The sequence below is a fragment of the Monodelphis domestica genome, chromosome 1 (genome assembly GCF_027887165.1).
Source record: "Monodelphis domestica isolate mMonDom1 chromosome 1, mMonDom1.pri, whole genome shotgun sequence".
NCBI lineage: Eukaryota > Metazoa > Chordata > Mammalia > Didelphimorphia > Didelphidae > Monodelphis > Monodelphis domestica.
In genome coordinates, this window is record NC_077227.1 from 209,996,468 (window position 1) to 210,068,556 (window position 72,089).

At 38.9% G+C, this 72,089-nt stretch overlaps 2 long non-coding RNA genes and 1 pseudogene across 2 annotated transcripts; 2 read left to right on the forward strand and 1 right to left on the reverse strand.

The window, feature by feature from the left end:
* The first annotated feature begins 1,149 nt into the window (after positions 1 to 1,149).
* On the forward strand, positions 1,150 to 8,239 carry LOC100618382 (nck-associated protein 1-like; annotated as a pseudogene).
* A 35,178-nt stretch (positions 8,240 to 43,417) lies between these two features.
* Positions 43,418 to 48,514, forward strand: LOC130456288 (uncharacterized). Its single transcript, XR_008914909.1, has 2 exons — positions 43,418 to 43,785; positions 48,228 to 48,514. It is a non-coding gene; the product is annotated as an uncharacterized LOC130456288 (long non-coding RNA).
* Positions 48,150 to 48,740, reverse strand: LOC103097392 (uncharacterized). The gene is made up of 2 exons (XR_457164.3): positions 48,588 to 48,740; positions 48,150 to 48,411 (listed from the first exon to the last, which is right to left on the reverse strand). It is a non-coding gene; the product is annotated as an uncharacterized LOC103097392 (long non-coding RNA).
* Between the last annotated feature and the right edge of the window lie 23,349 nt (positions 48,741 to 72,089).

Sequence of the window (72,089 nt, forward strand, 5' to 3'; positions counted from 1 at the left end):
GAGAAGCTGGACCAGATGAAATATACCTGGAGAAAGTCCTTCCTGGCCACACCACAATTTTGAAGGCATTTAGGGATCAGTTCTCAAGATATCCAAAAGTGGGGAAGATCTAAAAGCTTGGGAAAAAACACATACAGAGTAATCAAAAAGTCTATCAATAGATATTAGCTTATATGTCTATTTCCTTTCCTCTAAAACCATGAGAATAATCTACACACATATTCATGGTGTTCTTGATGAAGATATGAGAAAGGAATAGGAAGATTTTTCTCTGAATGGTGTTCTACAACAGATCCTCTTTACAATCCCATAGCTAACTAAAAAGTATAGAGATGATATTTTTAGTGCTTTTTTTTTTTAAACCTTACCTTCCATCTTAGAATCATACTGTGTATTGGTTCCAAGGCAGAAGAGTGGTAAGGGCTAGGTGATGGGGGTTAAGGGACTTGCCCAGGACCTCCCTTCCCTAGACTTGGCTCTCAATCCACTAAGCCACCCAGCTGCCCCCAATTTTTAGATATTTTTAAAATTTTGATTTAAAAGACTCTTTTCAAATAAAATAACTCCCATACATAAGCTACATATACTAAAATTATTTAAGACAAGGCAATGAAGGAATAATTCTTAAAATAATTAAAAAAAGTTCCAAATCACTAATAATAAGAGAAATGTAGATCAAAACAACTCTAAAGTTTTACTTCATACCCAGAAAATTGGCAAAGATGACAAAATATAGGAATAATCATTGTTAGGATTGTGGAAAGACAGACACTCTGATGTTGGCAAAGTTATAATGTGATCTAACTGTTTGGGAATGGAATTTAGAATTGTGCAAGGAAAGTACTTAAAATGTCCAGACAGTATGAGCTAGAGATTCCTCTCCTAGACCTGAACTATAAAGAGGTTGATAATGAAAGAAAGGTCCCATGTATGGTAGGCAGCTAGGTAGCACAGTGAATGGATTAGCAGATCTGGAGTCAGAAAGATTCCTCTTCCTGAGTTCAGATCTGGTCCAAGACACTTACTAGTGTGACCCTGGGCACTGTTTACCTTAGTTTCCTCATCTGCCAAATGAGCTGGAGAAGGAAATGGCAAACCATTCCAGGATCTTTGCCTAGAAAACCCCAACAAGGTGGTGAAGAATTGGACATGAAAATGACTCAACAACAATTAACAACACTCACAGATTATCTCAAACTTGGGCATAGGGGCTTCCTGGAGACCCAACCTTCCAGAGTAAGGTAACAAGAAATAGGAAATAGGAACTAAGAGTGGGAGGGGAAAAATAGAAGCCACTTGCCAACACTACTTCATAAATCAACTTAGGCCATATTCAGAAACTATGCTAATTTAAGAGAGACCAGCTAGGTCACAAAAATAAATGACCCTTTAAGCTGCAGATAAGCACCAGAAATTCTCAGGAAAATCAAGAAATATTGTTCTAACAAGGGAATCCTAAGATGACATCAATAGCCTTGAGATGACACTGATATACCAATGAACCCAAGGTGATCAGACTTAGATGGTCCCCCTCATTCCAGAATCCTGTAAGAATAGGACTCCAAAATCCTGCCTCTTGAGCAGGACATCTGCTCTGGGTTCATGTTGCCACAGTGCTCCCAATACTTATCAGCAGTTTTGTAAGTGACTCTATGCATTCTTTCTTTCCCCTATTTCTTTCCCACACTGCCTCCCTCTCCTTCCCTATTCCCCATGCTGTCTCCCTCTATTCTCTATGCTTTATTAAGTGTGATTGATGTATTATTTCCTGTTTGCTGCCAGCATGATCGTTCCCAGCAAATATCCAAAGAATTGGCCTTATTCACCCTGACCCAAATGGGACCCTCTTGTGGTCCCTTTTCTTAAGGCATAAACAGGATATACAGGCTGGAACTTAATTTGTCAGCAACCACACCTACCATGGACAAACATGGCCCTAGGAACCTACTGGTAGAAAGTGAGAAATAACAAAGGAACTCTGTGTCTTTCTGGTTAGGGACTTTCCCCTCACAGTTGGGATTAATAGAACAATTCTTTACATTTAAATTAACTGAATGTTTAATTTCATTATAACAGTATAATAACAACTTTTGAGTCTCTCTAGCCACTTATCAGGATTTTGTATTTGTCCAATCATTTTTTTTCTTATGTGACTATAGGACTATTTTATTCTCTGCTTCTGTTTTTCCTCTTTACATTATTTATGAAGGTCTTTCCACATTTCTTTGTATTCTTCATACTTAGCTATTTAATCACATTATGGTCTTATCTATTATAATATATTTTGCTTGTTTGTTCTTATTTTCACTGTGATATCTTTGATGTAGGAAATGCCTCCTGAGGAAATTCTCTCTACAATCTAGAGTAGTAACTATTGTGTTAGAAAAATAACTGTGGAGGCACCTAGGTAGTACAGTGGATAGAGCACCAGACCTGGAGTCAGGAGGATCTGGGTTCAAATTTGGTCTCAAATACTTTCTAGCTGTATGACCTTGGACAAATCATTTATCCCTGTTTGCCTAGACCTTGTCCTTTGACATCTTTGAGCATTACTGATACAGAAAGTAATCAATTCAATCTCTCTCTTTCTCTCCCCCTCACTCTCTCCTTCACTCTCTGCCTCTCTGTTTCTCTGTCTCTCTCCCAACCTCTCTGTCTCTCTCCCAATCTCTGTCTCTGTCTCTCTCTCCCCTACCTCTCCTTCTCCTTTACTCTCCCTCGCCCTTCTCCCTACACTCTCTCACTCTCTCTCCCCCTTTCATTTTTATTAATTTGTCATTAAATTTCCAGATATCTCCCCCCCTCCCTTCCCCACATTAGAGAAGGTATCATCTGACTAAATATACATATGTATATATGTATATGTGTGTGTGCATAAACCATCTTTAATGTTTCCATTTATCAGTTCTTTCTCTGGAGGTAGGCATTCACAGGTTATTCTTCAAACATTAAATCTGTATCCTCTGAGATCTGCTTGGTTCAATCTTCATAATTTCATGTAGGTATTCCCATATTTCTTTTTTTTAAATTAATCTGTTCATCATTTCTTATGATGCAGTAGTATTCTATCACAATCATATACCATAACTTATTTGACCATTCCCAAGTTGATGGACATCCCCTCAATTTCCAGTTCTTTGCCACCACAAAGAGAGATGCTATAAATATATTTTGTAAACTCTTATCTTCTGCCTTAGCATCAATATTAAGTATTGGTTCCAAGGCAGAAGAGTGGTAAGGGCTAGGCAATGGGTGTTAATTGACTTGCCCAGGGTCACACACTGTGAATTTTAGATTACTCCATCCTACATAGTCTAACAAAAACAGGAATGTTTACACCCATACTTAAGGATTAAGTATTTAGGAGGATGGACTATGACAGACATGTGCTAGCAAATGACAAATCAAAAACAGCTGACTGACTCCTGGACTGCCATAAGTCAAGCTTAAGCTACCATTTGGTACATGTAAGATGCAGGAAAGTGATGTAAAAACCACCTATATATTTCATGTCACTTCTTCTGTCCTCTCTCTTTCCGCAGAGAGGTGGCTTTGGTAGCAACTTGCTGAGTGTTTCGGCATCTTGGCAAGGTGGCAGCTATTGTCCAGTGTAAGGATAATTTTAGGGTTGTGACCTAATCTAAATTAGTTTTTGTCACCAAGGAATATCCCAAATAAAATACCCAAGTCAGTTAGTAAATTTATGGTGGTTTAATTAATATAGAGGAAAGGAATGTATGAAAGGAAAGGGTGTATGATTTCTCCCACCTGGCCTATGCCAGGGGAAGTTCAAAGTCCTCCACCATGAGGTCTCTGAAGATTAGTGGCTTTCTAAGAGGGTAGTGTTTGGAAGGTAAAGTAGAAAGAATCAGCTTAAACTCCGATAGAGCTCAGTAATATGCCTCACCTGAACTAGGCTACTCAGCTTTTCCCAATATAGTATCAAGGAAAAATCACTGCCAAACTGGACAATAGCTTCCACCACGCCAAGATGCCAGAACATTTAGCATACTCAGCAAGCTGCCACCAGCCACCTCTCTGCTGCAAAATAGAGAGAGACTAGAGAGAGGAAGTGATGCGAAATATATAGAGGATTTTACTTTACTTTCTTGCATCTCACCTGTACCAAAGGCAGCTTAAGCTTGACTTAGGATAGTCCAGGGGTCTGTCAGCTGTTTCTGATTTGTCATTTGCTAGCACATGTCTATCATTGGCCATCTTCCCGATACTTAATCCTTAAGTATGGGTGTAAACATTCCTGATTTTGTTAGACTAAGTAAGGTGGAGTAATCTAAAGTTCACACCAGGGTTGGTGGTGTGTTTTCCTTGATACTATACTGGGAGAAGCTTAGTAGCCTAGTTCAGGTGAGGCATCTTCACTGAGTTCTCTTGGAGTTTAGGCAGATTCTTTTCTCCTTGACCTTCCAAACACTATCCTCTTAGAAAAGCCTCTAATTTTCTTCAAAGACCTCATAGCAGAGGTCTTTGAACTCCCCCTGGCACAGGCCAGGCGGGAGAAATCCTAAACCCTCTTTCTCTCTCTTCTCCTTAATTCCTTCCTTCTATATTAATTAAAATCACCATAAATTTCCAAACTGACTTAGGTATTTCATTTGGGATTTTATCTGGCAACCAAATTAATTTAGATTAGGTCACAACTCTAAAATTATCCTTACCACACCTGGGAAGTGTCTGAGGCCAAATTTGAATCCAAGACTTCTCATCTCCTGGCCTATTACTCTACCTACTGTATTCCCTATTTGCCTCTTGCTATAAATGTTTTAGAATATATAGTTTGTTTTCCTTTTTTCCTAATTACTCTGGAAAAAAGACCCAACAGTGGTATTGCTGAGTCTAAGGGTATACAAAGTATAATTCTAGACTGCTATCCAGAATGGTTGGATTGGTTTACAGTTCTGCCAACAGTGTATGAGTGTCCCCATTTTCTCTCTCCACTCCAACATTTGTCATTTTGCCCTTTTTATCTTTTTAGCCAATCTGAGATGTGTAAGATGATGTCTCAGAATTGTTTTGCTTTGGCTTTCTCTAATTAGTAGTGATCTGTAGCATTTTTTTCATACTTCTATATGGCTTTAATTTCTTAATTCCAAAACTGTTACTATCTTTTGATCAGTTATTAATTGGAAACAGCTCATAGGCTTATATATTTGACAAAGTTCTCTGTATATTTGAGATGAGACCTCTAACCTACACTGTCTCTCTTGTATTACTTTAGTGTAACACAATTAATCATCCCCTACTATTAATCTTGTATGATGCTTCTGTTTTTTTTTTTGTGGTTGTATAGAATGTTGCTATAATAATCTTTGTACAGATCACTTTTTTGTTTTCTTGATTATATTCTGAAGTTTTCCTTTAAATTTACATTTCCTTGCTCTGTTTTTACTCCAAGGAACAGTAGGGTGTAAGAGAATATGGTTTAGTAGAATACCTAGGTCTAGATACTAGGCTTGGCATTAAGATCTTCCTAGGCTTAAATACCAGTCCTCTTTGGGAGACTAAGACCCTTAAAATTTCTGGGTCTCAGATTCTTCTCTGTAAAAGGTGGGTGGATGAGATGATATCAGAGATGCTTTCCAGGCTCTAGTTTCTACAAACACTTAAACTAGTTACTCTCTTTTTCCTTCACCACTATATGAATTTGAGTTATTATTATTTGTTTTCCTGGTCCCCTAGGACACCAGATGAATGTATGGAATTTTTATCTATTATGTTGCCAGGACTGATGGAAGCAGAATACCCGAGATTATACTGAGTTGGAAAAATGTCAGATGATGTCTGGCATTTGAGTTCTAACTTGCCCCTTGACTCAGACAGGTCCTATAAACATGTTTTTATGCATTGCAAGTGATGTCTTTGGAGGAATGAAGACTATGAGCTCCTAAGCAACAATGATGGTATCTCCCCTATTGCTTGTTAAAAAAAAAAAGAAATTTCATACTTCTAATGTAGCACTAAACGTACAGTGGGCAGAAGGCTTATATCTAAGGAAAAGGAATTTATTCATCTCGGATGTTCTAACTAGTTGCTCATTTGAATGAGCACCAATCATGGCTAGAGTCATGAGGCCTTAGGGATCTGTAGTTTCAATTATAAATACAAATGCACCTTGACTTATGTGATAAACGGAGTAAGTTCTAAATCCGAATTAGGATGCATAATGGTCTAACTATGAATCTATATAGCACCTTTCATTCCAAAGTAGCTTTCAGAGTCATTATCAAAGGCTACTTTTACTCACTGAGGGGTCAGAAGGAACTTACAAGTAATCCCCAAAGCTGGGTAGAAACTGCAAGGGCTGCCTTACTCCTTTCTGTATCTCCATCAGTGCCCAGCAAAGTAGGTATAGCTCCTTTGGAATAAAACATAAAATCCTTAGGCTATCATTTAACATCCCCTACAATAGGGCTTATAGGGAGGTGGAGTTAAAATGACAGAATGAGAAGCAACAACTATACACAGCTCCCCCAAAATCTCTTCCAGAATGACCTAGAAAACAGATAGTGGATTGAGAGTCAGACCTAGAGACAGGAGGTCCTGGATTCAAATCTGGCCTCAGACACTTCCCAGCTGTGTGACCCTGGGCAAGTCACTTGACCCCCATTGCCTAGCCCTTACCACTCTTCTGCCTTGGAGCCAATACATAGTATTGGCTCCAAGACAGAAGGTAAGGGTTTAAAAAAAAAAGCTGCTGCCTAAGCACTGTGCCACCACCATCAGCAAAGCCAAGAACAAGAACAAGAAGCCCATGAAACATAAGCAGACCTCTAAAAAGGGGGAGCCTGAGAGGGACAAGCCAGGGACTGAGAGTCATAAAAAGAACCACAGTGTGGTTACAACCATCGACAAGCTACACTTGACCTTGACAGAGTTGGCTCTAACCATGAATCACGTGCACAGTTTCTCTGTGTTTGAGCACACCATCTTTCCTTCTGAGTATCTCAGCAGCCATCTAGAAGCACGGCTCAACAGAGCTAGAGTGTGGCTGGCTGGCTACAATGCCACTACTCAGCATATCCCAAGGCCCTCTGAAGTACTGGCAGGGGTCAAGGCATACATTGCCTTCATCCAATCATTGAACCAGTTCTTGGGTACAGATGCTTCTCAAGTTATCTGAAATGCCCTTCTTCAAAAGACATAGCCATTGGACTCCTTTGGGGAGCAAATCATTATCACCCTCTATAACAACTGGTATCTGGAGAACCTCCTGAGACAAGCCAGCAATGGGAACATCATTCTCTCCCTAGACATGCAGGCCTTCATCAGTATCCCCAGGGAGGGAGAGCAAATCTTCAGCATAGAAGAATTCTCTAGTGTTTCTGAAATGTGAGCTTTGGCTGAGCTCCTGGGTCCCTATGGCATGAAGTTTCTCAGTGAGAACCTGATGTGGCACATGATTTCCCAGATTGTGGAGTTGAAGAAGCTGGTGGTAGAAAACATGGATGTGCTGGTTCAGATTAGATCCAACTTCAGCAAGCCAGAGCTCATGGCCTCTCTGCTGCCCCAGCTGACTGAGCTGAGAATGTGCTGAAATGAATGACCATAATTGGGGTCACCCTCAGCTTTAGGGCCATGGCTCAGGAGGGCCTCCAAGAGGTCTTCTCTTCCCATTGTCTATTCCTCATGGGCCCTACTGAGTGCCTAAAGGATTTCGTTACTCCAGATACAGACATAAAGGTGACTATGAGTGTCTTTGAGCTGGCTTCTGTGGCAGGTGTGTATTGTGACATAGACTCAACCTTGGTAGCCGCCATTGCCAACCTGAAAGCAGACACCTCATCTCCTGAGGAGGAGCACAAAGCGGCCTGCCTATTCCTGATCTTCCTGGCGGTTTCCATCCCTCTTCTCACTACAGACCCCTCTTCTTTCTACAGCATTGAGAAAGGTAACTACAACAACAATGTCCACTGCTTGACCAAAGCCATCATCCAGGTGTCTGCTGCTCTCTTTATCATTCACAACAAGAACACTGAAACACCTTAAGGAGTTTCTGGTGGTGGCCTCTGTCTGTCTCCTCCAGCTGGGACAGGAGGTGGATAAACTGAAGTCCAAAAACTGTGAATCAATTTATTTGCTCATGTGCTTGGTGGTGGAAGAGTCCGCTTTCCTTACCCTAGACATGCTGGAGTCCTGCTTCCCCTATGTTCTGCTCTGGAATGCCTACCAAGAGGTTTCCTGTGCCTTCTACCTGAACCAAGTGCCTGCCAATGCCCACTGATGGGACCATCGGACTCATCTCCCACTCATGACATGATGGAGACCAGAAGCCACACTGTGGAGGTCAAACAACCATTATTTCCATGCTGGGCTAGTCTACAGGGAGAGAGGGAGGGTCAGTTGTGGGGTGCTGAGTGAGAATTGCTGGTGATCTTAGAGGAAAAGGAGGAAAGGAGAGAGAAAGGAGAAGGGTCAGGAACTAGGGGAAGGTTACAGGAAAACTTAGGGTTTGGGGGTTCCCCTTTTGTGAAATTTACATGTGATATGCAGATGAGATGCAAATGCACAGGTAAATGAGCCTTGATTCCTTTTGGAGAGAGCTGGGGCCTTGCCTGTGTAAAGATTAAAATTTAGGAATATGGGGAGACTGAGGCAGGTAGAAATTAGTTTCTCTCTGAAAGGAGTATTATATTTTTTAGAGGTTTATTAAAGGTTGAAGATTAAAGAAAATACAGAATAAGAAAAAATATGTGCCTAGGCCAGAGGCCTAGGCAAGATAACCTCACATCACAGAAGAGACGCATCTGCTCCAAAACGGAAGTCCAAAAGAGAGACCCAAAAACCTTTGCCACCAGGTTAAATACCTTCTCTATCTCGGCCTAGGTGAAATTACAAAGCATTCTGGGGAAGTGGAGCAAGGAATTGTGGGGATTGTAGTCCTGTATTTGAGTCTATTTTTTACACCTGGCATCTGGCCTGTCCACCCTTCATCCCTACTGTTTATTGCTATTCCAGGATGATGCTAGCCTGACAGAGATGATCAATCATTATATTAACCCATAATGATTTTATTTTTAAAAAATGTTGAATGTTGAGTGGGAAAGACAAGGAAAAGTAACAGAATGCCATTTTCCAACCCAGGGCAGCTTAAGAAGATAGACAAAGAGGTCTGAATACACTGGAATCTGGACTGGCCAGAAATAGGGCAGCAGTAATAGAAGTAGCACTAGGTTGTGGCAATAATACTGAGATCTAATGCTATCAGCAAAGAGGAAGGAACAACCCAGCACCCAGGTACAGTTAGAAGACTAGACACCTGAGTAGAAAAAAAAAATCTCAGGGAACCCAATTACCAGCACTGGAAGCAGGAATGTATGCCATCTAGAACTAGGTCACCAACTACACAGTTCTTAGTTACATTTCCAGATTGGAGAGGAGTGGTCAAGGACACATGGGAGAAATGCCCTAGTTATATAAGGAAGAAAGCATAGACCAGAAGAGTAGTGAACAGACCTCTTCCAAGTTCACACCATTTTGGAAGCACTGAAAACTTATAGGACTCCAATCTGAGCTGTGAAAGGAGCAGAAGGAAATACAAGGCAGAAGTTCAGACTAATCATCTCACATAGAGGTGGACAGAGTCACACTATCATGAACTAAAATAAAAAGTAGGCTAGAAAAATGAACAAACAACAATTAAAAAAAACTCAACCCTAAAAAGCTACTATGGGGACAGGGAAGCTCAAGATAAAAATTCAGAATAAGACAATGACTTAGGAACATCTACATTAAAGTCAGACTGGACAGAAACCCACCAAAAACTCCTAGAGGAGCTAAAGAAAGTTTTTTATACAAAGGAAAAATTATTTGAAAAATAAAATAAGATTGGTCGAGGAAAATTGGGAAAAGAAATGAGAATTATGCAAGAAAATTACGAAAAGAATAAATAGCTTGGTTTAAAAAAAAAGGTACAAAAGCACTAAAGAAACCAGCTCCTAAAAATTGGAATTGTGGGGGCAGAACCAAGATGGTGGAGTAGAGCCAGTAAGTAAGTCAAACTCTTCCTATATTCTCTTCCAAACATCTATTAAAAGAACACCTCAAATCAAATTCTGGAGCAGAAAAAGTAACAGAAGGTCAAGATGATAAAAATGGTGAAAAATGCCATCTGCCCTCTGAGAAGAAACTGATGAAGTCTGAATATAGACTAAAATATTATATTTCATCTTCTTTCTTCTTTTTTTATTTGAGATCTCTTCCACAAAATTACTAATATGGTAAAATGTCTTATATGATTTCACATGTAAAATCAATATCAGATTGCTTACCATCTCAGGGAGAAGGAGGGGTAGGAATGAGTAAAGGAAGGAAAAATGGAAATCAGGAACAGATTTTGGAACTCAAAATTTTAAAAATTCACATTAAAACTATTTTTACATGTAATTAAGGGAAAAGAAAATATTATTAAAACAATAATCTACCAAGCAAAATTCATTACAGTTCTATAGAGGGGGGTTGGATATTTAACAAGATAAAACATTTTCAAGCATTTGAGGTAAAATTAATAAGAAATTGAATTTAGAGCCAAGATGGCAGAGAAAGTACATGTGGACCCATCTGATCTCTACAAAATTACCCTCCAAAAATATAAGACCTCAGAATTAATTCTAGAGCAACATAACTATAATAAAGAAATAAACTGACTGGAAACTATTACTGCTTGAACTAGAGAGGATAAATTGAGGGGAACCCATTTCTTCACAATGACTATTGTTCTCTGGGTGTGAATAGAGAGGGCTGCCTATAGGAACCTGATGCTGTTTACTGGTAATGGAGGTAGAACAGAGAAATGCTGGGAGATGCCACACAGAGATGCTGGTACACAGAGGACACTACTCTGGGAGATGCTCTAGATAGATACTGGGGTTTACTCTGGGGTTTGCCTATTGATCCCTATTGGTTGTTGATGGATCAATCTATTTCCTAACCTCCTTCCTCCCTCACTCCCTCCCTTGCCTCCCTCACCTCCCCAATCTTCCTTGAAGCCTTTGGCTCCTTCCCTCCCTCCTGAGTGAACTATAATGATACTCTAGTTGCTTTCTCAGTCAAGGGGTTTATTGGGATAACAGGATGGGAAACTGAAGTAAGAGGGATGAGGAATTTCCCTAATCTAAATAAGATAAAATTGAGGGTTTGAGGAGTCACAAGTATGACTCTTTGACAGTTGGAAAGATGGAGGTCAATGACTTTTCAAGATCTTTTTTCTTCTTCTTCACAAAAAAAGTCAGTAAGGTCTCTCAGTTTAAACCCAGATAGAAAACAAAGTTCAAAGTCTCTCCTTTTCTCCTGGCCAGCTCAACTCTCATTTAGACCACCAACTCAAAAGCTTCTCCCTGATCAGCTTCCACTGCTCAGAGCCAGAGACAAAGTCCAAAAGCCAAGTCAGCGCCCCCCCCCCCCCCCAGGGTCCTTTCAGCCAGCTTCAAACTTCCAAGGAAAAGAATGGCTTCCAGTCAGAGACAAAGTCCAAAAGTCCGGTTTCTCTCCTCAGAATGTGGCCAGCAAACCCCCAACTGCCCCTCCTGGGGATATTCCATTGGAATCTGAGCTCTTGCATTCTTGCATCTTGGTCCACAAGTCCTGCAAAACCTCTCTCTCTCATGTCTCTATCACATAATCCACAAAAAGGAAGGAGGAAGTAATTTTTCAGCCCCAAACCACTTAGAAGACCTGCAAAAGGGATAGCTGCTCAGAAAGATATTACAGGGGAACCTTTGCTGGCCATGGATTTAAGACTTTTGTTGTACTACCTATATGCAGATCAAGGGAATAGTCCTGGGGCATGCTTTTGGGGAGGAGTAATACTAAGCACACACTTTTGGCCACAATGGATCAGGGGATTCTGGTCACAGTTCCAAAGCAGAAAACTGTGCTTGTGGTTATCCCCAAACCAGACCACAGGCTTGAAGAGTATATTAAACAAACTTCTCCTTACATCTTGCCACCTTGGAAGAACTGAAGGCAGATAGATTCCCAGAGCCAGTTCTGAAGGTACAAGAAACCTGAAGCCTGGAACAGTGCTTCCTTCACCTCTGTTACAGACCCCAACTTTTAACATTTTTTTTAATTAAAAGAAAAGAAAAAGGCTAGAAAATGAACAAACAACCAAAAAACCCTCAATGTAGAAAGTTTATTTTGGTGACAGGGTAGACTCAAAGTTGTCTATCCTATCAACCTAAATGTTTTGCTCTGGGTCTGCTTAACCAGGCAGAGATTAATTAGCTCTCAACAAGAAAGGCTGGTAGTAAGTAACCATGTGACCCCCTCCAAGGTGGAAGCTAGTCTCTCCAGAAGCTAGGAAATGAGTCACCCAATGAAGTAATCAAAGAGTTAGAGTCCAAGTAGAAGCAGAGTTCCAAACCCACTCTCCAAGCCATAGTCTCCAGCAAAGTTCCCTCAAAGACTATCTAAGACTATCTCCAGAAGACAATCTCGTCAGACTATCTTCTGTAAGGGGGAAATGTAGGGGTTTTTGACTAATGTATTATTCTTATGGTCACCAGGGATTAATTCAAATCCCAATAAAAATACTCAAGTCAATTTGGGAATTTTATGGTGGTTTAATTAATATAGAGGGAAGGAATTAAGAAGAAGAAGAGAGAGAAAGAGATATAAGAATTTTCTGGCCTAGCCTAAGCTAAGGGAAGTTTAGAGACCACAGCCATGAGGCCTCCTCCAAGATTAAAACTAGCTCAGCTTCCAGCCATGGGGTCTAATCCGAACTGAGGGGCCTCCTAAGAGGATAGTATCTTTGAAGGTAAAGGAAAAAACAGTCTAAACTCACTCACCTAGCACACTCACACCAAGCCCAGACAAGAGCTGCAAGCATGCCAAAACACCAAGATGCGCAAGATGCCAAATGCTTCCCAGCACTCCCTATGTTGCTGACAGACTAATATCTCCACAGGTGAGAGACAGAGTGAGAGCCACATCTCTGTGAGAGAGCCAGAGCCATCTCTCCATTAAAAGAAACCAGAGAGAGGAAGTGACGCGAAATATATAGACCATTTTTTATATCACTTCCTGCATCTCACATGTACCAATGGTAGCTCAAGTTTGACTTGATAGCCAAGAGGGTCTGTCAGTTGTTTCTGATTTGTCATTTGCTATCACATGTCTGTCATAGGCCATCCTTCTCAACACTTAATCCTTAAGTAGGGGTGTAGATATTCCTGTTTGTTAGACTAAGCAGAGTGGAGTAAATTTAAATTCACACTTCTCAAAGACAATCTGTTCTGAAGGAGTTTGGGGCTTGCTTTTTATGGTGACTTCCTGTCCCTTCCCATTTTTACAGGAGCCAATTACAGTTTCCAAATTGTCTATCACTGCCCAGGGGGCAGTGTCTGTAGGATCAACTTCTCACCTTCTGAAGGTTAAGTTCTCATCAAAAAGATTCACAGAATCAATGACACATGTAAAACCCATTGGAATTGTGTGTTGGCTATGGAGGATAGGGGGTGGGGAGGAGGGGAGGGAAAGAACATGAATCTTGTAACCATGGAAAAATATTCTAAATTAATTAACTAAATAAAAAGTTTCAATTAAAAATAATTAAATTACATTTCAGGGAAAAATATGTACAACACATTTTTATTTTGATCTTCATTATTAGAATTTTCTTATTACAATCAACAAAACAATAAATCATATGCTGATTCATAACAACAACAAAAAAGATTCACAGATTACTGGCTGACTGAATTTCTAAGGGTGTGAATTCTCTAAGTACCTTGTTAGCTTCCCACCTAGTACTAAGTAGGGAGCTTAATCTTTTGTTGTTTCAATTCAAAAGTAAATAAGGGGGTGTTAATCCTGTCTTCAGTCTAGTAAGGTACTAAGTAGGGGTACTTAAGTTAGTGTTAACTTGGGATAGACAATAGAGTAAAGAATTCTCTTTCATAATATGGAAGAGAATGTCTGTAGAGAGTCAAGCACACACATGGAGCAGGAAATACTCAATAATTTTTTTTCTAAAATCCTTTCCTTCTGTCTTAGGATTAATACTAAGGTAGAAAAGAGATAATGGCAAGGCCATTGGGGTTTATTCACTTCCCCATGGTGACTCACCTTTGTAGGGTGTGAAGCCAGATTTAAACCTAGGTCTTCCCAACTCCAAGTCTGGTATACTATCCACTGTGCCACCTAGCTGAACCAGGTCTCAATAATTGTTAAGAGCCTAAATGGATCTAGAGATCAAAAAGTTTGAGAAGCACTGGGTCTATCAAAATGCCACCCACCTCTGTAATTCTCATTTTCTATGTAACTCACTTTATGCAATAAATATGTTCCTGAAACATTCTTGAATATATACTGAATCCTAGAAATATGAAGTGATTTTTAGTCAATTCAGGTAATCTCCTACATGATACCTTTCCAGACAGTATGTAGCATGGAACAGTGGACTGTGGGCTTACTTTGGTCTTAGAAGATCTGAACTCAAATTCTACATCCACTACTAACTAACTGCATTCTACCTCTCTGGGCTTCTATTTTCTCATCTGAAATGCATTACCATTTAAAGCTCTAAATCTATTAGCTAAGAGCTCTTTACCTTCTTGAAAATGCTTTGCACTTTCTTAGATGCATATATTTTATATCTTCTCATGAAATGTAAACTCATTGAAGGCAGGAACTCTCTCTCTCTCTCTCTTCCCTTCCTCTCTCCCTCTCCCTCCCTCACCCCCTTTCCTTTTTCTGTCTCTCTCAAGTTCTATGCCTTGAAAATAGTAGGTATTGTTTGTTGAACTGAATATATAAATGCACTGGGAAGCTTTCTTATTTAAGGGCTCTCAGCAGTCAATGTTCTGCTTAATAATAGTGTAGGGTTTCAGTTATAACAAATCATGAAGGTATTAAAAGTGTATTTAAAAGCTGACTCTAATAAGCAAAGTGTTTATAGGCCAGACTTATGGATACATTTCCGATATTTCATATGATTGACTTCTGAATCCTTAAATTGGTTGGGCCTTAAATTTTGTGGAACTTAAGAATCAAGCCTCTGATGTTATCTGCAGTCTGAAGGCTAGCAGACCAGTTCTGCAGGTCCTTTGTAATATCAAAGACTTGCATTTGCATAGGCTGATGCCCATGTGTTGGAAAGCAGAGGATTTCACATGTGCTTCTTACCTGAGTACCTGGCTAGACCATAGTGGCCATGTCATTACTGTGTTATAAATTCTGATGTGCCAACTGTTTTTGACTGACATCCTGCAACTCCCATTCCTGCAAACCTCAATAAAATCAGTTCAGCTCAGTCACTCTCTCTCTAACCATCTGAGGAGGAACTGACCTGATGACATGCTGAGACCATGCTAAAGTTTTGTCCCTGTGTTCCCTTTCTCTCTCTCTGCTCCTTCTATGGCTTACTCTCTCTAGCCTGTAAACTTAACCCATTACTTTCCAGCCTTCAACTTCCCTCCATAGGTGATTCAAACCCACAAGAGAATTTTATGTAGAGTGGGTCTCTACAAACAGCTAGTGTTCATATAGGAGTTAGAAGGCCCAGTGTATAGAGCACCTAGCCTAGGGTCAGGAAGACCCGAGTTAAAATGCAAACTCAGGCACTAATTGTATGACCCTGCACAAGTCACTTTACCTCATTTGCTTCCGTTTCCTCATCTATCAAATGAGTTGGAGAAGGAAATGGCAAAAATTCCAGTGTCTTTGCCAAGAAAACCCCAAATGGGGTGACAAAGACTTGGACATGACTGAACAACAAGAAAATATTTGTATAGCATTTAAGATCTGCAAAACACTTTACATATATTGTCTCATTCAGTCTTTGAAAGAACTAAATATAGGTGCTATTCATGTCCTCATTTTATAGATATAGAACCTGAGGTTGAGAGGTTAAATGAATCATAGTGTCCTGTCACAGGCCTAGTAAGTGTCTAAGTTGCCATTTGAACTTAGGTCTCTCTTGACTCCCAAGGCTAGCATTCTACTCACTGTACAACCTCATGGTATGATAAATTCAATGCCAGTGACTCATTTACATGTCCTGTCTGTAGTGGAATCAGAATAAATGTCTGAATTGTTTAAGTGTGACGTACTAAGACTTTGTATAAATCTTGGAGAAAATGGACTACTGAATAATAGCTCAGATACAATATTGGACTATGAGAATTTCTGAATAGCCCTTTAACACCCTAGGAAAATATAGATTTCTTCTTTAGGTGATTAGGAGTAAGATTGCAAAGCAATACATTACAGACCAACCAAATTTGAGACAAGTTGCCAATGAATAAGAAAAAGAATGAAAATTTTCCTAGATTTTATTGTGAAGGGGGAATTGTAGGGGAAAAAATTAAGGTGCCAATCCCCTTAACATTTTAAGGGAAAAAGTTAAACTGCTAATAAAAAATGAGACCATTGAATTATTTACAGATCTGAACCCCAGATCCTTCCTCTTTAGAATGAGGGGCTAGAAGACCAGATCAGTGGTACCCAACATTAAGCCTTTCAACAACAACAACAAAATGTATTATGAACCCTCAGGATTCTTTAATATGCTAATTATAATATTCTTTGAGATTTATTCATTAAGTGCTTATAATAATTATAATGATAATTTTGGCCTCCCCCCAATAAAGTTCAAAATTAAATGTTTTAAACTTGTGCATGTTTGTTCTCAAAGACGAAAAAATATCTTTGTACTATAATTGGATAATTATTTAGTGCCTATGGAACCATTAAAGAATTTTAGTACCTACCACTTGGAAGCTGCTTAGACCACAATACAAATACCAAGGAACTTTGATTCAGGTCTTTTCTAATGCTATAGCTAGCTGAAATCAAGTTTGATTGTCAGAAGTAAGAAGGAAATCCAAAGAGAGAAGCATTGGTCAGTAAGGACAAGCTTCTATGGGACAATTTGATAATGGGGGGGGGGGGTAAAAAAGTCACATGGACCCTGCAGGAAGGGAACCAGTCTAAGAAAAATGTTGCTAGGGACACTAAAGGTCAACTGGGTCTACTTTTTTTATTTTTTTTAACCTATGGCCAGCACTGGGCCCATTGCTAACTGACTTCCATCATCCCTATCTTCCTAAACTCTTTTATCTTGCCCTCATCTATCCTAAATTGAGATCAGGTCCTGGACCATAGAGGGATTCTGGAGACACTAAATGAGACTCACTGGGTTAGATGAACACTATGATTTCTTCCAGCTGTAATACTGAATCTGTAATAATAAATGACTTTATATGTGACTTTAAACTTCACAAAACTCTACATACAATATCTCATCTTCGATTCCTAACACCCCTATGAGGTAATCCCGCCTCTCCCAGCCTCTCGCAGGAATTCTTAATCTTTCTTCTATCATATATATCCCTTTGGCAGGCAGGTCATACCTCTAGACTCCTCAGAAGAGTGTTTCTAAATGCGTAAAATAAAATTCATAGGATTACAAAAGAAACCAATTATTCTGAAATAAATTAACAGACACACATCAAAGTTCACGAACTTTAAGTCGAGAACCCCTATTCTCAGGCTTTTCCTTTGACATTTACCTTGTATTTACTCTGTATGTATCATATGTAGCTATATATGCATGCACTTATCTACATTTTGTTGCTCCCCATCAGAATGGTAAGCTTCTGGAGGGCAAGGATTTCTTTGTATCCATTGTACTTAGTACAATGTTTAGCATTTTTTAAGTGCTTGATAAATGTTTTCTATGCTACATTGTAGGTTATGACTATCTCAATTTTCCAGAGGAGGTAACTGAATCTCAGAGGGTTTAAGTGACTTGCCCATGGACTCTCAGCTCATAAATGTCAGATGAAGGCCTTGAACCCATGTTTTCCTGACTCCAAGTTTATCTCTCTATCTACTACACTATCCTGCCTTTTGAGCCTATAAGCCTATAATCTCCCCAGTGCAATTGGGAGTTATTAGGTACACAAGATTTAAAAAGCAGTAGACTCAATAGAAAAGGGAGCTTTCTAATACACTCTGGGATTATGCACTGAAATAGAATGTTAACGTGAGAGAATAAGGGGGGTTTCTTTCATGATTGAAGACTGAGTGATATTTATTTAATTTATTTGGGCCTTTTATAAGGTACTTGACCTTTCAGGAGATAAATAAGGCCAGGTCTACCTAGGGGAAGACTGGCAATTTTCTGCTGAATTTAGGTTCTGAGAAACCACACTGGAGAATTAAGGCTGAAATAAGGATGGTGTGGTCTTGGCTTGGCTGTTAAGATTCCCAGATTCCCAGGGGAACCTCTAGCTATTTGTTCCATTAGCAGCCCTCTAGATTTAGAGCAAATTCATCTTTGACCCTCTCTAACCTCTTGGGTTGAGGGCAGACCTAAACCAGCTTGGGTTTCTGGAGGAAGATGATAGTGTGAATGGATATATAAATGGGAAATTGTTTCGCCAACAGTGGCCTTGAGATGCCCTAGTCCATTCTGGAAAAACTACAGTCTTAAGGTCTCTGAGAGCTAGGCAGTTGTCTCCCAAGCCGTTTGGACACCCATTAGGTGGTGCCTTTTGGAGGAGTTGAACTCTGAATTGGCCTGCTTGCATGCATGTATGTATGCTTGGGTGGCGAACAATGGAATCACTAGCAGCTGTTCAGAACTAGGATGGGTAGTGAACAAGTCTGTAAGCCTAATATAAAATCTTGCTTTCTTGTTGCCTTTGGGATCTGGGGTTACATTATGCTTCCCTCTTATCCCATGTAATTACTGATCATCCATCACCCCTCTTTGTCTAGAACCTAATCTTACTTTAAGACAAGATTTGAGAACAGGATAAAAGAGTTTAGGGAGATAGGGATGATGGAGGTCAGTTAACTAGGGGCCCAGGGCTGGCTATAAGTTAAATTACAAAGTGGACCCAGCTGACCTCTAGTTTCTCTGGTACCATATTTCACAGGCCTGCTCCCCTCCTTCAGGGCCTATGCAAATTTCTACCCTCTAGAAAAGCAAATTGCCCCATACAAATCTATCCTTACTGGTCAGACACCCTGTGGATGTCTCCCTTTCTGCTTCTCAAAATTGAAAATTACCTTCAGCTAACATTGGAAAAGATTTGAATAAAAGCTTCTTGGTATTTACAAACATATTTATAGTAAAATACTTTTTCAATCATTTTAAAATATGATTATTTTTAGTGTTTTTAATTATGCATAATTAGTGTTTGAACCTCAGAGCAATCTTTATATGAAATAATTATTCTAGACATTTTCCCTCCATTTTATAGATGTGAAAACTGAGGCTGAAGGCAATTAGGTGCTTATTCTTAAATCATAAAGCTGAGAAGGGTTTGAAGCATTATTTAAAACCAACTCTTCCTTGTTATGAGCTTAATACTTTGGGCCCCATTTGCATTTTGATAGAAGGCAAAGCTTTAACCAAGGGAAGAGATCTCTAATGATGGAAACTGAGATCTCAGTGAAAAACCTAGAGGAGGAAGCTATATTGGGTAATGGGGACCTTCCTTAGCAAATCACAAAGAGAGAAAAATATTAAGGAGGTAACTTCAAGTAGACCTTACAGAAAGTCTTCACCCTCTCATCAATTTGGCTGGATGTTCCCTGTCCAATGGCTGAACAAGATTGTCCAGGAATCTCCTACCCTCATATAGTCTTGGGAGCTTTATATTTATTACATTTTAAAATAATTTATTTTCTCAAAATATGAGAGATCTTTGATTCGTACATATACCTCTATCCATTATTACAATGGTGGGAAGTAAGATCAAAAGCAAGCTAGTGCCAGCAAAGCTGATTTTTTTCTTTCTGCCCTACTTCTACCCTAAACTCTGAGTGGAGATCCAGAAGATTTGGATTCTAACCCAGCTCTACCACTGAGCTATGTGCCATTGGTCAATCATATACCCTTTATGGACCTCAGTTTTCTATGCAGTAGAATGAAGGTCGTAGATACCATTTTCTCTAAGGTTTTTCCTTCCAGCTTGGATATGCGATGACTCACCTAAACCTGAGAAGTAGAATGCAGAAATTTTGCATTGAGAGAGTAAATAACTCGGCATCTGTTCCTGTACTTGAGGTCCTCAATCAAAGAATCAATTAACCAGCATTTATTAAGCATTTACTATATGCCAGGGACTATGCTAAGCATTGGGGATACAAAGCAAAACAAAACAATCCTGACCCTCAAGGAATTTACATTCTAATGAGAAAAGACAAGGTAAGTATCAACATGGATTTCCGGCAACTGAAAAATGATGGAATGGATTATGCCTCCATAAATATGTATGTTTGCATGTATATGTATATATAAATACATGCATATCCATATTTAAAGGCACAACGTACACATATAATTATATACAAGTACATACATATATGTATATTATGAAAAGCATAATGATTGGTTGGTTGGTTGGTTGGTTGGTTATTGTCTTTCATACTCCAAAAGGACCAAAATGAAATCACTGGTGATGTCTTTTGCCTCTCACAAAAATTGGATTTAAGGGCAGCAGAGTTGCACAAAGTCCTCAGCCTCACTCTTTCTTCCTGAGTTATCAAAGTCCAGTGGTAAGACAAAAGTCAAGATGATGGGTGATGGCCTGGGATGCAGTGGATGGCCTGGGTGTCTTCCATGTCTAACCAAGCTCTAGATGTTTCACACAGGCTATTTATGCTGCCTTCATGGTCATTGGAACAAATTGTTCTCATCTACCCCTTCTGGTAGGAGAAGGTTTCATATGCCCAAGGTAGACAACCCCTTAACTCACTGATGGCTCTGAGGCCCATTAGTTACCTTCAACCAGATTTAACCTGCCTGTAGAGATGGTTTAAGGCAGTGATGGTGAACCTTTTAGAGACCAAGTGCCCAAACTGTACCCTCATGCCACATGTGGGCTCCCTGCCTTACTCTAGACAGGGGAGGGAGGAAGTGCTTCCATTGGGCTGCTGGGCAAAGGGGTGGGTGATGAGAGAAATGTCTTAAGGTGCATGGAGAGGGGGAAGGGAGCAGGGTCCTCTGGCATGTGTACCATAGGTTTGCCAGCATGGGATTAAGGAGATGTGGCTGCTGTTGTGTGTGCTACATTTTCTTGGAGCCACAGGTGAGAGCTGAGTGGCAGGTGGATAGCAAAGGAGGAAAGCAGTCTTTAAAAGAACCAGTGACTCCTCTCACTATTGGTAGTCTTTCCTGAACAACCTATGAACCCCAAGTTGTTCCCCTTTTAATTTGGGCGCAAGCAGGGTAAAATGACTTGGCCAGGGTCACACACCTTGTAGGTGTCTGAAGCAAGATGTGGACCCAGGAAAATGAATCTTCCTGACTCCAGGCTGCTCCCTCCACCCACCTTTTTAAAGGCATAATAACAATAGCTAGCTAACATTTACATAGCGCTTACTATATTCCAATTGTAATATATTCCCATTATTATCTTACTGCATCCTTTTGTTTATTTGTTTTTCTTCCAACCAAGAGCTATATATTTTCATTGTATATTAAATTGACCCATCATTTTTAAAATAACTAACTACTGCCCCATGTCATCAAGGTTGAGGACAATAACGTATAATGAAAGGGAGCAGTGAAAACAACTTGTTTCCATTACTGTAGCCACTCAACATTAATAGACCTCTTGGTGTCTAGAGAGCACTGGACTTGGCCCTTTGGAAAAGTCTAATAGAAGTATTTGATATCTTTTCTGCTCTCAAGCTTGAGCAAATAAGTGACATACTATTTGTGAACAAAGTTGCCTATCAGCCTTTGTTGGGTAGTTTCTCTCAGGCACTTACAGTGTAACTGCTTTAGGCATGAGAGCTATTTAAAATTTCATTTCCTTTGTTGTTATATTTAGCATCATTATTTTTTTTAAACCCCTACCTTCTGTCTTAGAATCAATATTAAGGATTGATTCTAAGGCTTAAGACTAGAAAGGTATAGCAGTCCAGCCCATATGTAAAATTAAGATGCAAGGATTGTGTGTGGGCACATGGCCATTCTTGCGTATGGCAATGAACTCCGATCCCAGGATTGCTAGGGTTAAGGTGGGAAAACTTAGGTCCCTTTGTCTTATCCACACTGGGATAAACCCCACCTTTACCTTGTCATAATTTACAATTAACCAATGGCAATACACGATGTAATTCATCAATATGCATTGGGTACATTTGTGTATCAAAGACATTAAAAGGAGCGCCCACAGTCATCTTGGTCTCTGGGATCTCAGGGATTGCCTAACACTGTCTCTTCTCTTTTTCTCTCCTTTCTCTATCTCACCTGGGCTCTGGCCAGGTGCCTTTCTTTTCCAATGCTAATACCTAGCTCTTTCTAATTTATCCTATTATACTCTGATTATTCTCTCAGCTAAGCTATATCATCCTCTAAGGTGTAGTGTTAAATTTGGATCACTGGATGGATCTTGCCTTTGAGTTGTCCAGAGATCAGAGTTGCTGTGGGCTCCATTGAAATCAATACGACCTGGTTTCTGACTCAATTCTGCCATCTCTTATCTGGCTCCGCCACGCCCCCTGTGGAATTCCAAACTACTATCCTTTCTCTCTCTTTCTTTTCTTGTGGAACTCGCAGGTGAGGCGCAAAAGGGCTAGGCTATTGGGGTTAAGTGACTTGCCCAAGGTCACACAGCTAGAAAGTGTCTGAAGCCATATTTGAACCCAAGTCTTCCTGACTCCAAGCCTGGAGCTCTATCCACCTTGCTACCTAGCGACCCTATTTGGGTCATTTTTCATTTACCAGGGGAGTGCTGTTAAATGTTTAACAACCAGCTTGGGGAAGGATGAAGACAAGAGTATGCTCATTACACCTTTAAGTTTAATCCACAAAATTAACATTTTATCTATTGTTTTCTTAAGTTTAGATAATTAACAAAACAAAACACCAATACCTGATTTGTAGTGTTTGTCAATTACTGAGGTATCAATGTTCACATCGAAAATTTAGCAATTGTCTCTCTTGACTCAAGCTGAGTCTAAAACATCTCTCTTTAGTCTTCCTTGTTAGAAATCTTGGTTTGTCACCTTTCCACCTCCTCATTACTCATCTGTAATTAGTTTCCAAGTCTATTTACATACCATCTCCATATTTCTTGTATCCATTTTCTCTACTCTTTTTCTTCTGCTTCCACCCTAATTTGGACTTCATTATCACTCATCTAGAGTCCAAGAGGAGCACCAATAGGTCTTTTCACATATACTTTCTGTTCCTTGTAAATTATCCTTTATACTCCCATTAAACTTCATTTTCAAAAGATTTCCTGTGTCATCAACTCTGCTCAAATTTCTTTAGTTGTTCCCTATCAATAGTATCTAGCATTTATATTCTACTTTAAGGCTTGCAAAGTTGTCTTTAAATATCTCATTTGAGAATATCACATCACAATATCTCAAAAATCTCATCCCAACAATTCTAGGAGATTATTATTATTATATTTGTTGTTCATTTTTTTTCAATTGTGTCCAACTCTTCATGTTCCTATTTGGAGTTTTCTTGTCAAAAAATACTGGAGTGGTTTGCCATTTCCTTTTCCAGCTCATTTGACAGATGAGAAACTGAGACAAACAGGGTTAAGTGACTTGCTCAGGGTCACACAACTGTTAAGTATCTGAGTACAGATTTGAATTCAAGGAGAGGAGTCTTTCTGACTCCAGGCTAGATACTCTATTGTACCACCTAACTGTTCTATTATTAAATTATGGTCTTATTATTCCTAATTATATATGTAGAAACTGAGGTGAAATGATTTTTCCAGGTTCCAAGGCTAGATTTGAACTCATCTTCCTAATTCCAAATCCAGTACTCTATCCCCTGAACTAATAGATGTTTCTATTGTCTACTGAATAAAGTTCAAATCCATGTCTTTGGCATTCAAGGTCTTCTGTAATCTGATGCCATACTACTTCTAACCTGGAATCTCTCTCTTTTTTTTACTTTATCCTCTAGGCAAACTAGGCTTCTTTCTGTTTCTTCCACATTAATCTAGAAGCTTTGCCTTTGCTCCTGATTTTTCCCTAATTGTGGAAAGCTCTCTATAATCCTATGTATTTTCATGTGTGTATTAAAAAATATGATTCCAGAAAGGCATCCATAGGCATCACCAGGTTACCCAAAAGGTCCATGACACAAAAAAAGGTTAAGAACCACTGCAGCTAGGTGGCTCAGTGGATTGAGAGCCAGGCCACTTCCTAGCTGGGTAACTAGGAAAGTCACTTAATCCCAAATCCTAGCCCTTAACACCCTTCTGCCTTGGAATCAATACATAATATTGATTCTAAGATGGAAGGTAAGGGCTAAAAACAAAAAGCGATTGTACTTCAGGACTTGTATGGAATGGTGCATGGTGAAGTGAGAAGTACCAGGAGAACAATTCATGCTATAACATCGACAATATAAAAAGGAGCAGTTTTGAAATTTCAGAACTCTGAATCAATACAGTAATTAATCATGATTCAGAGGACTAGTGATAAAGGATGTTCCCCACTCCTTGATAGAGAGGCACAATATTAATATGAGAAACACATTTTTGGATGTAGCCAATATGGAAATTTGTTCAGCTCGAATATGCTTATTTGTTAGGAGAGTTTTGTTTTTCTTTCTTTCTTTTTCCCAATGGAGAGGGGGGAAAGTGGGAGGGAAAGAAAGTAAATGATAGTTGAAAAACATAAAATTTAATTTAAAAAAAATTGCACTTGAGAAGATATAAATAAGGATGGTTTAACTTTCCAATAATCCTTTATTTTTACAAACGGCATTACCTAGAAAAGCATTTATATGTAGAACAAGGCTTCTGCATTGCTATGAACACCAGAGAAACCCCTTAGCAATCCAATCTCTAAGAACAAAGAAGAGTCCCTAGACTCTTCAAACTGTGTTTAAAAAAAATAACTCACCACACACACACACACACACACACACACACACACACACACACACACACACACAATGTTGAAAGCCATCACAAAAGAAAAAAAATCCTATCAGAAAACAGGCATGCTCAGTGGAATGCTTAAGGAGAATGGGGTAAAATTTAAAACTAAGAAAAAGCAAATATAAATATTTAAGAAATGAAAAGAGCTCCCAGCAGAAGTATGTTCCATCGTGCCCTCCCAACATCACCCCCTTCCCTGCTAAATTCTCATCTCACTGCAAGCCTTCTCTTCTACCCACAATTCAAGTCTCCTGCATCTTTTAAACTAGAAAAGCCTCCTTCATCTCTATCATTCAGGTTTGCACTTAGCATCCAGAAAGACTTCCAGTTCTGTTGTTTTAAAGTATCTCTATGATTAATATACTGGAATATTGCAAAATTTCTGATCAATAACTGGAGGATTTTGGAACAGTAATGCCAACCCAGGCAAACCTCTGATAATATGGATAAGTACTAATAGAGAATATACATCCCTCAATAAATTAGCCATTTAAATTCATGGCCTGAGAAGACAATTAAATCAGTCAGGTATTTAGCAAGGGAGAGAGTGTGATATAATAAAATCTCACATAATGAACTTAGCCCAGCTGACTCTCTGGGAAGGTAAAAAACTTGACTGTCTTGTAGTAGCTAAGAAGACAGAGAATGGAAAGTTGTATAATACAAGTATTCCTACGAAATCATATATATAGTGCAGATAGCAGTGTGTGTGTGTGTATGTGTGTGTGTGTGTGTGTGTGTGTGTGTGTGTGTGTGTACACTAGGTGGCATAGCGGATAAAGTGCTGGCCCTGGAGTTGGGAAGATTCATCTTCTGGAGTTCAAATCTTGCCTATGTGATTCCTGGGCAAATTGCTTAATCCTGTTTGTCTCAGGTTCCTCACCTGTCAAGTGAACTGGAGAAAGAAATGGCAAACCACTCCAGAATCTTTGCCAAGAAAACCCCAGATGGGGGTTGAGGTCACAAAGAGCTGGATATAACTGAAACAAGTATGTATATACATACATACATATATATGTTATACAGAGTGTTATAAAAGTCAGTGCTATTCATCTCTCCCTCTCCTCTTTCTTGCTCTCTCTCTCCCCCTCTTTCTCTCTCTCTCTTCTCTTTCCTTCTCTCCTTCCCCCTCTCTTCCTCTCTCTCCCTCTCTCTTTCCCTCTCTCCTTCCCACTCTTCCTCTCTCCTTCTCCCCTCCCTCTCTCTCCCCTTCTCTCTCTTTCTCTTCCCTCCTTTCTCTCCCTTTCCCTCTTTTTCCCTTCCTCTTCTCTCTCCCCCTTTCCACTCTATCCCTCCCCCCTTCTCTTCCCTTTCTCCAACATATACTTCAAATCTTGCTCAGAATTTCATATGCTACCTTAGAACAGAGCCTACCTTTCCTCCCACCTCTTAAGTAATAAGGACCTAGTATTTGTCATCATTGAAAGACAGCATTGTATAATGCACAGAGTATGAAACTTGGGAGTCCAGAAAACCTGGGTTCAAATTCTGCCTTTAGCCACTTTGAATCATAGCATAAGACCTACAGCTAGTAGGGATCTCAGAGACTATTTAGTCCAATTTCCTAATTTTACAGATGAGGAAACTGAGGCTTAGGAAGATTACATGGGTTGTTCAAACTCACACAAGTAAATATCAAGGCTAAGCTTTGAACCTGGGTTCAAAATCTGCCACCAGAGTTGGTGCTCTTTTCCCTGTATCATGCACTTACTGGTTCTTACAGAGGCAGCTACATTATGCAGTGGATGGAATTCTGGGCTTTCTGGCCTCAGACACTTACTAGCTGAGTGACCCTGAGTAAATCACTTAGCTTCACTTAGCCTCAGTTTATCTATCTCCAAAATGGGGATAATAATGTATGGAGCCCTTGCCTCAAAGGACTGTTGGGAAGCAGGTTTAAGTGAGATAAGCCACACAACCTCAGAACGCCCTATAATTGTCTATCAGGGTGGATACAAATGGACGTCCACATTTGTCTTTTGGAACCACACTTCTAGCCTTTACCTTCTCTTCCTCTGTCTTCTTTGTTTTCCTCCAGGAAATCTGCATTTATCTCAAACCATATGTCAGTGGAGAGGATGAGGGAGAACTTTGTCACGAGGCTGTTCAAGCCCTTTTATATGTGAACCTGCCGTGCCATCAGGTGACTTCATGAACCAAAAGAACAGTCTTTTGTACTTACACTCTGTAAAGTGACTCTCTCTGTAGGATCAAAACATGCTCTCTGGACTGTGGGGTCAGTTGCTCTCTCCTTAACCGTGTGCCCCCCTTTACCTGCTCAGTAACTGGCAGTGGATGTGAGCTTCTAAAGAGTTGTTATGGCTGCCCAGGGCCCTTTGGTTACCTTGGAAAGGGCATGAAAAGAGAAGCAGGGCTAATGTTTGAAGAACTGCCAGAGAAAGCTAGGGGTAGGAATATAAAAGCAGCATGCCCTGGAGTTCAGACTTGTTCTTGCTCTTAGGGGTTTCCAACTTTTCTGCTCATTTTTGTAGCACAGTGGAGGCTTTGTCTGAGTTTAGAAGGTCTTAGGCCATTCTTATTTCCACTTGGAACATTTATATTAGCAGCTGCAGTGCCAGAAATGTAATTCCACCATGTTGATCCTGGGAATGGGTGCAGTGCTTTCTCCTTGGAACACCAAATCCTCACATTCAAAGAATCTTATTGCCATTGAGAGAAATGCCAAGAGGCTTTGCAGAAGCAGGCATACTGGACCCCACTTTTCAGAGGGGAGAGCGAAGTCACCCAGAAAAGGATGCTCAGGTCTGAGGGGAATGGCCATGTTTTGAGGAAGCCAAATTTTTTGACATCCCCCTAATGGAGACTACCCTTAGATGGTGTTAAAGTGGAATAGTGCATCATTACCAAGGTTCTTCTGAAAATGATTTAATTCCTTTTCTACTACATCGTTGGAGACGATCAGAAAACACCATCATGAGGAAAATGGCACCTTGAGGCAGGAAGTCCTGGGTTTAAATCTGTCTTCAGAAAACCCTGGGAAAATCACTTAACCTTCATTGTCAAACCCTTACTACTCTTCTGCCTTAGAATTCATATGCAATATTGATTCTAAAAAATAAAATGTAAGGGAGCAGCTGGGTAGATCAGTGGATTAAGAGCCAGGCCTAGAGATGGGAGGTCCTAGGTTCAAAAGTGACCTCAGACACTTCCTGCCTGTGTGACCCTGGGCAAGTCACTTAACTCTCTTAGCCTTTACCACTCTTCTGCCTTAAAATCCATATACAATATTGATTTTAAAAGAAAAGGTAAGGGGGAAGCTAGGTAGCTCAGTGGATTGAGTGGTCCTAGGTTCAAATGTGGCCTCAGATACTTCCTAGCTGTGTGACCCTGGACAAGTCACTTAACCCCCATTGCCTAGCCCTTGTCACTCTTCTGCCTTGGAACCAATACACAGTATTGATTCTAAAGCAGAAGGTAAGGGTCTAAAAAAAGGGAAATAGAGACTAACAGATGTAAGTGAGGAAGAAGTATTTTCTAGGTATGGTGGAAAGTAAGTGGACTATTTTTACATATATATATATATATAACACGAATTCTTGTAGCACTTAATACCCATATCCATATTACCTTGAATTACTAGTTATTATCTCTGGTGTTTGTATATGTCTATGTGTGTGTGTGTGTATGCATGTTGTGTGTTGTGTGTATGTGTGTGTTTTCTGGAAGAAAGAATAAACTGACTGCTTTGTGCAACTCTGCCTCATGTAAATCCAGTTCCTCCGATCCTCCAACAGTTAAGACTTCACCCTGGGATGTCACTGGTCCTCTTCAAAATGTAAGGTCAAGCAACAACAACCTTGGTAAACCGATTGTGAGTTCTTGGGGAAGAGGGCCCCTGTTCCCCTCATCTCCTACAGAGCCTAGGACTGTGCCCCGCATAGAATGGGTGCCTTAATAAATATCTGAGGGTTGATTGTTTAATTTAAGAGGGCATTTCTTCTCAAAGGGGGCCAGCTGAAAATCGTCCCTTCAAAGCCAAGTCCCAGGGCACTGGCCTTAGGATGGAGTGGGGGTCCTAAGCATAGGTTAGCAGGGGCAAGCTTTGATCCTCATCCATTGAGGGGCCATTTTCAGACTCTGGCCCCTAAAGCAAATGGTGATTCCTTTGGGAGGCACTTTAGCCTTTCTGCCAAGTTTATCGTCAGGGCCTGGAGTAAGTGCAGTACACCCAAGGGCAGGGAAGGGATACTCATACCTTGAGGAAAACCATTGGCCTGGGAATTGCCAGCTGCTCATTACAGTAGCCCTGAACAGTTTGCCACTTTTGTTCTACTTCACAGCTCGATTGCAGTTGAGTTCACCAAGGATTCCTTAATTAATGTGTGGAAGGTTCTTTGAAGATAAAAGATATGTGGGTGGAGGGAGTTGGTGAGGGCTAAGAAACAGGTTTATTTTAAATACACTCTCCTTTCCCCTGGAGGGGTTAACTTTTCTACCATTGATGTGTTCCGGTTCAGATGCTGGTCCTGGATTTTAGAAACATGTTTTAGAAGGAGGTGCTGCCAAACTGTACTATTCATCCCTTTGAGCAGAAGGGATTCGAATAGCCTCTATCTGGAAGTCCAGTGATATGTTCTCAGATTGGGTCCAATTGACTGGAATTTACATTGAGTAGCCAAAGGCTGAAACAAGTGAATGATTCTGGTTTTATCCTGCTGAGGTTTCAATGGGTCTTGTTTTTATGTGGCAACACAGTGTGCAGTGAGTCACTTTTTGTTTTTGAATGCCCTTGAGAAAGTCACTCTTCTTTTGGGGGGTCTCAGTTTTCCCATCTCCAAAGTAAAGATAATCTGCCTAATTCCTGATGTTAGAAAGAGATACATTTGGTTAATGCTATAAAGCTTTTCCAACTCCACAAAGGACCATTTAAAGACTAGGAAAAATAAATTTCCATTTTTACTTTTTGTTACCACATTGCTCACATATACCAATGTATCCCTGCCCCCTTTCCACCCCAGAAACCAACTCACTCTCCTCAAGAATGGAAAATATACAAACGTGTCAGCAAAACCAACTAATATCTTGAAAAAGTCTGACATTCTCTGCAAAACTCCATAGCCATAGTTCCCTCTTCCTTTCCTGCACAAAATGGAAGATGGTCAGGTTTTCTTATTCCTATACCCTCTCAAGGAAAGCTCATCTTACAGTTCCAGACATATTGTCAGTCTCAAATATACACACTAGCTTTAGGATGTCCATCCAACAATATGTCATAATCTGGGTAATAAATATTGTTCATTAACTTGGTCTTTCCTACGTAGATGATCAGAATAAACTTTGTTCCATGGTTATGGCTCTCTTTGAGGAGCCTCTGCCACATTCTACACTTTGAGGCAATTAGCACAATGTCATCAGCAAACAGGATCATCTAGAGGACCATCATCCTCCATGAGGAATCCTTCTTCAACTTCAATTCTGTCCTGGATCTCCTCCATCACCGATGAAAACACCTTAGTGTGTTTATGAATGGAGTGTCATTGAGCAAGGTTATTTCTGTTAAAATTTTTGAAGAATCTTATATGGTCTCAAGAAACCTGAAATTTCTTTAAAGGGGAACATTGGCTTTTCATCCCTAACAATAAATAATGCGTTGAGTACAAGGATCCTTGGGAGAAATAACAGTTTGACTTAAATTCATATTAAAGTCTAAATGACTGATGTGGAATTCTTTCCTAAGATGTAGTTTAAGTAGAGGAGAAGGAAAGAAAAAGGGAAAGGTACTAGAGCTGGAAAGATGATGGTAAAAGGAAAATGCATAACGGAAGGGGAAAGAGTTACCAAATGGGGACAAATTTTGTCTAGGATGTTCTGGAATGCACTTTCATCCCTGCCCTTTCTCTTTCTGAATGTGTTATTGTGCAGTTGTGTCTGATTCCTTGCGACCAACCCATTTAGGGTTTTCTTGGCAAAGATACTAAAGTGGCTTCTTATTTCCTTCTCCAGCTCATTTTTTAAAGATAAGGAAATGGAGGCAAATATGATTAAATGAGTTGCCCAAGGTCCAACAGCTAGTAAGTGTCTCAGGACAGTTTTGAACCCAGGAAGATCAGTCTTTCTGATTCCAAGACAAGCCCTCTATCTACTGGGCCTGCTAGCTGTCCCTTTCAGTCTACAAAAGAGAGTATAGTATGACAGAAATGTTATAAGCAGAATTAGTCTTTCCAGCTTTAATTCTTTGGGAGACAGATGTTCAAAAGCAGGGAAAATGTCGTTAGCACTAGCTTCCCATTCAAAGGACTCCATTTTCCTATGAATCAGATTAGAATCTGTAATTCTCACCTTGAAGAACTCTGAAAATGCTGTTTGGTCTCTGCCCAACCTGGTGATAACAGAGGTTTGGGATCAACTCTTGCCTATAAACTGTCATATTCTCCAAAATGTTGGGACATGATTTCCGGGAGCCACGCTCACTGACTCGTCTAGCCCTCTCTAAGTGCTCATTTTTCCCCCTGCCCTTAGCTGGAAGTAATTACTCTCTGAACATGATTAAGGTCCTAGGCAGACACTTAAATGCTTGGTGTATCTTTATTCATATATCTGCTAATGGCCAGGCTCTTGTGCAAAATTTAACACCCATAAATCTGGGACAGATCTGGAGGATTTAGATTCAATAAATGAAAATATTTTTTGACAGCTCAGGACAGAAACAATCCTGCTCCTACATGCTCCATGTAATTTGAAAAGAAGCAGTGCCAGTTTTCTCCTACAAGATACCTGACATATCTTGCTGTTGGAATATGGCAGAAAGGTGGTAATTACGATAATTCCCTGTTTAAATTCCTGACCTAGGGAATGGAGACAAAAGGGAAGAATGCCCTTTTCATGGTTTTACCAAATTGTATGCAAGAAACCCAAATGGGGAAAAAACAAAAACAAATAAGTGCCTCCCAAATGACAGTTGAAGTATTTGGTGTCTTTTGAAAATATTCTTTTAAAATTTATTTACCAAAAAAATTTCTTTGAAATGTGTTTACCAGGAGGAAGCTGGGTAGGTCAGTGGATTGAGAGCCAGACCTAGAGATGAAAGGTCCTGGGTTCAAATGTGATCTCAGACACTTCCCAGCTGTGTGACCCTGGGCAAGTCACTTAACTCCCATTGTCAAGTCCTTATCATTCTTCTACCTTGGAACCAGTCCACAATATTGATTCTAAAATAGAAGGAAAGGGTTTTTAAAAAATGTGTTTACCCACTAAGTAGTGCTATATTGCCAAATTCCATATGATTATTCAGTGTGTACTTGTTGGCATGTTGCTTTATTTTTCTATTTTAAAAGTTTATTACTTATTATTAGAGCTTTTATATTATATTTAATATATTATATATAATTTATAATCACAATTATTTATAAATATATAACATATTTATATATAGTATTACATATTAGAGTTTTTCTCTTTGTGTGTGCTATAACTTTATATGTGTAATGGACTTCCCCCCATAACTTAAAGATTATTCCTTTTTCTAAATTTATTTTTAATTTAAAAATCCTTCCCTTCCCTCTTAGAATCAATACTATGTATTAGTTCCAAGGCAGAAGAACAGTGAAGGCTAAATGGTGAGGGTTAAATGACTTGCCCAGAGTTATATAGCTAGAAAGTATCTGAGACCAGATTTGAAGTGAAGACCTCCCTAACTCTCAGATTCTAGCGGGGAATACCTAGCTGTTTGACTCATGGCTAGAAAGCCAAAAAAGATTTCAGTGCTATTTCTCAACATCTGGACTCAACTGACCAAGTAGGAGACTGAGACCAGTGAGTCAATCAGTCATCAAACATTTATGTGTCAAGCAGAAGCAACTGTGTCCTATTGTAAAGAGAACTGGTTTTGAAACCAGGGAGTCCAGGATTCAAGCCATTTCTGACATTCACTAGCTATGTGAACATGCAAATCATTTAACTTCCTAGTGTTCTAGGGTAACCTTCTAAGGCCATTAGAGATGGCAGAAGAATCAAGTGAAGTCAGCAAGCATTTATTAGGTGATTGCTATGTGTCAGGCACTGTGCTGACCAGTACCTGAAAACAGGGAGTTTCTTCCTCTGAGGATTCTCTGTAGCAGTGGTAGTAAACTTTTTAAAGACAGAGTGCCCAAACTACACCCTCATGCCAAATGCTGTTCCCTTACCCCAGACAGGGGAGGGAGGAAGTGCTCCCATTGGGCTGCTGGGCAGAGGGATGGGGGAAAGTGAGAAATGTCCTTAGGTAGGGTGGAGAGGGGGAGGGGGCAGCTCCCTCCAGCACTTGTGCCACAGGTTTTCCAGTGTGGCTCTATATCAAGAAAATCACAGATCCAACCCCTGCACCTATGTTCTTGACACTGGAGATACCATCCATGCCCTGGTTGCTTGCAAGTGTATTTGTGAAGCATAGAACTCTTCTTTCATTGTCATTAGTGTGGGGCCCCTCTATATAGAGCCAAGATATGCCTGGATGTTCTGAAGGTAGCCCACCTAGGGTCTTACTGTCTTTTTCTTCCTCTTTCTACATAGCTATTTCTCTGACTTGTCTCTTTTCATATGTGACATTTTTAATATGATGAAAGTCAACAGAGTAACAAAGCAACTGCTCCCAGCAAGGTTACCCAAGGAGAACCAACCTTGTCCTCTTGGGCACAGAGAACAATATTCATGTATTCAGAAGCCCACAAGTTTCATACTGTTAAAAAAAAAAGAAAAAAGAAAAACAACTTACACACATAAATAGTGCCTAATTGGTTTTATGGTATCTTTTTTTTTTTTTAATCCTTATCTGACGTAGAATCAAACCTAGGTTTTGGTTTCAGGGTAGAAGAGCAGTAAGGGCAAGACAACTGTTGTTAGACTTGTCAAGGGCCATGTGCCTAGGAAGTATCAGAGGCTAGATTTGAACCCAGGACCTTGTGCCTCCAAGCCTGCCCCATTATGCACTATATAACCTACTTAGCTGTCCCTTGGTGGGCTCTTTCCATACACTGGGTCATCTTTATAGATTCATAACCTTAGAGCTAGAAGAAATCTTTGATATTGTCTAGATGTGTCAAAAGAAGAGTATCGGGTAAGAGCTGAAGGGAAGCATAGAGGCCATCTAATTTAGCCCCTCCATTTCACAGATTTCACACTTTCACATGAAAGGATCTCTACCTTCAGAAGAGTCAGATTGGGGAGAAGGCACAGGGACATTTTTCATCATCCAGAAGTGAATTATGGTTCTATGGACCAGGGCAGGGTTCTCTTGCTTGAATTAGAACTCATCCCTGCTTCCCAGGGCAGGCTTCCCTACTGTAGGAAATATCTGTTTCACATTGTATATATTTTTAGACTTGGTGGATACGTGGATTCCTTTCACTATATACCTACCACTTTTAAAAAATTCTTTGTTTCTAGTCATGGCTCAATGGATAGGGGAAGAGGAAAAATTTTATGAGTAAATAAATGTACATTTATAAAGAGACGCAAGGAGGGAGATAAGTGGGTGGCAGCTACTCTTATCATCCAGGACCAAGATATAAAGAATCTGAATCATTAATAGGGTCATTGATAGATGACCTTTGTCAGTCTCCATCTCCCCCATTGAGTAACGACCTCTCCTGCCTATTCACAGGCAGGATCTTTTGGCAGAGGAGAGATTAAGTTGTCTTCTCGCTGCAACCTTCCCTCAGTCATCCTTCTAGGTGGGTCATTGCAGATGCTGAACAATGCCTTAACAGCCTGAAGAATGTCTAGCTGCCTGACTTCTAGCTGAGGCCCCAAGCCCAAGTTAAATGAAGTTGTAGGGGAAAGAAAATTTAAAGTAAACACTTTCCATCAGAACATTGATACTATGAAAAGATGTGCTATTTCTAGATAAGTGCAAAGGGATGATGGGACTCCTGAAGGCTGATTCAATTCAATTCAACCAAGACTTTTAAAAAATGTTGTTTTCTTAATTGTGAACTTGATAGTCATCAACCAACATGATATTGCCATATACAAAAGATAAAAAGATTACATATGAAATTATGAATCTCCTATATATGAATTTTAGTTTTTCTTTTGTCAAGTATATAGCATTTGTGACATGGAAATACCAATATTTCCCTTCTTTCCTGTGCCCCACTGCAGTAAACATTTATCAATGAGCTCTAAGACATTTAAGGGTTAGATGATTCAGTCCCTGGCCTCACAGGGCATACAGTCTACTAGCAGGATATGGCAAATACACAAATAATCATAACAAAAATGATATATGATGAGGGCATAAAAGAAGAATAAGTCGTATTATATGGGAGGAAAATATTTTCTTTTGGGGGGGTTTCTAGGCAAAGATACTGCAATGGTTTGCCATTTCCTTCTTTAAGGAAATTCATTATCAAAAATTAGATCATGAAAGGCTTCCTGAAGGAGGAAGAACAAATTGAACTTTAAACGACAGGTAGGAATTAAGTAGATGATCATTTTAAAAGATTAACTTACAGGGATGATCTCAATATATGCTCCATTACAATGATACAAGACTCTACATGATGGGCCTTCAATCTATGCTTTTCAGGTTGCCAGTTTTACTATCAATGTACAGTGGGGAAATGTAGAATGTGAAAAGAGCATCATTACCTCTAATGTCTCTGGAAGTTGGAAGCCTTTCTGGAAATCTATGGAATGGCACAGGTCAGGAAGAGTCAGGTATCCACGGTGACTGACTTTGAAGCTCCTCATCAGTTATTTTACTCTCTTTATTCCTTGGCTTTGACTCTCACACCAGCCTGGGGGTTCTCTTGTCTTGGATCCAAATAAGTCACAATACAACTTGTTTTGTCAGAAAAGGTCATAAGATAGGCCAAAGGATGTAGCATATGTTGGGGATATGTGTAGGGTGGAGAGAAGTGATAGGGCAATGGAATCCAAAAGTGATGGGATGCTTTCTTATTGGTGAGATGTCTGGACCAGGCCTACGCATGCACAGAATAAGTGCAATTTGAGAAAAATGGAGAGACAGGGCCAACCAAAAATATTCTCTCATCAACTTGCTGTGGTAGAGGCTTAAATGACCCACCTTTATACTTATTCTTTGGAATTAAAGCATTGGCCTCCAAAAGATTCTGACTAAAATGAGAACATTTACTTGGGAGGAAGAATCCATAATCCTTGTAGTCATCAACAGATTAAAAAGAGATTTCATGACCTACAACAATCAAGCCAACAAACATTTATAAAACACTTGGGATGTGCCGGGCCCAATGCTAACTGATGAGGATACGAAGATAAAAGTTAAAACCAGTGCCTACTCTCAATTAGCTGACTGTCTAAAGGATTTTCAGGATAATTCACTTTTACCTCACAAAAACTGGTAGATTTTGAAAGGTTACAGTAGGGTTTAGGATCAGATAGGGGCAAGAGAAAGGAAAGGCAGTTTGAAGATATTAGGAGGTACTTAAGAGTTGGAAAAGGGAGGAGGTAAAAACTATATTCAGGTCAAAATCTGCCTATTGTTAATAAATCTGTAAAATAATAAATTGATATTATTTTGGTAACATTCATCCCCAAATTGGAAGGATAGCTAAAACAGCAAATGACAACCAGGCGCCCAAAACTATATTAAGGGGCTAGACTGATGAATTAAGTTTCATTGGTGTTACCCATGACCTAGGGTCTCTCAGAACTAGAGGAGCACATGAAGCCTGGTTGATCATACTCCCTCCCTATTGCCATGTATTGCCACATTTTTCTCCCCTTTGCTCAAACCACAATGCAATTACCCACTGTGGTGCTCTACCCTATTTTCTGAAGGTGAGAAGGAAATTCAAGCCACAAAGAGATTACTTTTATAGGCTCTAGGGAAGGGTGGCTAATTCTCAGTAAGTCAACCATAAAGATTTCCCAATATTCTATCAGCAAGGTGCCAGGGAACATTCATATTCCATGGGAACTTTCCTTCAGGAACTTCCAAAGAGTGGCTTATAATCAGGGAACTCTTCAAATTGATGGGTGACTCCTTTGGACACACTTTCCTTTCCCCTAATTTGCCTTCCTTAAATAGGGATAAACGTAAAGTCCTATACTTGGGTTCAAAGAATCAATATGCCAGTTTTAACATGAGGGAAGTACAACCAGACAAAAGCTCGGGTAATAAAATGTGGGGCTTTCAGAGGATGACAAACTCAATATAAGTGAACCAGGTAAGGATAACATTTGTCAAAAAAGGCAAGACCATTTAGGCTGCTTAAAGAGAACTAAATACAAAGAATAAGAGAAACTGATAGTTCTGGCTGCATTCTATTCCATTGGACCATATCTACAATTCTGTGTTCAGTTTGGGGCACCATGTTTATTGATAAATCAGAGAATTTTGAAGGATGAACAATGAAGATGGTGAGACCACACCTTAACAGCATCAACTGAAGGAAAAGATACAACTCCATGCCAGTATTAGTTGAAGGAACTGGGGATGTTTAGCCTAGACATATTTCAAGGAGGAAGGATGATAATAAATCATATACTTTTCATAAATAATAATAATTTAGAAAAACTCAAGAGAGTTTAGTTTACCTCTAAGTATCTAATGAGCTATCAGATAGATGAACGACTTGTTTTGCTTGACCTCAGATGACAGAAGAAGGGAGGAGTTAAAGTGATGGGGGACTTATTTTGGCCCAGTGTCAAACACATGGTTCTAAATAGAACCAAAAATGGCTCTAAGTAGAACCAGAACAGTTTATACAAAGACAACATTGTAAGGAAAAACAATTTAGAAAGATTTTTTTAACCCTTACCTTCTGTCTTATAATCCATATTAAGCATAGGTTCTAAATCAAAAGAATAGGAAGGGCTAGGTAGCTGGGGTTATGTGACTTGCCCAAGGTCACATAGCCAGGAAGTGTCTGAAGCTAGATTTGAGCCTAGAATCTCCTTTCTCCAGGCCTGGCTCTCAATCCATGAGTCATCTAGCTGCCTCTTGAAAGATTTAAGAATACTCATCAATACAATGACCAGTCATACTTTTTGTAAGGTGTCACATTGTTCTAAAAACTTTATTTATTAATATCATTAGAACCTAGCCGTATATGGCTAGAAATTGTCTAATCCAAAAGCTTACTATAGAGTTTAGGCTAATATCAGAGACTCTTCTTGGAAGCAAGATGTCTGCAGGGAACGCTTCAATCCTCCCCAGTCTTGGGTTCATCCAGTGTCTATATTTTGGGTTTCCCAAATGTGAATGTTTATGCTCGATTGACTTTGACTGGCATCTTCCCTCTCTTCAAAATAACTTTACTTCTACTTGTGAGTTCCTACATAATGTTAACCTGGTAGAGCCTGGGAAGGGAGCCACACCTTCTCCCAGGTCTCTCCTTTGCCAAAAGAATAAATAAATTTCTTTCTGAAACCATTTCAGATTTGGGGGTTCATTCTCATGATTAACACCCAGAGGACTAAAATGAAGCCTGCCATGGACAGAAAGGCAATGAGCTCAAGATGGAGAATGAATCATAGATTTGGGGGCATGGATAATGTAGGAGTTTGCTTTGCTTGACTATTCATATTTGCCACAGAGGGCTTGTTTTGCTTTTCTTTTTTCTTCCATGGGGGAGATAGGAAGGGGACAAATACATTTTTGTTAAACAAAACAAAAGAGGAAATGAAATGAACAAAAAATGGCTTTAATTGAGAAAAGCTGCTGTGGTAAACACTACTTACTATCTATCTACCTACCGATATAAGGAGAGGGTTGGACCTGGAGTCTAAATCTAGGTTCTGACATTTATTAGCCATGGGACCTTGGGCAAGTCACTTAAGCTCCATCTACCTCTTTTTCCTCATCTGTAAAAGGGAATGATAATAATAGTGCCAATCTCTCAAATTTGTTGTGGGGATAAAATGATATATTTAAAAAGTGCTTTGCAAACCTTAAAGTTCTCTATAAATGTTTATTTGTATTAATTAGTGGAATATGCCTGGAATAAGGAAGACTTAAGTTCAAATCTAGTCTCAGACACTTACTAGCTATGTGACTATGAATAAATTATTTAATGCATTTGCCTCAGTTTCCTCAATTATAAAATGAGGATAATCATAGCACCCACCTTCCAGGGTTGATGTGGGAATCAAATGAAATAATAATTGCACATTGCCTTGTACTTAATAAGCCTCATAAATATTAGTTATCATTATCATTGCAGAGTTTTCCTTTACTAGAAATCTCCAACCCAAAGCTGTATCACTTTTCTGAGGTCAGAGAGAAACCTCCTATTTAGATACAGAAGGGACAGATGATCTCTAGTGTTTCTTCCCACTCTAAGATTCTGTATGAGATATGACCCTGCTATTGCAAGATACATCTATTCTAAGGATGAAGACTCCTCTGTCATGTACAGTCTTGTGACCTTGGCAAGTCACTTGGTATCTATAACTCACAGTGCATGCATAAAAGCACTTTACCATTATAGATGCTTATTAGGATTGACAGTGCACTCATACAACATATTCATCAATGCATGCAGTCTAATTATTGCCTCTTCAACAATACAAACATCCACTCTTCTAGGAACCAACCTACAACCAAATTCCTAAAGATCTCAGTAAACATGTCTTTTGCCAGTTTTCACAACAAATCTCCGTCTCTGACCACTTGGATATCGTCTGTATCTGAAAGTCTTCATCAATCTCAAGTGAACCCAGGATATTTGAATTTCCAAGTGTGGCAAACCCAGAAGTCTGCCCTTGTTGTAACTCAGGCGTTGATTGATGGTTGGGGCCTTTGGTGGATTTTTATGGTTCTGTCTATGGGCTCTTACAAATTACATTTAAGTTCTGATTGGTGATTGATTATCTAAGTTTATGATGAAAAGAAACTATCAATCAAAGCTAGCATCATTAGCAAATGTTTATCAATTATTCACAACATCTAGGTAACACATCATTAGTAGTTATTTACTAGATTTGGGGGATCAACATGATTAGTGATTGTCAGATTTCGGGGACACACACATCACTGCCAAACTATAATATTCAAGTGCTCTCATTATTCTAGAACTGTGCTGGTGAACCTATGGTATTTGTGCTGGAGGGGGTTGCTCCCCTCCTCCTCTCTACTGTGCCTGAATACATCACCTACCCCTCTGCCCATCAGTCCAATGGGAGTGCTTCCTCCATCCCCTGTCTGGGGTAATGGGGTGGCTCACATGCGACATGAGAGTGCAGTTTGGGAACTCGGTTTTTAAAAGGTTTGCCATCACTGTTCTATAAAAATAATTACTTAGTCACAAAATGAATGTTTAAAACAAAATGGAGTTGCTCCACCTAAGTTAACAAACTTAATCCCATTGCAGCATCCCTGGATCCTTCTTTCCTTCTCTGGAAGAGGAGGAAGACATCCAGTTCTATATCTATGAATTTACAGTCCTATAAATCCATTCCAGAGGAGGTCAGGAATGGGTTAGACAAAGAAATGGATCAGACAAAAAATGGATTAGGCAAAGAAAACAAAATTTAAGAATATTTTAACCTAAATCACCTCCTAATGAAAGAGTTAGAAAATAAGAGTTAGTTATTTTCTCATATATACCTGCACCTTTAGGGTTTTCAGATGTCCCTCCATTTACTGTCTCCAAAATGGGATGTAGGGATCAAAGAGCTTACAACCACTTTGATCTCTAGTGAATTTTAACAACCAGTTCTGATAACACCTTAAGAAGGGCAACCAGTATTATGAAGGGCCTCTAGCCATGCCTTATGGGATTGGATTGAAGGTATTAGAGATACTTAGCCTGGAGAAAAGAAGACTCAGGGCCAAACATGATAACTCTCTTTAAGTACTTGAAAAGTCATCATGTGAAAGAGTAATTAAATCTCTTCTATTTGTACCCAGCAGAAAATTAGTGGTTGGTAGCTGAAAAAGGATAGATTTGAGGTTTGAGGTAAAGAAAAAATTTGCTGAAAATTAGAACTCTCTAGAAATGGAATGGGCTGCATTAGGATTTGGGAGTCCCTCTCAGGTGAAGGTCTTTAAGTAAACCTGGATGATTACTTGTCATTTTTGTATGTACATGCATTTGTATGTTGTCATGGGGATTCTTTTTTGAATATGGGTTAGACTAAGGAGCTAAAATCCTGGGATGCTGTGTCCATTTCTCCATCGTCTAGTCAAGGTCTGCATTTGAATTAGAACAAATCTATAGAAAGAAGTAATTCATCCATGAAACACTTTTTGAGCTATTTGCCTAGCCCTATGCCAGCTGCAGTGGGAAAGGTGAAGACCACAAGGCTCCATCCTCTAGGAAGCTGCCTATCTCTGGAACTGGAACACCCCCCCCCCAGCACAAAGACCTTTTTGTAGGAGCTTCAGTCCACCTTTGAGGGGTGTGGGTAAAGGTGGGGTATAGGAGACAAACATTGTCTTGGATGGTACTTCCCTGTGAGTACTGCAGCACATTTCAATAATTTTCTAAGTCATTTTAAATTTATTTTTTAAATTAAATTTATTTTTATTAAATTAATTTAATTACTTATTAAATTTATTACATTGTTATTTATTTAAATTTAATTTCATTAAATAATTAAATTTAAATTTAAATTAAATTAAATGAATAAATTAAATTAAATTTAAAATGTTTTTAAATTTTTATTTCTTAATGACTGCTGGACATTTTAAAAAGGGAACAAAACCCTTATAAACATTTTCAATCAAACAAAACAAATTCCTCCATTAGCCATGTCCCTTCCCTTCTAAACTACCTCGTATTCATTTTGCTGGTAATTCGGTAAATATTTATACATGGACATTTTGTCTTCATTGATGAAACATATGATCTTTAAGAGTAGTCTATTTCATTTTTGTCTTTGTATCCCCAAAGCCTAATATAGGGTCTGACACACAGTAGACCCTTAATAAAAGCTTGTTGATTGACTGACAGATATCTGTCATTACCTCTCTTAAGAGGTAGCACACTTCATTCATTATTCCTCTGAAACTGTGGTTGTTCTTTGCATTGATCTGAGTTCTTAAATTTTTTAGTTTTTTCAAAATATTCTTTAAGGTAGAACAGTTAGGTGGCTCAGTGAATTGAGAGCCAGGCCTAGAGATGGGAGGTCTTGGATTCAAATATGGCCCCAGACACTTCCTAGTTGTGTGACTCTGGGCAAGTCACTTAACCCCTTTTGCCTAGCTTTTACCTCTTCTGCCTTGGAACCAATATATAGCATTGATTCTAAGATGGAAGGTAAGGGTTTAAAAAAAATCCCCATCTAGGAGCAACTAGGTGGTTCCATAAATAGAGAGCCAGACCTGGAGCCAGGAAGACTTGGGTTCAAATCTGGCCTCAAATACTTCCTAGCTATGTGACCCTGGGCAAGTCACATAACCCCATTGCCTAGCCCTTACTATTCTGCCTTGGAACCAATTGATTCCAAGTCAGAAGGTGAGGGTATAAAAAAGAAAAAGTATTCTGTAAGGGCATGTTTTTCTGCTCAAATCTAGTATGCATTGAGATTTAGAAAGACAGGAGGAGAAACAAGTGGCTGGCTGGGTGGGATTGTTGCACTCCAGAGATCCAGAGAAGGGAAGAATGGGTATATCTCTCCATTAGCTGCCCGAAAAAGAAAAGGAAAAGGAAAAGGAAAGAAATGTTTTGGCTCTCAGGGAAATGAATATAACACCAGGGAGTGAAGAAACAAAGGCTCTCTTTCTTAGGGTGGGAATCTTTAGGATAGAAAAGCAATCCGGGTATCTTAGGGACAAGGATGATGCTGGTCCTGGAAAATCAGGTGCCTGTGGATCAATGGACTCCTTGTGGGGACCAGACTCCAAGGCTCTCTCTGCAGACAACCAGGGGCCACTCCTAATCTGGCTGCGGTGGGTGGGGTGGGCTGCTTTGCCTTGAACTTGCTTAACAGATCCCAAAACGGAGCTGGGCTATTTGCTGTTTGCTGGCAGGGATTTTTTGCAAAAAGCAATTGTGTAAAGGGTTGGGAGGCTGCTTGCCTCTGAAGGTTTTAGTTATCTGATTCGCTCACCCATGACTTACTTAGAAATCGGAAAGAGACTAAAGGTAGAAACCACCCCGCCCTGGAAGAAGTTTCACTGTGTTCAAGATTAAACAACCCTCTGAAGCTGCTGGGCCCTTTTCTGGGAACCAGCAGCACCTTGCAGGCCTATTGCTTGCCATGTCTCCAGGCTGAGTCCCTTCTTTGGGACCGCGGAGGCTGGATCTGTTCCCACCGATGCAGTCACACTAGCTTCTTTGTCTTCCAACCTGCTTTCTGGTGGACACCCTTAGCGCCTGGGGCTGCCCGCAGAGAAGCCTGGTCCCCCCCCCTCCCCAATCCACCCCCCCCCCCGCCCCCATCTCTGTTCCTAGGCAGAGCTCAGGTGGGAGAGCTTTCCTTTTGCTCCAGGGTCTGGCTCTAATCTAGAAGATGAAACGAAGAAGAATCCTAACTATACGGAGACAGCCTAGGGGAGAGACAATAGCCCTTTGTTTGGCAATAATAGCTCTGCTCCGGCCCGAGTCCAGAGAATCTGTGATCAGGTGAACTGGGGTTCTAATGGAGAATTCTGGTGCCCCCTGGCAGTTCAGCCCTGCCTTGGTCTCCTTGCTCTGAAAACCCTTTCTCCTAGAGGCAGGGGCGGAAGGTCCGAACCCGCGCCTCTGTGAGTGGTGAACCTCGGGGTCCTAGCAGCAGCCTCAGGTTAATGCTGCAGTCTAGGCGAGGAGGTGGAAGGTAACCCTCTGGGGTTCCATTTCAAGTTCCACCATTGACACACCATGTTTTGTTGGGAGAGTCATTTTAATCTCCCTCTGCCTGTTGCTCGGGCTGCAAAAAGAAGATAACAAGCATTCCTCCGGGGGTGTTGAGAGGACTAATTAGATATGCAACATGCTAAGGAGCCCCTTGGAGAGAGAAGCTACAGGACCACAAGGTACTGTGATAGGTACCGACTTGGCAACAATATCTTTACTAGGTCCGTAATCCCCACCGACTAGAGCTACGTTCCAGGGGTAATATATTCCTGCAGCCCATGTGCTTCATATGTCTATTTTATATCTAAACATATATATGTATATATATGTATATACATATATATGATGTTTAACGATTGGCTGGGGGATGGAAATATACATTAGAAAGTTCTACATTTAATCTGCTTTATAAACATTTTCCCATCATTTTCTCAAGTCTATAAAATCAACAGGACAATACAAAAATCAAATCCTGATTTATAACATTTTACCCAATTTCTAAAGTGTAAATGCTCACACTGGAAATAGAAGAAGCTGCTCTCCCCAGTTAGTAGGAGCTGACTCCAGCATGCTTCTGATTGGAGATGTAGTGACTAGAAAAGCGTCTTCAGAGTCAGAAAGATGTGGGTCGGTCTTGCTTCTGACACATACTGACTTTCTGACAATTCTCTTAGACTAATTCTTTAGATGTAGAACAGGTGCTGATTTCTATCTGTAGAGTAGGGTCTTCCACCTTTGCCAGTGATATAATTTGTTGTTGTTGTTGAGTTGGGTCTGACTCTTCATGACCCTAGAGGCCATAGCTATCCATGGGGTTTTCTTGACAAGGATACTGGAGTGGTTTGCCATTTCCTTCTTCAGTGGATTAAGGTAATCAGAGGTTAAGTGACTTGCTCAAGGTCACACAGCTAGGAAATGTCTGGGCCTCATTTTGAACTCAAGTCTTCTTGACTGCATGCCTAGTGCAACTGCCTCCAATGAAATCCTAGACCAGTTTAAAAAAAAGTTAGGATCTTATCCAAGGGATTCATGAACTCAGATGGGGGTCAGAAATCACATCTTTATTTCACTGACCCCTAACTGAAATTTAGATTTCCTTCCATTATTGCCTTCCAGGGAGTAAATGACACATAGTTAGATTGGCAAAGCACTTTACATATAATATGCTCTTTTTACCCCAGAGGAAGCTTGTTGGGGAGGGATAATTACATCCATTTTACAGAGAAGGAAGCTGAGGCTCAGAGGAATTAAGTGTCTTGGTCATGATCATAGAGTTTGTGTCAAAGGCAGGATTTGAATTCAAATATTCCCCAATCTAGGTCCAACTTCATATCCCAGGGGCAAGACTGGTTCCATCTGAAATGACATGTCTGACTGAGAGAACTAAAATCTGAACCCAGGTCTTCCTCTTCCAAATTCAGTGTTTTCCCCACTATATAATAGCCCAGCCTTTCTCCAGAATATCTATAAGTGGGGCATGGTCGGAAGCCACAGGTACTCAGCATCCTGAATCCCACTCTAGATAGGGATGCTTGTTCTTGGGAGGAGGCAGCCCATCCATCTCTTTGGTCCAGAGATCTTATATTCACTTCCCCCTTCTTTGTTTGCCATCCTTGCAGGCATAAGGCACAGTAATGCCTCTTCCCCAAGATGAGCTGATCCTGGTTAAAGGACATTCCTGTTATCCCATAACTACCTTTCAGAGACTGAATTCCATTCACTGAAGTCAGATCAGAAGACTTTTTTTTATACCAGCCCCATCTAGCCAGGACACCAGAGGACCCGATTCAAATCCTATCTGGTGTCCCTGCTCTTTGTCCTTTTTGTTCTATTAACAGTGAATGCCAGACGCCCCAAATCTCAAACCATAGTTTCTGTCTGACAGGAAGCCATCATCTTCTCATTGTGCAGGTGAAGCTTTCAGACAACCACCAGAGGGTGCCCAAATAGCTCAAAATATGACAGCAATCTAAAGAATTAGAGGAGAAAGAGAAAAAAACCAAAACCCAAAACACTAGTGTGAAAAAGGGAAAGCTAAAGTATCTATTATACATAACACATCCCAATATCATATATAATATATGAGTGAGTGTGTGTGTGTGTGTGTGTGTGTGTGTGTACCAGCCTGATTCCTTCACTAATGATTCATTTGGAATCCCAATTGGGAGAAGAGTAGGGTTGAGAGCAAGGGAATTGGCCGCGTTTCTCCTAAATTATTACCATTATTATTATCTGACATTTTAATATAGTGCTTTAAGATTTGCAAAAAGTGCCTTACATATATTATCTCATTAGGACTTCACAAATCCTATGAGATAATGACTCCAGGTTTTCTTATTCTCATTTTATAGATAAGGAAGCCAAGACACTTGCCTACAACAACATAGCTTTTAAGTTCTGAAAGTGGGATTGGAACCCAAGTCTTCCTGACTAACCTCAATACTCAGTCCTCTATGCAACTCTTGATTATTTTATCTGTCCTTTTTGTATTGTAGATTATATATATATATATATATATATATATATATATGTATATATATTTTTTTAACCCCTGGCATACCATACTTATAAGTTGCCCTTTCCTCCTTTTGCCTCTCATTGCCCACTGGGTTTGGAATCAGGTTTGAATAACTGACTGTTATAGCTAATAAGTATATGACCTTGGGTAGGTCATTTCATACTTCATTGGTCAGGGCTCTCAGATTTCTCTGCAAAATGATAAAGTTGGACTAGATGAGCTTCAGATCTAAATTTCCAATCTTATGATCTATACAGGGGAAATGGACTTTATTTAACATTAGTTTGTATCAGATAAGTTTCAGAAGGCTCAACTGTTGGAGTTGTTACTACTGTTTCTCATAATTATTTCTGCCCAGTGGTTTTACACAGTCTGGCACCCCTAAGGTTCCCACATGCTATGCATATGATTTCTGGACCTTGACTTGTGACCAATCATACCCTTCTTCCTAATGAGAATCAAATGGCCCCAATTCTCTTGGGCCATCTCTGATCTGCATATTGCTCTATTCTCAGAGGTGAATGTTTGACTTCCAACTTTCTATCTACAGGCTGAACCTGATAATGATGTTAGTATTGTTAGTCTTGCACAAAATGCACTGTTAGAACATCGCAGAATTACAAGGAGCAATTAGTTCCACTGGAACAAGGTTTTAAGGGGAACCCTAAGCAAACTGACATCCAAGAGAGTCAGGGCTGCTAGACTTCAAGCCTTGGTTTTGTTGCACAATTGATTCAAGTCTCTGGAGACAGGATGAATGACTTACTTAATTGTGGGATCTTGGGATACTGCAGTTAGATTTAATGATTATGTATTCATAGCATTTCTTCCTTCCTTCCATTCTTTCTTCCTCCCTTCCATTCCTGCCCCCCCCCAATAATTCTAAGACAAAAAAGGCAAGGCCAGCCAATTAGAGTTAAGAGACTTGCTCAGAGTCACAGAGCTAGGAAGTAAGTACCTGAGGTCATTTTTGAACCCAGGACCTCCCAACCTCAGACCTGGAACTCTATCTGCTTTGTCACCTAGCTGCTCCTAGTCATAGTATTACTTTCAAACATTGTGCGGAAATTTTATTTGGAGATCTTTGAAAATCTTAAGGAAAAGGGAAGGAGGGGAGGGTTATATGAAGAGACTGAAATAAACATGCAGAGAACTTAACCAAATGCCTGTTTATTTTACTTTTTTATTTTTTATGGATTTTTTCCTCCACTAGAAAAAATTTCTTTCCAAGTTTTATTGGTGCCTTTTGCTTTTGTGTCATATTCATTTCTGAATATATCCTTCCTACCTGCCCTGCCCAATGAACTTTCCCTTGTAAAAATAGTTTTTTTAACGTATGTTTAGCAATATCAAGCTACACATTGACTCTGTCTGACAGCATGTGCAACATTCCATACCCACCATGTCCCACCATTTCCACTAAAAGGATTCAAAGCTCCTGAGAGCAGGGATTGTTTTACTTTTTTGTCTCTCTGTATTCCTAGCACCTGGCATAGTACCTTGCATAGAACAGATGCTGAATAAATACCTGTTGTTTGATTGGAGGGAATTTTCTTGTCTTCTCTCTAGGGCTGTCTAGTCATTGTAACTCATTGTAATTACATAATCATGTCATTGGATGCTCTGGAACTATTCTCCAAACTCCACTTGCATTGGTAGATCAGCTCTTCAGAGTTTGGTTACAGATCCTTTCAGGGTTTAGGGATCCCCCTGAAGGATAAGGATATCTTTCTTTGGTCCTATCCCTCATAAACCCCCATCTATAGTGTATTCTCCATCCCCACCCCAATATCATTACCAATTAATATTTTCCCAAAATCAATTGCCAGCTAGAATCTCTCCAACATCATGTAGCCCACTGATATCTTTCATATTAATTAGTCAATTAATATAAATTATCTTCTAGAAAGTGATATTTACTAAGAAGATAAAGCAAGACCCAAATTACAAAAACATTTGAAACTAAGACCCTGCTATCATTTACCACCTTGGACCCTGGGGATAGTAAACTCAAACTTAAAATGGTTACTTCAAACATTTCTCTCTTCAAGTTTATTTCTAAGTATGGCATAGCTCATGGATGACCCATTTCTTTGCTTGCAGGCAATGCTGTCTTGACTGGTGGCTTGATTCCCTGATGGGCAGATCAAGGCTTCCTGGTTCCTCAGTTGATTTGGATGCTTCAGCTACTGGCAGGCGCTGCTATGGACTTCATTTGCTGGGGTTTTCTCAGCTTTCAAAGTTCAAAAGATCATCACCTGGTCTATCTTTTTCCAACACTCATGACCTAAAGTCAGGATAGAAAAGAGACAATAGGGAGATAAGAAACAGGAATGTCATACATTCATGGTGAATTTAGTAGGAAAGGGGATTAAAAACTGGGAGGCTTATAGCATTTCTTCCTCTTTGCTCAAAAGCACCAGAGAATGCAAGTGATTTCTTCTATTCTTGCCTTTTGTATACATGCTAAGTTCCAGCTCAGCAAGAGTTAAAAGGCCTTCATCACCACACAGTAAACCACCAGAAACAAAGAATACTTGTGCTTGCTCTAAAACAGGGAGACAAAGGGCTGCCCATGGATGACACAAGCTCACCAAGTCACAATGGTGCAGGTCCACATTACCTAAATTGAAACTGAACATGAACTAATGGGTAGGGCACTGAACTTGAAGTCTGAAAGACCTGGGCTGTAGCAATAGTCTTCTTACTGGTCTTCCTGCTATGTCTTTTTCCATTCAATTCCATCCTCCATTCAGCTACCTTTCTAAAGGGCAGATCTAACTATATTATCCACCAGTGACTTCCCATTACTTCCAGGATCCTGTAAAAACTCTGATTTTTAGAGTTCTTTATAACCTGGTCTCCTATTTTTCTAGTCTTCTTATGCCTGACTCCCCTCCCACATACTCGATGATCTATTGATGCCAGCCTCCTTGCTGTTCCTTACATGAGACATTCTGTCTCCCAATTCCATATATTGCCATTGGTTATTGCATATGCTTGGACTTCTCTCTATCTCTGCCTCCAGACTTCCTTCAGGTGTCAACTAAAGTCCAACATTCTACCAGAAGTTTTTTCAGTCCCTCTGAGATTGCCTCCAATTTATACTATCTATCTACCTATCTTCCTTCTATCCTCTTTCTATCTAAATATATATATATATATAATATATGCACATACATATACATGATAAACATGCATTTAATATACATATGTGTTACATGTGCATAGTTGTTTATATGTAGTCTCATCCATTCAAATATGAACTCCTTGAGTTTTGGGGGGTGTTTTTTGCCTTTCTTGTATTGGCAGGACTTAGCTCAATGACTGACACAATAAGCTTAATAAGTGTTTATTGAATGACCAACCTTCCCACAGGTTGATATTGGGCAGAGTACACTATGCTTACTCCAAAAAATGCACCCCCCCCATGACTAATCCTCCATTACAAATAAGAATATCAATGTCAGAGCTTCTGATGTGGAAATGGAGGCACAAACATTCTTTAAGGACTTGACCAGAATTCCGTATTTACTAAGTACCTCAAATGGGGCTTAAATCCAAGTTTTCTGACTCCAAGTCCCATGGCTAACCCACTATTTCATGCTGCCTCTCAAATGTTCAATTTCATTGGAGCATTCTTACAGTCTACATTGTTTTAGTCATTGTGTATATTGTTTCCTGCTTCTTGTTGGATCATTTTATATCTGACTTCATATCTTCAGTATTTTAAAAGGTATGTGCAGAAGTTGGAAGTAGAGGCAGGTAAGAGAGAAAGATGAAGTCATTGTTTTCTCTTGGCTCTTAATGAAATACTTCTGTCTCCATTTTGGTGAACAGATAACTATAGAAATGACAATACATTTTCTTGAGAGAATAACTACTATGTAATTTTGTATCCCATTCCATTCTACAATATAATATTATTTTTATTTCTTTGAATCATTTCTTTTAAATCAAATAGAATCAATAGATTTTACTGACCACCTACTATATATAGGGCTCTTTGAGTTTGAAAGTGATCATCGTTATTGCTCTTTTATTCTCTCCTTATTTATAATGGGTATCAAGATTTTATTTATCACTAGAATATAGTTTAGTCAGAAATGTGAGAAAGATTAGTGGGTTTTTAAAAAGTGGGACTGGTAATTTAAAAAATTTTATCTAAAAGGCTATATTAAGAAAACAGGCACTGTTGGGGAAGAGTGGAAAGACAGACTTAAATCTTGGCAATGTCAAAAATAAAAGATAATGATAAAAATCTATTTAAAAATAAGAATATTAAGCTAAATATTAACCAAATGAAATTAAATCATGATATATGATAGTAGTAATGAACTTTTATCTCTAAGGGCCTGATCCATAGGAAAAGTCAATTTAGGGTCACACAATGAAAAAGCAAAGCAAACCATAATTAATTTTAGGGGGAGTTTTTTGAGAGAGAGGAAATATAAAATGCTTCACTTACCAATTTAAAATTAAAACTAAGAAACATAAAACTTTATTAAATAAACATAGCAAATACTAAAAAGATTTATATTTTAGTTTCAAATTGCAGTTAGTAAATGAAGAGAAATGGAGGAGGTAAAGATGCAGTGAGAAAGAAAAGGCAAAATATAAAGAAGAAAGGAGGGAAAACAAAGGCAAAGAAAGAGGTGAAAAAGAGATTGAGAGTGAAAGAAAGGAAAAGATGGAGATAGAAAGAGAAGGGCGGAGGAAGAAAAAAGCCAAAGAGATGAAGCAAGAGAAGAGAAGGGATCAAAGAAGAATGGAAAAAAGTTAACTTTTGCCATCACCTATGCTTCATCTCCAGAAAACCTCAACCTCTCTCTTCCCTTACCCTTACTGATTTCTCACTCGCACAGACCCTTAAACCCTAGTATGCCTTATTCTAAGTGGCCAGAATTAATGTCCTCTTAATTTTCCCTTGTTGCATCATTGGACCCAATCTTCTCACTCCTACCAAGAGCAAACATTTTGTGCCTAAACTACCCTTACCACCATTTCCCATGACCCCTCTGCTGTTAGGTAGTCTTATTTCCTTTCTTTCCTCCCAAATGTCAGCCAGCTAAGATCCACATGGCTTATGTCCATGGGAAGGGTCGAGCATTTCTACTAACTCCTACAGCTTTTCTGAATCGAGTGATCTAGAACTTCCATGTCCTCACTGTTTTTACTCTCTAGCCTTCTTAAATCATCATCCATAATAATCTGTCAGGAATCTATAAACAATCATGCTAACATCTGCACTCCAGGCTCTGATAGCACATGAACAAATGGAAATGTCAAGTTTAGGCATCACTGGATCACATATAAAATACTGGAAAGAACACTGAATGATCAGTCAGTATTCTAGAGGGCTCATGATGAAGCATTCTACCTACCCCCTGGAAGAGAGAGGTAATGGACTCAAGATGTAAATTGAAATTTTTATTTTTTTATTTGGTCAATGCAGGAATTTGTTTTGCTTGACTATGCATAGTTGTTACAAGGATTTTGCTTTTCTTTTTAAATTTCTTCTTTTTGAATGCATGCCCTTTGATCCAGCAATACAACTATTAGGTTTTTATTCCAAAGAGATTTTTAAAAATGGGGATGGACCTGTTTGCAAAAAAATATTTATAGCTGTGCTTTTTGTGGTGGCAAAAAATTGGAAAATGGGGGATTGTCCTTTGATTGGGGAATGGCTGAACAAATTGTGGTATATGATAAAAACAGAATACTATTGCACTATAAGGAATGATGAACCAGTTGATCTCTTTAAGAATGGGAAAGACCTACATACAGAGTGAAATAAGCAGAACCAAGAGAACGTTATACACAGCAACTGAAGCACTGTGGGACAATCAAATGTAATAGCAATGCAATGATCCAAGACAATTCTGAGGGGCTTATGAAAAAAAGGCATTCCACAGCTAGAGAAAGAACTGTTGGGTATAGAAATGCAGAAGAAAACATTTATCACTTGTTTATGTGGGTATATGATTTGGGGTTTTGGTTTTAAAAGATTATTCTATTACAAAAATGAATAATATGGAAATGGGTTTTGAGTGATAATACATGTATAACCCAGTGGAATTGCTTGTCAACTCCAGGAGGGTTGAGGAAAGAGGGGAGGGAGACAACATGAATCATGGAAAAAAATTTTTTTAATTAAACAAAATAAATAAATTTTTTCTTTTTTCATTTCCAGTGGAGAGGATGGGAAGAAGGGAAAATAGATCTTTGTCCATTGAAAAAAATAATTTAATTAATAAAAAATAAAGGATATTGGTAGTCATTTGGCTTTGCTTCATTTTACAGAAAAAGAAACCCAGAGGAACTAAGGGACTTAGCCTTAGAACAGGTACCAAATTCAGGTCCATCTCTTCCCATGACAAAGGGAATGATAAATTTCTCCTGGAATTTTTTCAGAAATATTCAGGCAACGTAAATATTAAGTTGAATTCCTAGATATCTCAATTCTTAGCAATGAGTTTGAGCTTAGCCATGGGCAACTTCTCTCTAATTACAGTGTATTTCATTTTGTCTCTGCCCAGTTTTTCTCCCTGGGAACATCTAAATTTAGCTAATTTCCAGGTTATTCAGTTTACCAGAAAGGAAATTAAGTTACCAGTAATTTTTTCAGATGTTATAATCCTGCCTTTGGTCTTTAAATCACAGTAATTTCTGGGTAGATAGCCCCTTTCCATAATTCAAATTGAACTCATTATATCTTGGATGTAACAAAGAAAAATAACATAAAAATACTGAATATGTTGACCACATCTGTCAACATATATATATTTTGCTCTAATAGTCACACACCTCCAAACTGTGAAAAGAGAAGTACAATATGCTTCATTGTCTATATTCCATCATTGCTTTATATTTACTCAGAAGTAAGCTTCCTTTCCTTTAGTGATTTTCATTTACATTGCTTTAGTAATTATGTATATTGATTTTTGGTTCTGGATCAGTTTGTGCAAATAATTATATTTATTTGAAATTCTCATATTTATCATTTCTTAGTATACAACACTATTCTGTCATGTTCATGTAACTGTAGGGTGGGATTTTTTTTAGCCATTACTCAATACAAAAAATATATGATTTTAAAGTATATAAAGACAGAAATGGAACTTGTCTAAAATTTAAAGAAGAGGAATAAGACCTTTCCCATATCTTCTCTCAGACAGATCAATCTTGTTTATGCGAAAACAAACTTGTCACAGGGGAAGTCCTGGTAGCATGAATGGAGTTGGAAACTTCATTATTTCTGTTTTTATCACCAGTACAAAATCTCTCTCCTTGGGGAATTGAATAGCCTACACCTTCATAGTTTTCTGGGATTTGGAGTTTTTAAAATCATCTCTTGAAACAAGGAAATATTGCATGGTTTGGGACTGATGTGGAACTTAAAGGAGAGCCTTCAGTAAAGAGAAGGGAAGAGAACATACAGAGGAGGGATGTAGAAGGGGCTTTCCTCCTCTCCCTACTATCCCTTCCACCATCAGTACATGGAGCAGCAGAATTACTAGAGGGAACAATGATGGCAACAGCAGCAATCCTCCCTCCTCAGACATAAAGCCCACTGAAGAAAACTCACTCCAGCCATCAATAGAGAAGTGAAAACAATATGTAAGGTTGTGTGTATACACATGTATTTTTCATAATTGGTCTTTTTAGTCCTTCCTCGGTCACAAAGCATTTCCTCACTTCAAGAGATGATCAAAATATCTCTGAATCTCAGATATAGATGTAGATAATAACTTATGTAGATAAGTTCAGATCGTCCTTATTGCCTTAGGATCAAATTTGCTTTCTGTAGGGTTCTGTAGGGTCACCTTGCTTGCTTGCTCTGGCATGGTGATACCCAGTTTCTTTTTACTATACAATTAGACTGCTATAATCTACTGTGTCCTTCTCTGCTCAGGTATTCCTCAGTCTTATTACCTTTGCTACCTTTGCCACTGCCAAAGATGCTTTTTAGTTTTATGATTTTATGATCTTTTGTGTCCTTATCATCTCTACTTCTAAATGTATTCCTCTACTAAAGGAACCATAACTTACTAAAAAAAATTTAAGAGAACAAAAAGTAGTTTGGGAAAAACTAATTAAGAAACAATGCAATAAAAAATTAGAAGGAAAGCAGAAAGCTGGGGGGTGGGGGAGGGAGTGGAATTTTACAGCCAGGTATCTCTGATAAAGGCCTCATTTCTCGAATATACAGAGAACAGAGTTAAATTTATAGGAATATGTCATTCCTTACTGATAAATGGTCAAAGGATATGAACAGGCAGTTTTCATAAGAAGAAATCAAAGCTATAGTTATATGAAAAATGTTCTAAATGACTATTGATTAGGGAAATGTAAATTAAAATAACTCTCAGGTACCACCTTATACCTATTAGATTGATTAATATGTCAGAAAAGGAAAATGATAAATGTTGAGGGGATGTGGGAAATTTGGGACTCTAATGCACTGTTAGTAGAGTTATGAACTGATCTAACCATTCTGAAGAGCAATTTGGAACTACACCCAAAGGGCTACAAAATGGTACATACCCTTTTATCTAGCAATACCTCTACTAGGTCTGTATCCCAAAGAGATTTTTTTAAAAAGGCAAAAGTATCTATATTTACAAAAATATTTATAACAACTCTTTTTGTGATGGTAAAGAATTGGAAACGGGGGGGGGGGCAGATATCTATGAATTGAGGATGGGCTAAACAAATTGTGGTAGTGGTCTCTCGGTAATGGAGGATGACGATTGTCTTTGTGCGTTTTCATCTATGGTGTATAGATGAGTGTGCACAAAGATACTTGTGCATGAAGGAGATTTAAGTGGAAAAGTCGATGCACAGAGACAGTCCCACTCTCTCGGCGTTGGAAGCCTGGGTCCATTGGCACGAAAAGTTGTTACATCTGGAGACTTCCTCAGCTGCATTGGATGGCCGTTGTTGTCCTTTGTGCTCCAACACGCCCTAAGCACTCCACACTGCTTTGCTGCGTTGCCCTCTCAGCTGTTAAACCTTCTTATTGGTTTCTTCCGTCTGTTTGGCCGAAGCAGTCTTCACATGCTGGGTGAGCAAAGCCTTAATTCACCAGGGGACAATGACCCAATGGCTACCCTCACAAGGTTTAGCTGGTCTGTCAAAGCCATTGCCCGGGGTGTGGCCGCTGCAGCATTCTAGCAGCTACTAGGAGCCACAAGTTGTGGTATATGATAGTAATAGAATACTATTGTGCTATAAGAAAATGATGAGCAGGATGATTTCAGAAAAACCCAGGAAGAGTTATCTGAACTGATACAAAGTGAAGTGATTAGAAGCGAGAACATTGTATATAATAACAGCAATACTGCACAATGAACAAATGTGAATAACCTAGTAATTTTCAGCAATACGATGATCCAAGACAATCCCAAAGGATTCATGATGAAAAATGCTACCTACTTTCAGAGAAAGAACTGATGGAATCTGAATGTAGATCAAAATATATTATCTTTCCCTTTCTTCAGGTTTTTCCATAAAATGACTAATATTTTACAGGATTGCACACATATAACCTGTATCAGATTGCTAATCATATCAGGGAGGAAGGAGGGGAAGGGGAGAATTTGGAACTCAAAATATTTTTAAATGAGTGTAAGTGATTGGGAGAAAGAAAAAATATTTTAAAACTGCTAACACAGCAATCATCATATCTGACAGCCAGTTTTTCCTTTAAAAATATGGAGACATTCTTCAAAACTTGCTTCAGTCAGGAGACTAAGGGCTCAGACTATTAGAGTTAAAATTAAATCTCAATAACAAAATATTATATTTTAGAGATTTATTAATGATCATTAGAAATCAAGGAATAAAGAGGGTACAAAACAAAGACCATATGCCCATGACTGATCAGCCAGTCCAGATGCCTGCCTTACCACCACCAAGCTTGGGTCAGGAAGTAAAGAGGCAGGACCCTTCATGTGCCCACATAATATCCCCTGTCTATAGGAAGTACCTAATGACAGGAAGTCGGTGGGCTCCCAGGAAATGTAGTCCTTTTTTAGGGTAACAGATTTTCAATTATACACTACTGACACCTCTTCATCATTTCCTGAGCATAAAACATCCAGGAGAAGTTAGAAGGGCTCTCAGATGTTTGGCTGGTGGATCCCAATAGGAGGTTTGTTCAGCTGAAACAGCTCAAAGGGTCTTCATTGCCTATCCTTGTTGAATATTGTACTCCTGTATGGTAAAGTAAATCTCTTTTTGTTGACTATTACATGAGTTACAAGTGTGGCATTTCATTCCAATATCAAACTTACACTATTGAGGGACTAATAAGAGTCAGAAACAGCCCAGAGTATGGAAGGAGGTACATTTTCTGATCTCTTTGGTTGTTCTAATTACACAGCATTCCATTCTGGTTCTGTCCATTTACATTGCTGTAATCTCTGTATATGTTGCTCTGCCAGAGACAGGTAGTTAGAGCCCTGGATCTGGAATGAGGAAGATCTGAGTTTAAATTTGACCTCATACACTCACTAACTGTATTACCTCAGACAAGTCACTTAACATCTGTTTCATTATTTGTATAATAGATAATAATAGCACCTACTTAACAGGGCTATTGTCAGGATAATATTTGTAAAGAATTTTCCTAAACTTAAAGCCCTACATAAATGCTAGTTATTGTTATTAACAATAATAATAATCACCAATCTTTATTGGATCTATGTCTTCCTTTGCTTCTCTGAACTCTTCTGATTTTGTTTTTAGAGTACAGCTGCTGCTATGGAATCTCCCTGAAAACCACATGGCATTATGGGAAGGCAAGTTCTTTTTTTTTTCATAGCAAACCTTGGTTCCCTCCAATTACACTGGCCCAATAGCTTTGTGGAAAAATGAAGCCTTTTCTCTGGATGTGTCCCGTCCATTAGACACATAATTATAGTTGTTTATGTTAATGAAATTGGGAGAGGAGTTGGTGAAATCAGATGAAATCAGACACTAGAGAAATCTTTCTATAGATTAGAGGTTTCTCAGATAATGTATAGAAATGAGGTAGGTGATGGTAAATTGTAAGAAATCATCCTAAGCAGGAAAACTATCCATAGTTACACTTTGACAGAATTTTGACATTCACAGAGCTGTACAGTCAATGCTTTATTAACATCAGAGGAGATTTAAAGACTTGTAGTACATTCAGACCAGACTATTAGAATGAAAGGGATAGAAAATGAAAGGTATGGAAAAATGAAAATCAATTGCATCCTTTAATTTTAGTCTTTCCATTCTAGGAGCATATTGAGTATTACTTTGGGTTCTTCCATTGCTAAGGTTATTAATAACAAAGAGCAAAAGTATCTTACATTCCTAAAGGGTTTTTCATTTCAAAGAGACCTACATAATTCACTAATTCAGTTACATGAACTATATTTGGTAATTATTTGAGGATCACTTCACCCAAGGCTGAATTGCAGCAACTTCTGTGTTATATCCAACAGTCACACCACACTGAAGTCAGTGGGGAGGAAAGAAAAAAGAAAGAATATTTAACAATGAAGTTGTCCTAAAGAATTCACCCAGTGAAAACTGTGGGGAAACAGGTAGAGGAAGAATGCAATTAGTCTTCCCCAGAAGCCCAGAATTAATACTTCAAACCTGAGCCAAGATTCTATGAGTTATTTGATGGTCTTAAGGTGGAAGGAATTTTCTTTTGCATCCCCCCCACCATCCAAAGGAATATGAGGAAGGGGGTTGCAATATCCAAGAACTTTTCTCTCATGCCTAGGATTTTTTCTTCCTCTTTACTTGGTAGCTAGGTTTGGAATAAGAAAGACTCAAGTTCATGAGTTCAAATCTAACCTCAGACACTTACTACATAAGTGACCTGGGCAAGTCTCTTAATCTTGCTTGCCTCAGTTCCTTATCTATAAAATGAGCTGGTAAAGGAAATGGCAAACCACTCTAGTATCTTGTCTTGAAGAGTTGAGTAAGAGTAAAATGACATGTGGTGAATGAAGAGTGGCTACCTGAAAAAATGTAGACTATATGCAGGATAAATAGGAAATAATCAATAGAGGGAAGGCAATGAATTCAGAGGGATCAAAGAAAAAACTTTCGGTAGAAGGTTAGATTTTAGTTGGGACTTCATAAAGGTGAGTTAATAGGTATAGACTAAAGAGAGGATAGAAATAATGGTACCAGGGAGGAGTCTAAAAGTTTTATAGAATTGACACTATATTATGTTTAAACCATTTTATAGAACTACTGAGAGTCATGAAAAATGGCAGGTAGTTGGGGATGGGGGGAAGGATACATACAAAGGGTACTAGGTTCTTAGTGTCATATGACTTTCTGATATAACAGTAACATATCTGGTGAATTGCATTCTTTTTTCCATAAAGTTTTGTTTTGCCTTAAGAAACTTGGCTTAATAGCCAGGAAGACCAGATTTCAAAGCCAGGAAGATGGGGATTTAAATCTTACCTCTGAGATATTTTGACTATTTGGCCCTGGGCAAGTGCCTTAACTTCTCAAAGCTACCTCTAGGCAACTCTTTAAGAAAACAAGTTTCAGAGAAAGTGTCTACTATGTGCCAAGATTTGTACTAAAATTTGGGAATACAAAAAAAAAGGCAAAAGATTGCTCCTGCCCTCAAGGAGCTTACAATCTAATAGATGACAACATAAAAACAAATATTTCAATGAAGTCTTTATGCAGAATACATAGCAAATAATCAACATAAAGATGGTAATTTAATTAAAAGAGATGGGGGGGGGGGGTGAGGACTTCCTGCAGAAGATTGGATTTTAGTTGGGACTTCAAGGAAGCCAAAGAGGGCAGTATACAAAGATAAGGAGAGAATGCATTCCAGATATTGGGAGAAAATCAGAGAAAATGTCTGTACCTCGAAGTGGAACACCTTGTTCATGAAATAGCAAAGAGGCCAGTTACTGGATTAAAGATTATCTGGGGGAAAGGAGAATAAGATGTAAGAAATCTGGAAAGGTAGGAGGGAATAGGATGTGGAGAACTTGAAATGCCAGAAAATTTTGTATATTATTCTGGAGGTGATAGGGAGCCACTGCAGTTTATTGAATAGGGGTACAGTAATGACATGATTGGAGCTGCTCTTTAGAAGTCACTTTGGCTGACTGAAAGACACACTGGCATGTGGAGAGACTGTAGCAAGCAGAATTTTGCTTTTCTGCCCTGAAACACCACCACCATTACAGCATCAGCATTGTGTGACTCCAACCAGCAGGCTATTGCAGTAGTTCAGGCATGAAGTGATAAGGTTCTTCAGCAGGGTGGTGTCACTTTCAGAGGAGAGAAAGGGACATATTGAAAAGATGCTGTAAAAGTGAAATTGAAAGACCTTGGCAACAGATTGATTACGGGTGGTAAGAGAAGTCAAGGGTGATAATGTAGATTTTGAACTGAGAAGACTAGGAGGATGCTGATATCCTCAACAATTATAGATAAGTTTGAAAGGGGAGAAGTTTTAATGGGAAATAAAATAAGTTCAGTTTTGGTCATGATGAGTTTAGGAACTCTACTAGACATCCAGTCTGAGACATTTGAAAGGCAGATAGACTTGTGAAACTTGGGTGTCAGCAGAGAAGTAATAGCTTTATAGATAGATTTGAGAATCATCAGCATAGACATTTAAGCAAATTCATGGGAACTCATGCCAATACCAAGTGATGTAGCAGAAAGGGAAAAAAAGCAGGCTGGCAGGGTCCTGAGGGACCCCCATTATTAGTGAATGTGACCTGGATGGTGATCCAGCAAAGGAGACTGAAAAGGAGTTGTTACCTATATAGGAGGAGAACCAAGAGAGAACAATGTCTTTAAAACCTAGAGAGAAGAGAGTAATCAAAGAGAAGAGGGTGTCTGACTCTGTTAAAGACTGTAGAAAAGTCAAAAGCAATGTAGACTGGGTAAAGGACATTGGATTTGACAATTAGGAAATTGTCAATCACTTTGAAGAGAAGAGTTTCAGTGGAAAGATGAAAATAGAAGTCAGAGCTTGGGGATTAAGAAATGTGAGAGAGGAGAGAGTGAAAGTGCCTGTTATAGATATTCTTTTCGAAGGGATGGAAGGATCAAGTGAAGGTTTTTTTGAAATGTAGAGACATGGGCATATTATAAGCAGGAAGGAGAAAGTAGACAGAGAGAGAAGGAAGATAAAATGAGAGTAGGGTTTGACAGAGAGGGCAATCTACTGTAGGAGATAGGATATCCTGAGATCACTTGTGTAGGTAGAAAAGTTTGAGTTGGAAAAGAGTATGGCCAATTCTTTGTTTGAGACAAGACTAAAGGAGATGATGGCAAAAACTATCTAAGTGATATGGGATGACGAATAGGGGAGAAGAGGGAATACTTAATGAATGGCCTCAATTTTTTCTGAAAAATAATAGGAGGCAAGATTCTTAGCTAAAATAATGGGGTCAGGGAAAACCCAAGAAAGTTTGAGGAAGGTTGAAAAGTTTTAGAAGATTTGATGTGGAAACTGGGATAGTGAGTCAACAAGGGAGATATATAGTAGGGTTGCCTCACAATAGTGAGGACCCATTTGAGGTTATGTAACCTAAATATGTATTGGACCTACACACAATTGTGATTTTCTCCATTTTAGTTCAACTGCATGTGTTGGGAGTGGATGTGAAGGAGCGGAAGATGGGAGTCACACAATGACTCAATGGCTGGTAGTAGGGGTGGTGTTGCAGGGAAGAAAAACACAATTGGCAATGCAACAAGAAAGCCAGAGACTCAAGAAGAGGTCATTGTGGAGTTGAACTCAGAATTAAGTGACTTATAATGAGAAAATTTCAGTTGGAAGATCTGACTTCTAACTTGCACCTGAAACTCAAATACCTTCTACAACATCACTAACAAGGAGTTAACCAACTTCTTAAGGACCATCAAGGATTGGGAACTCACTATCTCCAGAAAATCTTCTCCTGTTAATAGTTTAAAACAATTTTTACTAATGATAAATTTTATATTATATCAAACTTAAATCCTCTTCTCTTTACCATTGAACAATTGTCTTTGTTTTACCCTTTGAGATCAAGACCAAATCTCCTCCCCTTTCCATGTGGCATCCCATTAAATATTTGAAAACAGCTTTTCCCCCCTAATTCTTTTCTTCACCAAGATAAATATTCTCAGTCTTTCAACTCATACTCTAATAGAATAGTCTCCAGTCAATTTACCATGCTGAAAACGTTCCTTTGAATGTGATCCTATTCTTCAATATCCATCCTAAAATATGGCATCTAGAATTTAATGCCATACTCTAGTTATGTTCACAATGGGATAGAGTATAGTAGAATTATAATTTACCCCATTTTGGATATTATAGCTGTCTTAATGTAACATTAAGAGTATGTTGCTCAGGGTCAATTGGGTGGATTAAGAGCCAGTCCTGAAGACAGGAGATCTTAGATTAAAATCTGACACTAGTGTAAATATTAATAATATGGAAATGGGTCTTGATCAATGACACATGTAAAACCTAGTGGAATTGTGCAACAGATATGGGAAGGGGTGGGAGAAGGAGGGAAAGAACATGAGTCTTGTAACCATGGAAAAATATTCTAAATCATCTAATGAAATAAAATTAAAAATTTTTTTTTAAAATCTGACTTTAGACACCTAGCTATGGGACCCTGGGCAAGTCAGTTAACACCCATTGCCTAGCCTTTAACACTCTTCTGCCTTGGAAACAATATACAGTATGTATTCTAAGTCAGAAAGTAAAGGTTTAAAGAAAAAAAGTGTATTGCTTAAGGCAGCTTAGTAGCACAGTGGATAGAATGTCAAGCCTAGAATCTAAAGGAGTCACATCTTACCTCAGATACTTCATAACTACGTGACCATGGACAAGTCATTTAACTCTGTTTGTCTAGCCTTTGTGGCTCTTCTGTCTTCTTGGAATAGCCCAAAGTCCAGTACAGTATGAGGATAGTTGGATTTCTGTATTCTGCTCCTTAGCTTGGGTACTAGAAGGCAGTTCTGGATTTTGAGTCAGAGTACCTGAATTTATATCCTGGGTCTTCCACTTAATACCTGAGTGATTCCTCTGGCAAAGGTAAAAGTTTGGACTTCTGGGTCAAGATGGCTCCAGAGTAGAAGCAGAGCTCTTCTCCTTTCCACTGATCAATACAGAGTACCTCAAAATGACAAAACCAAAGTCAAACAAACAAAGGAGTTCCAGGGTAGGGCACAGCACTGAAGTAGGCAAAGTTAGGCCATTTCTACACTAAAAGGGGGCAAAATCTCCCCCACCAAGGGGTGAACTCATCTCCCCTCCCCAACTTCACCTACCTTTCCTGAGTCCAAGCGAGCATGGGACAAACTTCTAAGTTCTAGGAGGGAGGATGGCTGAGGCCAACACAGACTTACCCCTAAGAGAAACTATAATCAGAACATTGGGAGGCTAAGGAAATGTTGAGATAGGGTGTGGAGCTTGTGCAGAGTGGGTGGCTCACATCAAAATGCCACAGAGAATTGAAAAAAGCCTTCAGGCAAGGACCTCTCCAGTGCTCAATACAGGGACTTGCCCACACTCCACACCCAGACCTCTGGGAGGCAATCTGGACACTGCTGAAGACTCGGAAAAATATCTGCAGAGCAAAAACCTCTCCAGAGCCCAATACAAAGATCAACCATATTCCTCACTTAGACATCTGACCAGGAAGGAACAAGAAAATAGCCACCAATTCCCAGGAACTAAAATCCACAAACACCAAAAAAACCAAACCAAACCAAACCAAAACAGGAAGAAAACCCTAAATCTTGATGATTTTTATACAGAAAAAACAGACTGAAGAAGAGACAGCAGAATATGACAAACAATTAAACACACCGAAACCTTTGAAAAAATGGAAATTGGTCACAACTTCTTGAAGACTGTAAATCTGAGATTATGAGAAAAAATGGAAGTGATGTAGCAAGAAAAGTGGAAAATAGTTCAAAAAGAAAACAACAGGTTAAAAGACAAGATCTCCGACTTGGAAATTGAAGTCCAGACATCAAATGAAATAATAAGAGCTTCCAAGCTAAGGAGAAAATATTCCAAGAAGTCATAAAGAGACAATTCAGATATCAAGGAGCACCAATCAGAATTACACAGGATCTGGCAGCCTCCACACTAAAAGAGCACAAGGCTTAGAATATAATAGTCAGAAAGGCAAGAGAATTGGATTTACAACCAAGGATCACCTACCCATCAAAAATGACTATATGCTTCCAGGGGAAAGTATGGCCATTCAACAAAATAGAAGACTTCCAAATATTTGTAAAGAAAATACCAGAACTAAACAGAAAATTTGACATTGAAATACAAAAACCAAGAGAAACAAGAAAAGGTAAATAAGAAAGAGAGCAGTCTTATTTTTTCTTCTTCAAGGGCCTCAATAAGGCCAAATTCTTTATATTCCTATGTGGAAAAATGTTATTTGTAAATCTCAAAAATTGTATTAACTATTATAGTAGTTAGAAGAATTATTCATAGGTAGAGATTGTGGTACTAAGTGATTTAAAATCATATATAAAAAAAAAGAAGAAGAAAGAAGGGGGGAGGGGAGAATGTATCACCAAGAGAAACTTGAAGGAAAAAGAAAATTATGATAATCTATACTACACAAAAATGCACAAGGGAGTGGGAGGGGAAGAATAAAACTATAAAAAGGAGAGGAAGAGAGTGCTCAATTCTGAGAGGGAAAAGAATCTAGATTCATTGGGGTATTGAATCCTACCTTATCCCATATGGAAGTTGAGAGGGGAAAACTAAAGGAGGGAGTGGGGTGGGGAGTTTAAAAAAGGGGAGAGAAAAAGAGGGGAAAGGGAATTTAATAGACCCTAAGAAAATAAAAGGGTAATAAACAGGGAAGGAGCATAAAGGGAAGGTGGGGAGGGAAGCAATACTAGGGAGGGAGAGTCTGTGGGGTATCTTAAAAAGACCCCAAAAGAAAAATAAGACAGGATTAAGAAGGGAAGGGGGAGAAAGGAAAGTAAAATAAGAGTGGGGAATAGGGGTGCTGATTAAAAAACAGAACACTGGTATAGAAGGAAATAGTGAAAGAGGAAAGGGCAGGACAAGTAGATAAAATCAAAATGTTGGGATAAAATCAAAATGGGGAACACACAGGTGGTAATCATAACTTTGAATGTGAATGTAATGAACTCACTTGTAAAGTGGAAGCAAGTAGAAGCCTGGAATAGAAAACAAAATCCGCCCATATGTTATTTACAAGAAACACACATGAGACAGGTAGACACACACAGGTCAAAGGCTGGAGCAAAATCTATTGGGCTTCAAATGAGAAAAAAAGGCAGGAATTGCAATCATGATATCTGACAAAGCCAAAGTAAAAATAGATCTGATTAAAAGAGATAGGGAAGGTAATTACATCTTGATTAAAGGAAGTATAGACAATGAGAAAATATCAGTAATCAACATTTATGCACCAAATAGTATAGCATCCAAATTTCTAAAGGAGAAATTAGCAGAGTTGAAGGAGGAAATAGATAGTAAAACTATACTAATGGGAGACCTGAACCTTCCTCTGGCAGATCTAGATAAATCAAAACAAAAAATAAATAAAAAAGAGGTAAGAGATGTGAATGAAATCTTAGAAAAATTAGATTTAATAAATATATGGAGAAAAATAAATAGGAACAAAAAGGAATACACCTTCTTTTCAGCAGCACATGGTATATTCACAAAGATTGACATGTACTAAGTCATAAAAACATAGCAAATATATGCAAAAGAGTAGAAATAATAAATGCAACATTTTCATATCATAATATAAAAAATAATAATTAATATGGATACATGGAGAGGCAAATAAAAAATTAATTGGAAATTAAATAATATGATTCTCCAAAACCAATTAGTTAAAGAACAAATAGAAACAATTTGTAATATATGACCAGGAGGAGGTCACACACCCAAACATGGGGAACTGGAGAGAGAGGGTGAGAGAACTGAAGAATTGGAGAGAGGGAAGATATTGATCCTCCCTTCTCTTCCCCCTGGGGAAGATAGCACAATTTGTCTTCCAGATGAACAGAATATGTCTACTCAGAGATTGGGTTAGGGAGATAGAGGTTAAGAACTGGAGGAGAAAGTCTTAGAGAAATGACCCACTGCCTCCCTTCTTGATATTAGCTGTTGCTAAGAAGCAGGTAAATTTCCTGCCTCTGGATCCTCCCAATATCCCAACTGCCACCTTTCCCTTTGAGACTTAGTTCACTCCTCAGCTCTGGTCTTGAACTAGTTCTCTCTTTTGGGGAATGGTATGATTCTCCCCAAATTTTCAGTCACCTTCTTTGATATCAGCAAGCAGACAGACCTGATCTAAATGGTAACATGTTATTCTTGAGAATACACAGGGCAGGGAGAGTGAGGGTGTTGGGTGAGGAAAGTGGAAGATAGGATTCCCTACAGATTAGCAACTGACCACCCCCAAATACTGAGGGGTTCAGGCTGTCTACCTGACCCTCCTTTTGGTCAGTTGTGGGGTTTGCCCTTCCTCTTAAGCTAATCTGGCTATAAATTGAAGTTCAGGATAATTTGGGGAAAGAGAGATCTTCTCAGTAGAGGGCTTCCTATAAAGTGCCCATCTACTTTTGTCTTCAGCTGAAATCAGGTTGATTTAGAAGTTCACTGGAAGGTAATCAGTGTCCAGAGGGATCCTCCATCTCAGAGGTCCTCCTCTCAGACCATCCACTCCAGCAGAGAACTGACTAGAAGTAAGCTGGCAGTTTTAAATTCTCTCAGCTCCTCTATTCCTTCTTGAAATCTTGAGTCTCCCTTGCCCTTCCTCCACTTGGGTTTTTCCTTTGCATTGCTGGATCTGATTTTTTTTCTCTCCTTTTGTAACTTCTCTCTTACAAATTAAGAATTTCATTGAAGAAAATGACAATGATGAAACATCCTTTCAAAATCTATGGGATGCAGCCCAGCAGTACTAAGGGGGAAATTCATATCCTTGAGTTCATATATTAACAAATTAAGGAGGGCAGAAGTCAAAGAATTGGGCATGAAAATTAAAAATCTAGAAAGTGAACAAATAAAACATCCCCAGATGAAAACCAAATTAGAGATCATAAAAATTAAAGGAGAAATTAATAAAATTGAAAGTAAAAAACTATTGAATTAATAAACAAGACTAGAAGCTGGTACTTTGAAAAAAACAAATAAAATAGACAAAGTACATGTCAATCTAATAAAAATAAATGAAAGGAAAAATCAAATTAACAATATCCAAGATGAAAAGGGAGACCTCACCTCTAATGAAGAGGAAATTAAGGCAATCATTAAAAACCATTATGCCCAATTATATGGCAATAAATATGGCAATCTAGGTAATATGGATGAATATTTACAAAAATATAAATTATCTAGATTAACAGAAGCAATAGAATACTTAAGTAACCCCATATCATAAAAAGAAATTGAAGAAGCCATCAAAAACTCCTAAAAACATACACACACACACACACACACACACACACACACACACACGGAGCCTGATGGATTCACCTGTGAATTCTATCAAACATTCAAAGAACAACTAATCCCAATATTATACAAACTATTTGACATAATAAGCAAAGAAGAAGTTCTACAAAATTCCTTTTATGACACAAATATGGTACTGATTCAAAAGCCAGGTAGATCAAAAACAGAGAAAGAAAACTATAGACCAATCTCTTTAATCAATACAGATGCAAAAATCTTAAACAGTGTAATATTTATTGGGAAATGAAATAGGATTGCCCCATCCCCCACCAACTATTAGTCTAGTTTCCTTTCCACAACAGGATACCAGCAAAAAGACTCCAGCAAGTGATCACAAGGATTATTCATTGTGACCAGGTAGGATTTATACCAGGAATGCAAGGATGGTTCAATATTAGGAAAATCATTAACATAATTGACCATATCAACAAGGAAACCAACAAAAACCACACTATTATCACAATAGATGCAGAAAAAGCCTTTGACAAGTACACACTCATTCCTATTGAAAACACTAGAAAGTATAGGAACAGTTGGGTCTTTTCTAAAAATAATAAGCAGTATATATCTAAAACCATCAGCAAGCATTATCTGCAATGGGGATAAATTAGAAGCATTCCCAATAAGATCAGGAGTGAAACAAGGATGCCCATTATCATCTTTATTGTTTAACATTGTACTAGAAACACTAGCAGTAGCAATTAGAGAAGAAAAAGAAATTGAAGGTATTAAAATTGGCAATGAGGAGACAAAGCTATCACTCTTTGCAGATGATATGATGGTCTGCTTAAAGAATCCTAGAGAATCAATTAAAAAAGCTAGTGGAAATAGTCAACAACTTTAGCAAAATTGCAGGATACAAAATAAACCCAAATAAATCATCAACATTTCTATATACTTGCAACTCATTCCAGCAGCATAACTACAAATACAACTACAAAACACTCTCCTTACAATTAAAACTAGATCTAAATAATTGGAAAAACATTAATTCCTCATGGGTAGGATGAGCTAACATAATAAAAATGACAACCCTACCCAAATTAATTTATTTATTTAGTGCCATTCCCATCAAACTACCAAGAAACTTGTTTTACTAAATCAGAAAAAACAATAAAGTTTATTTGGAAGAACAAAAGATCAAAAATATCAAGGGAAATAATGAAAAAAAATGTGAAGGAAGGTGGCCTAGCAGTAACAGATCTCAAAATGTATTATAAAGCAGTAGTCATCAAGACAATATGGTACTGGCAAAGAGACAAAAAGGAGGATCAGTGGGATAGACTTGTGGTAAATGATCTCAGCAAGATAGTCTATGATAAACCCAAAGATCCCAGCTTTTGGGACAAGAATCCACAATTTGACCAAAAACTTCTGGGAAAATTGGAAAACAGTATGGGAGAGATTAGGTTTAGATCAACATCTCACACCCTACACCAAGATAAATTCAGAAAGGGTGAATGACTTGAACATAAAGAAGGAAGTTATAAATAAAGTAGGTGAACACAGAATAGTATACCTGTCAGATCTAATCTTTGGAAAAGGAAAGATTTTATGACCAAGCAAGAGTTAGAGATTACAAAATGCAAAATAAATAATTTTGATTACATTAAATTAAAAAGGTTTTGTACAAACAAAACCAATGCAAGCAAAATCAGAAGGGAAGCAACAAATTGGGAAATAATCTTTATAACAAAAACTTCCGACAAAGATCTAATCACTCAAATTTATAAGGAGATAAATCAATTGTACAAAAAATCAAGCCATTCCCCAATTGATAAATGGGCAAGGGACATAAATAGGCAGTTTTCAGATAAAGAAATCAAAACTATTAATAAGTACATAAAAAGTGTTCTAAATCTCTTAAAATCAGAGAAATGCAAATCAAAACAACTCTGAGGTATTATCTCACACCTAGCAGATTGGCTAACATGACAGCAAAGGAAAGTAATAAATGTTGGAGAGGATGTGGCAAAATTGGGACATTAATGCCTTGTTGGTGGAGCTGTGAATTGATCCAACCATTCTGAAAGACAATTTGGAACTATGCCCAAAGGGCAATAAAAGACTATCTGCCCTTTGATCCAGCCATAGCACTGCTGGGTTTCTACCCCAAAGAGATAATAAGAAAAAAGATTTGTACAAAAATATTCATAGCTGTGCTGTTTGTGGTGACAAAAAATTAGAAAATTTCCAATTGGAGAATGGCTGAACAAATTGTGGTATCTGTTGGTGGTAGAATACTATTGTGCTCAAAGGAATAATAAAGTGGAGGAATTCCATGGAGACTGGAACAACCTCCAGGAAGTGAAGCAGAGCGAAAGGAGCAGAACCAGGAGAACATTGTACACAGAGACAGATACACTGTGGTAAAATCCAATCAGACTTCTCTACTAGTAGCAATGCAATGATCCAGAACTATTTGGAGGGACTTATAAGAAAGAACACTATCCATATCCAGAGGAAAAACGGTGGGAAAAGAAACAAAGAAGAAAAACAACTGCTTGATCACATGGGTTAATGTGGATATGACTGGAGATGTAGACTAAAAGATCACTCTAGTGCAAATATTAATAATATGAAAATAGGTCTTGATCAATGACACATGTTAAACCCAATGGAATTGTGAGAGTCAGATACAGGAAGGGGTTTGGGGGAGGGGAGGGAAAGAACATGAATCTTGTAACTATGGAAAAAATATTTTAAATCATCTAATTAAATAAAGGTGTTTTTCTTTTTTAAGGTAAAAGTTTGTGGTATCCAAGCTCTGATCCAGTGGAAATCAGAGGAGAAGGAAACTCAGCCCTGGCTCATGAAATCAGTTCTCTCTAAAGGGAGCATATCAAAGCATATCTAACTGCCCAATGAAAGAGGCAGCCTCAAGTCTAGAGGTTGTCTGGGAAGCATTCCATTCATCATCAGTCTTTGGAATGGGATCCACTTTCAAAAAAGTGGCCTGGGCAGGGAAAAAGAGACAAAATTTCCACTGTTAAGGTGTAGAACATAATATCTTTAGTTTTGAAAGCATGGATCTTTGAAATATTAGAAGAAAAGAGTCTGAGTCCACTAAGGTAAACTCCTCTTGGGCACTTCCAAAATATTTCAGGAAAACTTTGCTTAGTTGAGCTATTTGGAGCAATAAATGGATGACAGAATGGAGCATTTATAAAACACTGCGTGTCAGGTAGAGAGCTAAGCTTTGGAAACACAAAGACAAGAGTGAAGATCAAGGAGTTTTCATTGTAAGAGGGATAGGTCACACACTCATACCCATACCCAATTCCCCACACAGTATCCTCTGAAAATAAAGTTTTAAGTTATTAAAGCAGATACATCTATGTAGTTATACATGCATACATATGTCTTCATACTTCATTTTTGAAGAGAACTAAAGACATCATGGGATGATATCACACAGCATGAGTTGGATTTAAGTGAGGCAAAATTACACAAAGTCATCAATCTTACTCTCTTTCAGTCACCAAAATCCAGTGGTAAGACAAAAATCAGGACAACTGGCAATGGCTTGGGATACAGTGGATTATCACGGTATCTTTTATGTCTGACCAAGCTCTAAGAATTCCACTGCACCTGCTTCAGTAGCCATCATGGCCAATGGAACAAATTATTCTCATCTGTCCATTCCACCAGGGAAAGACCTCACATACTTGGGGTAGATATTCCATTAACTTGATGAGGGTTGTGAAGCCTGTTGATTAATTTCAACTTCATTTAGCCCATCTGCCTAGATGATTTTTTTAAACCCTTACCTTCTGCCTTGGAATCAATACTGTGTATAGATTCCAAGGCAGAAGAGTGGTAAGGGCTAGGTAATGGGGGTTAAGTGACTTGCCCAGGGTCACATAGCTGGGAAGTGTCTGATGTCACCTAGGACTTCCCATCTCTAGGCCTGACTCTCAATCCACTGAGCTACCCAGCTGCCCCCTGTTTAGATGATTTTTAACTGGAATATGGCTGCTGCATATACAGTGATCCCTCACCTATTGCAGGAGTTACATTCCAGAGACCCCCACAAAAGGTGAAAATACCCAAAGTAGCAGAGAAATATTTATTTTATTATTTGTATATATTTTAAGGTTTTATAAACCTTCCTACTCTCCTATAAACCTTTTCCACACTCTTATTAACCTATCAACATCCTATCCAATGAGCCAATCAGCATCCAGGATACAGAACACAGTGCTGTGGTTAGTCATCTTTCATTCCATTAGCCAATAGTGTGCCATGATAAGTATAACTCAGTGATATAGAATTACATATACATGTATATATATACATATATATTTAAAAACCAGAGATACAATAAAACTCTGATAAGCGAACTGTAATATAGTGAGGTACAACTGTACTACAGATTCTTGGAGCCACAAATGAGAGTTGGTGATAGGTGAACACCAAAAGTGGGTGAGTAGTCCTAAAAAGGGCTCAGTAAATCCTCACATCAGAGATGCTAGTCCTTGCAGAATCTCTCTCTCTCTCTCTCTCTCTCTCTCTCTCACACACACACACACACACACACACACACACACACACACACACACACATACACACGTACCTATTTATGTATTTGTATGGATATTCTTGTTTAGAAATGGTGACCAAGGAGAAATATATTTTGGTTTGGAAATTTTCAAGGGTAGTAAGTGAAGTCAAAGCAGTTGAGACTGTCACACATATCATAGGAGCAATGGTAGAGTTGATTTGATTATGGCTTCAGAACTGGAAAGAGAAGTGGTCAGTGGGGTTATGGAGTCTGTTGACAAGGACATGGAAAGGGACAAAGGATGAACAGCTCACATGCTTCTTTGGTATCCATATAACATTTGCAGAATACAAGCACTCCCATAGATAGAGTAGACTGTCTGTGGCAAACTCAGAAGGAATGTGGATGAGAGTTACATGGGAAATTATTACTGTCATTGTCACGGGAAATATCCATGTTCATGAGATCACAATTCCATTGTTATAATAGACTAAAGTGTTGTACCTAAAGATGACAACCCTACTGCCCCTGATCCAGTAAGTCAAGTATTCACTTGCTAGGTGGAGCTACTCCACCATTACTGGGGAGCCAGACACTAGGGGAAAATAGTGAGGAGGTATTCTGTGCACTGAGCTGAGACCCCTCGCAGACCTAGCTTGTCTCCCACCCCCTTCTCCCATAGTTTCCTCTTCTGAATTGCTATGCTTCATAAAAATATCTCCCATGCTTAGGTTAAATCAAATCACTGGGGAGGAGAGATTTGGCAGAGGTCATCCTATCCAGCTCCCTGATTCCTTAAATTCAGCTTAGAAAAGTTTCAGAGTTTCTTTTCCTTAAAACCTTACAAATCAGATTTGCTCACCAATGTCTCCAACTCTGAAAGTGAAGGAATGTTTCCTAAATCTAAGTTACAAGCCCTCCAGGTGTAATTTAAACCTGT